Source organism: Triticum urartu, chromosome 6 (assembly GCF_003073215.2).
Source record: "Triticum urartu cultivar G1812 chromosome 6, Tu2.1, whole genome shotgun sequence".
Classification (NCBI taxonomy): domain Eukaryota; kingdom Viridiplantae; phylum Streptophyta; class Magnoliopsida; order Poales; family Poaceae; genus Triticum; species Triticum urartu.
In genome coordinates this window covers 36923657-36994300 of record NC_053027.1, presented here as the reverse complement: position 1 = coordinate 36994300, position 70644 = coordinate 36923657, and the positions used below count along the sequence as shown (strand labels likewise).

The 70644-nt window shown below is 44.4% G+C and overlaps 5 protein-coding genes, 1 long non-coding RNA gene and 1 pseudogene across 17 annotated transcripts in view; 3 read left to right on the top strand and 4 right to left on the bottom strand.

Moving 5' to 3' along the window:
* Positions 1–401, bottom strand: part of LOC125514341 (bifunctional protein FolD 4, chloroplastic) — a 2752-nt gene extending 2351 nt beyond the window's left edge. The window contains exon 1 of the mRNA XM_048679649.1: positions 47–401. Coding sequence (XP_048535606.1) covers positions 47–266 — 220 coding nt within the window. The 5' untranslated portion in view covers positions 267–401. The remainder of the gene's footprint in view (positions 1–46) is intronic.
* Positions 402–1908: 1507 nt separating this feature from the next.
* On the bottom strand, positions 1909–6075 carry LOC125513632 (glutamate--tRNA ligase, chloroplastic/mitochondrial). 2 transcript variants are annotated; one of them, XM_048678794.1, is made up of 13 exons: positions 5661–6075; positions 5307–5428; positions 4769–4951; positions 4494–4612; positions 4366–4414; positions 4137–4238; positions 3827–3929; positions 3668–3731; positions 3436–3550; positions 3067–3167; positions 2745–2901; positions 2099–2362; positions 1909–2007 (listed from the first exon to the last, which is right to left on the bottom strand). In XM_048678794.1, exons 1-12 carry the CDS (start codon positions 5989–5991, stop codon positions 2129–2131), a joined length of 1680 nt encoding a protein of 559 aa, XP_048534751.1. In that variant the 5' UTR covers positions 5992–6075; the 3' UTR covers positions 1909–2007; positions 2099–2128. The 2 variants fall into 2 exon arrangements, with proteins under 2 accessions (XP_048534751.1, XP_048534750.1); XM_048678793.1 differs by having other exon boundaries at positions 1909–2362; positions 5661–6074.
* Positions 6076–11039: 4964 nt separating this feature from the next.
* On the top strand, positions 11040–13777 carry LOC125513859 (annotated as a pseudogene).
* Positions 13778–16954: 3177 nt separating this feature from the next.
* Positions 16955–27066, top strand: LOC125516501 (F-box/FBD/LRR-repeat protein At5g22660-like). The gene is made up of 8 exons (XM_048681926.1): positions 16955–17085; positions 17229–17382; positions 18212–18354; positions 18453–18714; positions 24105–24767; positions 24898–25059; positions 25147–25300; positions 26154–27066. Exons 1-8 carry the CDS (start codon positions 16955–16957, stop codon positions 26168–26170), a joined length of 1686 nt encoding a protein of 561 aa, XP_048537883.1. The 3' UTR covers positions 26171–27066.
* A 1114-nt stretch (positions 27067–28180) lies between these two features.
* LOC125513858 lies at positions 28181–32695 on the bottom strand. Its single transcript, XM_048679065.1, has 3 exons — positions 31970–32695; positions 31038–31122; positions 28181–30307 (listed from the first exon to the last, which is right to left on the bottom strand). Exon 3 carries the CDS (start codon positions 30273–30275, stop codon positions 28299–28301), a length of 1977 nt encoding a protein of 658 aa, XP_048535022.1. The 5' UTR covers positions 30276–30307; positions 31038–31122; positions 31970–32695; the 3' UTR covers positions 28181–28298.
* A 7783-nt stretch (positions 32696–40478) lies between these two features.
* On the bottom strand, positions 40479–43063 carry LOC125514427. 9 transcript variants are annotated; one of them, XR_007286442.1, is made up of 5 exons: positions 42884–43062; positions 42659–42807; positions 42242–42556; positions 41600–41701; positions 40479–41514 (listed from the first exon to the last, which is right to left on the bottom strand). It is a non-coding gene; the product is annotated as an uncharacterized LOC125514427 (long non-coding RNA). The 9 variants fall into 9 exon arrangements; XR_007286439.1 differs by having other exon boundaries at positions 42659–43063; XR_007286441.1 differs by having other exon boundaries at positions 41614–41701; positions 42659–43063.
* Positions 43064–46877: 3814 nt separating this feature from the next.
* LOC125515887 (F-box/FBD/LRR-repeat protein At5g22700-like) lies at positions 46878–49525 on the top strand. 3 transcript variants are annotated; one of them, XM_048681376.1, is made up of 5 exons: positions 46878–47006; positions 47087–47984; positions 48050–48211; positions 48333–48486; positions 49200–49525. In XM_048681376.1, the coding sequence occupies exons 2-5, from the start codon at positions 47118–47120 to the stop codon at positions 49214–49216; spliced, it is 1200 nt and encodes a 399-aa protein (XP_048537333.1). In that variant the 5' UTR covers positions 46878–47006; positions 47087–47117; the 3' UTR covers positions 49217–49525. The 3 variants fall into 3 exon arrangements, with proteins under 3 accessions (XP_048537333.1, XP_048537335.1, XP_048537334.1); XM_048681377.1 differs by having other exon boundaries at positions 46884–47001; XM_048681378.1 differs by lacking the exon at positions 49200–49525 and having other exon boundaries at positions 48298–48473.
* Positions 49526–70644: the final 21119 nt, after the last annotated feature.

Sequence of the window (70644 nt, the reverse complement as noted above, 5' to 3'; positions counted from 1 at the left end):
CTACTATACTAGTGAGGCGAGGAGAAGACGAAATGGGTGCGCACACCTGGGTCGGCGGAAGAGGCGGCGGCGGCGAGCGCGGCCATGCGGCGCGCGCGGGGGAGGAGCGGGAGCGGGGTGGCGGCGGCGAGGAGAGGCCTCCTCGGCAACGGGGCCGGGCCGGGGGAGGGGCGGAAGCGGGGCGTCGGCGGGTGGAGGGCGCGGCGGAGGGGGAGGAGGCGGGAGGTCGCGCAGGAGGAGCAGTCGGAGAGTATGGAGGACGCCATCGCCGCTGGGACTCTAGGACCCCGGAGCTGCGGCGGAGGCGGCGGCGGGAGTGGGGGCGAGGTTTTCGCGGATGCGGCGGTGGCGGCGCAAAAGGAGCGGTCGGGCGAGAAAGTCGTGGGCACGGGTCTTTGGAGCAGCGACCTAAACCCCAACTTGGCCCAGGTTTTGCAAGTGAAACTTTTGGGGTAATTAATTGTAGTTATTTTTGCGAATGGTAATTAATTGTAGATTATTTTTTGGCGAATGTATTTTAATAAGAACTAAAAGTGTATGTTTAAAATGCTAAAATTTATATATTATTCTTGGGTATGAAATAAAATTTGGACTGATGGAAATTCACAAACCGCACGAAAGAGTAGGGCAGCGTGTGATAGTACTTGTCTACTTTTTGAAAGAATGCAAAAAGCATTAATTCCCGGAATCTTGTTCCTTTGTAGAATCTAAATGACCTTTTAGGGTTCCTTCCAAATGTGAGTCCTATCGGGGTTTTTTCATATGAATTTAGTTTTTTTTCTAAAAGAATACATACGCAAACACTCGTATAAATGCACACCCTGCTCCTATCGGTCTAGGACTTGAACCTGGTGGGCAGGTTCCACCAACAAGAAACCTAACCGGCCGAGACGCGCTCGGTTCGCGATTGAATCTAGCTCTGGTTTATATGAATCCTCCCAACCATGCTCCCCACGTTGCCAAAAACAGTTCATCGCAAAAAGGAAAAATGCTGCCTAAAACAAACGGCGTTTTTCGTGCAATAACAGTAATTCTCTTGTTATGGCTAAAGCTACAATAATAGGATCTTGATTGGCCAAGCGAAAGTAGTATCAATAAATTAGTTATAAAAAAATATAATTTTATTTTCAAATGCTTACAGTAACGTATTCATACATGAAGCAAAAATAAAAGTTGCATCTTGAAGATTACATTCATGTCTAAATGTTATTATGGTACTCCCTTCATTTTAAAATAAGTGTGTGGCCTTAGTTCAAATGAACTAATAAATTTGTAACGGAGGGAGTATTTCAGTTCGGAAGATGAACAGTTTTTAGGTATATCGAGAACTCAAGAGGCTTTTTATTTTATTTTTCAAAGATGAAAGAATTATTTTTCTTTTGGTAGACAATAAAATAGAATCATTGGTTTGAGTAGGGTGTTTTGGTGCTCAGGCTCATCTACACCCTTTTAGAAAACAAATCATAAAAATTTCAAAAATATCAAAAAAATCCAAAACAAAATTTGTGTGGTAGACAATTTGATGCGTGAGGCCCGCTCCAAATTTCAAGTCACTTGGACATCTGAGCAGCTCTCAGCAAAAATGATAAATCAGGCCAAAACAGTACATGAACAATAAACATTTTTACATACCCCTAATTTATCTTTTTTGCTGAGAGCTTGTCACATGTCCAAATGATTTGAAAATTTGAGCGAACCTCACGCATCAAATTTTCTATCGCACAATTTTTTTTTGATTTTTTGAATTATTTTAGTATTTGTTTTGATTTTCTTCGTCAACGGGGGTGCAGATGAGCTAGGTGCAGAGATGGATTTTCCCATTGGTTTTAGGAATAAAAACACATGGCGTAGAAAACATCTCTGTAGTACATCATCAAATATTGGCAGTTGAAGCATCAAAGTGTACTATGATACAGAAAAAACACTTTATTAAGCGCCAAACTATTCGTACATCTTACTAGACGTGTCCTATGTGTTCCCAGCAACGGAAGAAATAGGCAACACAACCTACAAAAAGTACAGCAAGATGGAGCACATATCCTCAAAATTCATTACACGCGTAAATAAAGAAAAGAGTAAAAAACCATCGCTCACTCACATTATATTTGTTTTGGATTCCCTACAAAATTTACGAAGCTGCGGGAACCGCAGATTCAACCGGGGACTCTTGCTGCTTCTGCAGTGACTCCCAGTCCACCTCTTTCAGGATCTTGAACCTTTCGTCGAGACTCACGAAACCAGACTGAGGGGCCACCGCACCAGAGGTGCTTGCTTTGTGCACGAGGATTACGGTACTGTCCATGGCAGGTCCGTGAAGCTTCCCGGTCAACAGCACCCGGAGTGGCATAAATAGCGACTTTCCCTGCTCACAGGTTAATACAGCAATACAATGCGTATTAGTTGTTTCTTTCAGTTGTATATGGCCAGGAAAAGCATTAGTATTCACGGAGCTGAATGAGGAACTTGATATCAGCCAGGATTGTCAAGGTTTGTATTGAACTAATTATTTGTTAGCTGTGTTTTCAACATCTCTAGTTATCATGGTTCAGTGAGAGATAGATTACTTCCAGAAGTTATAGCTGGAAAACACGGTAATAAATCTTGCATGTATGTCTTGAGGCAGTTCAAAATTAAAATTAATTAGATGCTCTAACGGTTTGGCCAAACAGTTGAAACAGCCCAGGAACAACCCTTGATTCCGTTGGCAACAAAATCAAAACACAATCGCCCTCATCAATACTGACCTTCCTTTTGTGAGTCTTGCCAAAAGATTTCACCCACTTCTTCCAACCATCATGCCCTTCAGCTAGTGCTTGACCAAGTTCACCACTATCATAAGCAGAAATGAGACCAGATGCAACCTCAGAAAGTTTGTCTTCCACCACAGATTTAGCTTCATCACTGGAGATTAAAAACACACAAATATAAAAACAGTAATTGATAGGAACAAGCCTACCACACTCAGTCAAAGCAATTTACAAGATTACACATTTGGCAACAATTTCGGAGGTAGTTCAGGAAAAGGGTAAATAAATAATTAATGAGACATTAAAGTGTTTTGCAGACCTGCTTAAAGTGTCATGAAGGGGATACGACAATAATTTGCAAAGGGCAGCATCCGCATCGGTTATCAAATCAATGCCCTCCTTCAAAAGCTCAGCAGCTTCCTGCGCAAAATAGTGCATATTATTATTAAAGCTTCCCAGGATAGCAACTAGTCCTAAACCTCCTGATGTTGCAACATTTGAAAGAAAAATGATTTGTTGATGATTAAGAAGCGTTTTGTACATCGCTTTCTTTTGGTGGTTGTGAGAAAGAAACAGAAACTCTTAGCACCAAATACTGTGTCAAATAAGTCCACGTATCCCTTTAGCATGTACTAGTTCCAAAGTAAAGAACCCCTAGTGTGTACAGAAAATTGAATTCCAGTCTTACTTTAGCAAAATCACTTTCAGACTCCAGAAGAATGCCTGTGCTCCTCCATCGATCTTCGAAGTCCTTGATGAGTAAATCAGAAGGAAGTGACCGTAGATGCTGTCCATTCATCCATCTATAAACAAACCAGATTATTGTGAAAATAGATCAGAAAAGCATGTATGCAACTTCCCATGTTCAAGTGAGTGAGAAAGGTCCTGGCAATATGAAAATTGTTAGAATTTTGATGTACTTCAATTTTGTTGCGTCAAAGACTGCTCCACTTTTATTGACGCGATTGATAGTGAACTTCTCAACTGCAAGTGATGGAACGCCAAAGTGAGAATTGATGAAACAAGAGGTCCTTATGTTTTTCAAAACCGCCCAGTGAAGTAAGAGTTCACAAACTAACCTAAATCATCAATGGTGAAGAACTCATTTTCAGTACCATCACCCCAGCCCAAGAGTGCTAAATAATTGACCATTGCCTGAGGCAGATAGCCCATCTCTTTATACTGTTCAGAGAAAGAAAAACAAATGAGTGTTTCACTTTCACGCCTTTCATTCAAAAGTAAAATATGTCCAGAGAAGATGTGAAATTATCAGTAATTAAGTCGGAACAAATACAGACAATTAGAGAGAAGCATATCAAGAATACAGTTTGACAGTCACATATTTTGATGCAGGTAAACACCATGTATTTCCAACAATCAGCTAGTTACCTGCCCCACAGAAGTAGCCCCATGACGTTTAGACAGTTTACTTTTATCAGGAGCCAGAATGAGTGAGACATGAGCAAATAAAGGCATTGCAAATCCAAGAGCCTGCAGAGGGTCATAACATTGCATTTGATGAGACAGACATTTTGAAGGTCAGAACTATAATCACACATTCCGAAGGTCAAGACTATATTATAATCACGACACAATAAAAGCAGGTGCAGGAAATTACTTTATAAATGAGAGCTTGCCGTAATGTGTTTGGTAGGTGCTCCTCAGCTCTGAAAAAAAACAAGAAAATGCATGAATTCTGCGCCAGACGATCAGAAGTAAGGACCAAGAGTAATAAATTTCCGTTACCTGATAACATGAGAAATGCGCATGGTAGCATCATCAACAGTGACACAAAAGTTATACACTGGCTGGCCGTTGCTTCTCATGATCACGAAATCACCAAGTGTGTTTAGATTCCAACTGACCTTTATAAAACTATCCGATGGTCAGTATATGTATATCACTGTGCTACTCGCACAATTCAGAAATTTTGGATCACTAACGTAGAAAGCATAAGAGCAGTTCACGTTGTGGACCTACAGTAATGTGAAAACATAGGCTCAAACACTTTATGTCATTACCTCACCACGAATAAGGTCGTTGATTTTCAGTGAACCATCCTTTGGCACTCGGAAGCGGTAAGTATAAGGTGTGCCTTTCTCTAACTCTTGTTGCACTTCTGCATCTGAAGCAGTAGCCCACTTCCCCATGTATACAGGAGGAATCTTCATCCGATTAGCAGTTTCCTTCATTTTCTCGAGTTCCTGAAGCATCAATCACACTTGTTAGATGAGCTACTATTTGATTAGTGAATATTACAGCCAGGCCAGGCCCCATGAGTTTACTCGAAATAACGCCCTCAAATTGTTCACCAGGTTTTAAATGACTCATACGTAGCTGTCATGGTAGGATATGTCACATTTAATTTTTCATGAGAAGCACAAAATCCCAAGTATATTTTACTCAAAGCAACCAAAATAATTCATTTGGAGAACTTTACTCAACTCCCATATTGATAAGAGCCAACAATATGTTACATATATGTGGAACTTGGAACCACAAAACTCATGTTTCACTAAGCAGGCAAACATGCAGGTCAGGAGAGGGGGAGAAAGATACCTCATTAGAGCAAAAGCATCGATAAACAGCACCAGACTCCATTAGCTTCTGGGCATGCTCTTTGTACAGAGCATTGCGCTCCGACTGGCGGTAAGGGCCGAAATCGCCACCAATGTCCGGGCCTAAACACACACAGATGAGCACAGCAATTTGCAGGTAACAGATTCTACTCTAGTGATTAACTACCACAATACAGCTTAATAAGCAACTACACCATTGCACATTTCTTATACAAAAACAGCCATCGCAAAGACAATCCAGAGTAGGAATTCGTTCTTGAACTCTAGTCATCAGATATCTCTCGGTCAGCTCAGAAGAACCCTGACAGGCTGACATGTGGGTGACGGCAAATACCTTCGTCCCAGTCGAGGCCGAGCCAGGACAGGTCGCTGAGGACGGCCTCCTCGGACTTCTTGGTGGAGCGCTCGAGGTCGGTGTCCTCGACGCGGAGGACGAACTTGCCGCCCCTGGAGCGCGCGAAGAGGTAGTTGAAGAGCGCGGTGCGGGCGCCCCCGACGTGGAGGTTGCCGGTGGGCGACGGCGCGAAGCGGACGCGGACCGGGCCGCCGCCGCTGTCCGCGGAGGCGCGCGCGGCGAGCGCGCGGCGGCCGAGGCGCGGGGTCACGGACGGGAGGAGCCCGATGCGGAGCCGCGACGACGACCCCATGAAGTTGCTCGCCGCCATCTCGTCGCCTTTCTTCGCCGGGCGGTGGATTGGATTGCGACGAGGAGAGGAAGATTTGACGAGGATAGATTGGGTTTGGGGGCCCAAGCCCTAGCCACCGTGCTGCTATAGCCCATGAAGCCCTGATCACCACCTGAGGCGAGGCCTGGTTGGTGTCTGCTGACGTGTGGGACCTACTCCCTCCATTCCACAATGTAATGCGTCCACGCTTTTGAAAATTTATTTTTTACCATAAATTTAACCAACATAGGCGACTGCGGCGGAAGCATGACAGATACCTTTGAATTCGTCAAAAGAAGTTTTTAAAAGTATATTTTTTTAATAAAATGATTTATGTATTATTGGTCTAATTTATAATCAAAGTTAAATCTCGAAAAATATGGGCGCACTACATTATGGAATAAGGGAGTGGTAGTTCTTCTAAAAAAAACTTACTATGGTTTAGGCTGGGTTTGGGGGCCCAAGCCCTAGCCACCGTATTTGCTATAGCCCACGAAGACATGAAGCACCGCTCAAAAAAAGAAACGAAGACCTAAAGCGAGGCATGGTTGGTGTCCGGTTGACGTGTGGGCCCTACTTAGGGCATCTCCTTTATCCAAAAACAAAAACTTAGGACATCTCCAACGCACTAGTCACCAAATGAAATATTTTAACGTGTCCGCGAACAGGGATAGGGAAGCTTGCAATCCAACGTCACCAAAATTTTGTTGTTTGTTCGGTTTCATGAATCACTTCCTCCTGTGTATCGGAGCTCGAACACATGTGCACAACCTGATGGCGGATAGAGAGGTAGGGCAATCGATTCGGGTGCCAAGTGCAGCGCTCGCACATTCCTCCACTTCCTGGGCACGCACACGACGGCTGCCTTGACCATGTTCTCCACCACCTCGTGCCATCGTCGTGTGCCCTACCTACACCACACCAGACGTGTCGACCACCACACAGTCTTATAGCTGATGGGGATCTTGAGACGATTGTCGATCGGGACGATGCCGTGTCGTGCAACAACGGAGAGGGAGCGTGGTGGTTGAGCTACATTCCACATGGAGCTAGGTGTGGACGCATCCAGGACGCCAATGAGGTACAAGATGGTGAGCTTCCTCGCGATGCTACGAGGCTCTTTAGGGTTGTCGCACGCGGTGATAGAGCCAACAACAACGAGTGGAACATTCAATGTTAGTCGCGACTCCTCATCATCTCTTGCGCGATACATTATACAACCCGATGCAAGACTTTGACGATATCCTTGTGATCAACTCCTTGATCACTATACCTATTTATCCTCGCTACCGATTTGCACTCTTTTCTCTTTTTCGTATCCCCGTGACTCCTTAGTCACAATCCTGGCCAGGCAATGTTGGACGCCTTAATACCGAATGGACCCGTAGTGTATCCAATCTTGACACCTAGCGTCACTGCCTACTTTTTTGTGTACCCAAGAGTCGTTTTTATAACCACCCAGTTGTGGAGTAACATTTGATAACCTGAAAGTAACCATCTGATATCTGGGTTTACGATATTCTCGTGGTCTAAGAACATAAGTAAACGTTAACAAATTATATGAACATCATTATTACCCTAAAAATGTCCTCTTCTTATTGTCAGCGTCATTATCAACAATACACGAGCTAGTCCAGCGGTCTGACTAGGGATCCGTTTTGGTGTTTATCATTCTACACATGCAATTATGTTTTCATCCAAATCTCTCGTTCAAAAACCAATGCAATTTTAGCATAGAAATATAAACTTAATTATGAATATAAAAATAGAATAATATCAATTTTATTATTGTCTGTAGGGCATATTTACAGTAGGCACACAAACACAATAAAGACTCATCATATTCTCCTTAAGATATCACCACCAAGGCGATTCTCAACAACTAGTGGTAGACCTTAAGGCAGTCTCCAAACCTTCGCCAAAACACTAGGAAACTCACAAATCAATTTTCTCAACGGGGACTTCTACCACATAGGAGTCTCCAATCTCCAAGAGTACCAAGATCCACCAAAGAAACAATGGGAATCATCTTTTCCTTTAGTGGAAACATAGATTGGGCACTTCTCTTTAACTCCACAAAAGATCAACAAGTTTGACTGGAAGCGGAGGGAGTTCTCCAAGAAATTAGAGCTAGAACAATGGAGAGTGAGAATGGAGGCGTCGCCTCCTTCGTGGGGAAGAAGGAGCCTATTAATAGACCCCCTCCCCCTAAATCCAACAATTACAACGCGTTTTTTGCATGGCCCGAAAGTTTCAAGAAACCCTAGAAGTTCCAGGCCAAGTTCTGAACAAGTCTTGGGCTTGCAAGTGGTTTGCAACAGGGTTGCACACCTTGTGGATGCTCCGGAAGTTGTCTGGACCTAACTAAATGTACCGAGCCACGAAATTTTTGGGCCATGTTTTTGGGAATGCTATGTGATTTATAGAAGGTTTGCGAAAGATCACAAACTCTTTGAACTCCTCGGAAAGTGGCCAAACCATGCCCTAGAATAGCCCGGCTCCGGAAGTCCAGGCTAAGTAGAACAATGGAACTTCAGACTAGGGCATTCTCTCTCAGATGATTCCCACAATATCTCTGAGGTGTACGCCATCTTAATAGTGCAGTTTCCCTACTGACTGAAATGAAACATAAAATTCATCGACAAAAGCATATTTTCCCTTTTCAAAATGGGGTGGGGGAACCAACCATCCATGCTTCTCTTTATGATGCGACGACATTATTTACACACTTCAAGCATGAGGTTTGACCACAAATTATGTTGCCCTTAAACCAAAAACAATTAAGGGCATAAATTCCCTTTGAGCTGTCCAGATGGTCCAGCTAGCGTCCGTCTACGTTTTATGGTTCTTGAGTATGTTTTCCATTCTAGCGGACAGTCGGGTCATGTGATAACTTGTCACTTTTACCTATTCTATGTAGGATTTGTCTATGCTTTGACATTAGACTTTTAGTAGGATTAGCATCTGGTGATGATTTTGACTTGAGCAAATCTTTCGCAAACCCTATTGATCTAGTTTTAACAGTGTGGGATTTTTATAACTCTAAGAACGAAAGGAACAATCTATGCTTGTTTCCGTTGTCACACATGTCTTGAGTCATTAGCTGGGGGGAGGGGGTGTCCATGTTCCATACCTGAAGTATCCATGGGAATAACATTTGTAGATCATCTTAGAAATATATCAGTCCTCTATAAGTATATTATCATCGATATCAAAAAATAATTAAGGGCATGATTGAACTTCAGTGCCACCCCTCGCCCTTCTCCCAAGGGCGGGGGGGGGTGTCCATGTTCCATACATGAAGTATCCATGGGAATAACATTTGTAGATCATCCTAGAAATATATTAGTACTCTATAAGTACATTGTCATCGATATAAAAAAATAACTAAGGGCATGACTGAACTTCAGTGCCGCCCCTCGCCCTTCTCCCACGGCGACGCTCCCGTTCCTCCCACGTTGCTGGTTTCCCAATGTTAGTTTGCTCCATCATGCCGAGCGCAACATTCTCAACTTCTTGTCAATGCCATACATGAATCATGCCATGGAGCATTCGCCGATGAGCTCAAAGTGAATGACAACGGAGGAGGTCGGGAGTGGAGGCTTGGGAGAATGGAGAACCACCGAAACCTGGCATGGAGAGCGTCAATGGATCAAGGTGGGTGCCCTGGAAAACATGTGGTTGCATAGGAGGTTGCTCTACACGGTGGTGGAGGAGGTTAGGAGAGGCTGCTCTAAACAGTGGTGGAGGAGGTCAAGAAGAGGAGTACGTCGACAGTGGAGCACGTCGAGAGGCGGTCCAGACAAAGAAGGATGACCAGGGAGGAGCTCAAGAATGGCGTCAAGGCCTGGAAACGACAATGAAGCTTGGGAATGACAACGCAGGAGTTCAGACTGGAGCGGCAAACCTACAAGGAGCGATGGGAGGAAGACAAAGGTGGATGCATGTGTCATCGCCGTCGCGTGAGAGGACGGAGATGGTGTAACCACCTACGGTGAAGTTTTCTCAAGCGTTTCAAAAATGGTGGTAAGTGGCCCTTTTTTCACCCGTAGAACAAAATGAGTCATGTATGATCTTTTTGGTGCTTCCTACTGTAGGGGCCGGTATGAGATTCCTGCAGGAGATGATATAGTTTGCCTTGACATCAATAAATTACAGGTGTTGTTGGATATGCTCCAAGTCAGTTGGGAAGGAGATCATACATGCAGGATCAGCTTGTGGAGAAGGAGATCACATATTCTAACGAGGCGTTTGGTTTGGCGCAGGTAATGTATTTGTTGCATCATATTAAGAAGCGTTTCCTTCGAATACTTCTTACGTAGTATGCGAATTGTTTGGTTTGTCCGTCGAAGTCTTGATTTCTAACCCCGACCGATTCGAGCAGTTTCGATTTTGTGAAACGGAATATTGAAAAGCGCGCTTATGAAAACCATCGCGGCTGAAACAAACGCTTGCTATGGTTTTAGAAACGGCTGGAATCGAAAGCTGCCCTCTTCTCTACAAACCAAACACGTTGTAAATACATTATGGGACGGAGGGAGTACTTCACATATGATACATGGTTGAACGGCACTGGCACGATGGCTAATAGTCATTTTTTTTGCGGGGTGGCTAATCCAGCCGTTAGCTGTTGTTTCAGACTTGCCCATGAATGATGCGATACACATATCGTGCATGTAGCAATACTTAATGTTTTTCTCCCTATAATTTGGGATTTCATTAAAAAAAGGTAAATGGGCCATGGACTCATGGGTCGACCGGTCTCTGACCCTGACGAGTGGCGAGCGGGGTGATCCCCTCCTTTATGCGAGACGACCCTTTTGACCGTCAACAAGTTTCATTTCAAAGGCGAAAACGTAGTCCATCCTCCCCTGTTTTTCCGCTACCACCGGCGGCGGCTCCTCGTCAGGAGCGGACTGCCGGCGGCGAGGTGAGGTGAGCCGACGACCTCCAAATGCATCCATCGGCCCTATCCCATCCCATCCCACTCTTTCTACTCCTTGCGCCTTTTGATGATTTCCTTTGCCTCGCACCTCGCAGCACAGTAAGCCAGCCACCTGTTCGACGGAATGCCTCCCGGTGAGAAGGTCGACAATGCGCCGCCGGCGAGCGGCTCCGACATCATAGGAACCCTCCCTGACCATATTCTCCACCATCTGCTCTCCTTCCTCCCAGTGCAGGCAGCCGTGCAGACGTGCGTGCTCGCCCGGCGCTGGCGCCACCTCTGGCGGTCCACCACGGGCCTACGAATCGTCGGCCTTGATGGTGCGAGTCTGTCGAAGACCTCCGGGTGTTTGTGGACCATGTGCTGATCCTGCGTGAGCGCACCGACCTAGACACTGTTGAGATGATATTCGATGAATGCTCGGACGATGACGAGGTCTATGTGAAACTATGGACCCGTTTTGCTGTCATGTCCAAAGTCCATGCGCTCACCCTTCATATCCAAGCCCCTCCATATCTGTGGTTCGACGTCCTGCCTCTTGTGTCTCGGCATCTGAGAACATTAGATCTGGAAGGTCTATGCGTACAACTGAGCTTTCTTGATTTTGCTGGCTGCCCAGCACTGGAGGATCTGAAGATGAACCTTCGTGACATTTCTGTTGAGAAGATATTGTCTCGTTCCCTGAAGCATTTGAGCATTACTAAGTGCTGCTTCGATTGCCAGCTCCATGTTTCTACTCCAGGCCTTGTCTCTCTGAAATTAGATGACCTTACCGGCACAACTCCTTTTCTTGAAAACATGGCGTTGTTAGAGACAGCATATGTTTATCTTGGCGATTCCTGTGAAGATTTCTGTTTGAATTATGACTCTGGTGTTTACTGTGGACCTAGTAATATTACATGTGAGAAGTGTGATCTTTTTAATGAAAATTGTGGAAGCGTTCTTGTGCTTCTAGGTGGTATCTCTAGTGCTAAACATCTGAAGTTGATATCTGAATTTGGAAAGGTATGGCACTTGTCTTTAACACCTTTAGGTCATCCCTTTTCGGATGTTGCACTATCTATACAGTTGTCAAACATAGGCAATAAATGGATTACATATGCATCACCACCGATTTGGGTTCTTAAATCATGATCTCGCTTCTCAGTCATGGTTACTTGATTTGCTTACTTATTGTATTTTCTTTCCAGTTCATTTTCTCAAGAGATTTGAAATACTGCCCTACGTTTAGTAAGTTAAAGACATTATTACTCAATGAGTATTGGTGCGAGGCTCCTGGCTTGGATCCACTAGCTTGCATTCTGAAAAACTCACCAGTTCTAGAGAAGCTCACTCTTCAACTTTTTTCCAAGGTATAAATCATTTTAATGGACAATTGCCGCACTGCTAAAGTTATTATCGACTATTAATCTTGCTTAATTTTCTACTTACCATAGGGACCAAATCATAAAGTGGAAATGAAAGGAAGCTTCAGTTCAATGGAAAGATCGTCTGCAATACCAGAGCACCTTAACATAGTTGAAGTCAAGTGTACTGTGGTGGACGAGAGGATTCTCAAAGTTTTGAAGTTCCTGTGTGCATTTGACATACGTAAGCTAACTAATGACACTTTGCATGCTCCCTGTATTCTCAAATTAGCTTTCATGTGCGGGAAAGAAACTAATAGAGCAAGCAGTGAAGTAAATCCTGAATTATGTAGGAACTGTTTGTAGGGATACAAAATTGTTCGAGGCATGAAAAAACTTGACCATGTCTAGTGAGGCTAAAAGTAAATCCAGCATAATTCATTTTGTTGTTAAAGGATGTTTAATTTAACTGTGTGCAGAAACACGTACCACACCATGTGGACTTGTTGTTGGTTCTGATCTTGTGGGTACTGGCACAAATGTTAGAATTGATTGGTTAGGAGTAGTGATACAACATTTGCACATCTTGCTTAGCTCTGGACAGCAACTCAAATGTGTGCAGTAATACAATATTTTGACTCAATTGTGTTTTTGAATAGTTGGTGCTGATGAGTAGTAACTTTTATTGACACCATGGGCTAAATTATTCAACGGTCGATTTGCTTGTGGTTCCTCACTTTGTTTTGCGATGTCTCTACAGTTTACATAACATTTTCCTTATTGTAAAAGCCTGTTCATAACATGCCTAGTAGTGTATCTTTCATGATTCCTTATTTCTGCAAAATTTCTTGGGGCTTCTTCTGCATTCTAATCTGGGAGCAGTTTAGCTTAGATGTTTTCGTGTTAGATTATCGCCTAGAAATGGCCGTACCAAATATAAACAAAGTTTGTCCCCATATTAATGTTAAGCTAAGTTGCATTCTCCTTTATACTTAAAGAACATCATTTCAGTTTTCTTTATTTTAGCTGGCAAGTAACTAAACATTTTTTTGCGAGTAACTAAGCATTTTTTACTTCTGCGGATGCAGCGGACTCTTACACTACTGTTTCCATTTCTGTACAGGATTCAGCTTCTAGTAAGGGCGAGAAGATCTGGGTCGTTGGTCATCTATGGACTATTCAGAAATGCAAGGCTTAAGCATATACGTCTACAGTATTTCCATCTCCTTTTGTGACTTCGTCATATGCCAACGCTACTCAGAGGAACGGTGTAGAATCTGCAGTTTATAACCTATGAACTCTATACCGTCTAGCTGGACTTGGTTTATCGTATCCTGTAGTTTCTATATGCACTTGTGGACTTGTGGTTCATGCTGAATCTTTCCAGCTCTCAGACTGGTCATTTTCTTTGGGTTTCGCTCATAACTTGTTCTGCTATGACGTGATCAGTTTATTCCGTCTCCTTTGTCATGATCTGGATATTTGGAAAAGTGAAGCAAGAGGTGTTAAGTTGCATATGTTGGACTCGTCGACTCGCCGCCGTCAATCTGTTTGTCGGATGTTTTGCATACATAGGGCAGGGGAAACTGAAAATGAGCTGCAGTTCTGAACATTATGGAATGTTAGCAGCGGTGGAAGGGCTACTCCGAGAGGTGATCTCAGCCGCCTATTCTTCTCAAGTCTATGGAGCAATTGTTGTCCTCGACGCGGCCTGGACAGTATGCTGTTCTGTGCGTCGTTGCTCCTCCTTGTCAAACATGTGCGTGGCTGACTCTACAAGCTTTTCTGCTTCGAAGGGGAGATGGCACCCTTTCGTCCCGGGGAGCGGTAGACCCGCGGCGTTCTCCCCCGCAAGCACATCCTCGGCGTCGGCACGTCAGGGTCCGGTTCCCCCTCTGCTCTGCCAGACTTGAAAGCCGCGGACCATCTCATGTTTGGGCGCCTTTCCGTGCGTTTCTAGGCCTCAGTTGGCGGCCCTTCGCTCATTCACGTTCAGGCTCGATTGGAGCAGTTATTCAGATGTAGTTTTCTTTTTGCGAATCACAACTTCATCAATCAATTAGAGGGATTACAAGGTATCTCCTTGTCTTCAATCGTCATGACAACAACTATAATTTTGTTGGCTTTTTAGAGCATTTCCAATAGTTTGTATGTAAATATGTTGATAAATAGTGGTGTTAGTGCAGACATGCAATTGCCCCTCCCTCAACAAATAACACCAAGTTGCAGTCGCGTTCAAGACATGCAATTGCAGTCGGACTACACTTGCAGTTGCGTGTTGGTTGCAGATATGCAACCCTCCCCCGACAAAACATCACTGAGTTACAACTGTGTTGAAGATATGTAGTTATAGTCAAGGGAAATTGTGCAATCAAATGACAAATATTTTCAAATGTCAAAAATAAAAGTTGTTATTTAATAAATATTTAAAACAAAATGGATAGCAAGAATCTTACTGTTAGCAAGGAAAAGGTCTAAAAATATCAATAAAAAAAGAAAAGGTGATAAGACAAATGAAACAAAAACATCGCAAGTAACACAGACGAAAAAAGTTTAAAATCTAAAAAACTTATATTTTGAGAAATACGATGTCAAACGATACGAACCAAACAAACTAAAAAAGTGTATAAAGGAAACATATAAAAAATGGAAAATATATATTTCATATATACACATATATGTGTGAAATAAACATGGTCATCATGAGTTTAAAATAATTTATGCACAAAAAATGTCCATTTAAAAAGTCTATATATGTTAAAGACATTGGAGATTTTTTGTAAATCCATACTTTCTACCCCCAGCCCCCTAACGCCTTGCGGTCAAACATCCCCATTTTAATATAAAAGGCAGTAAACAACAAAATGAAACAAAAGGTGAACAACAAAAGAAACAAAAAGAAAAGAAGAAAAACCTCAGGCCCGTCCAACATGCTCCAACCAACAACAGGCCCGACAGCAAAAAAAAACCCTAACAGAATAAAAGGAAAGAGCCCAACCTGAAAGAAACAAAAGAAAAAAACGAACGAGCTGGTCACGTGCCTTAACAGGCCAAAACAAGAAAACCCACTCTCTAGCGTGAATCTTAAAGCAAGTAACGCAGACAGTAGACGCGTATCTCAGGACTGAGATTTAACAGTACCGATTTTTTTTTTGCAAATTGCGTGTCAAAATGTCTATTCTTACAAAAAAATAGATCTTCCTATTTTCTTATAAGAAAGTAAAAATGTAAAAATAAAAATACAAGTGACAGCAACTTAATAACGATAAAATGATAAAAGAATAATCTAAAATAAAAACCCGGCAAAAAAATTTTACCCTGCAAAAAAGAATCTAAAATAAAAAATGAAAATGTACGCGTATACACAGAGTGAGGTGCACGAGTGAGCTTCCTATTGTACACACAAGCCCAACAAAAAACTAAGAAAATACAAAATGTCTACATGAAAGACCTACGAAATCGCTATTGAGGAGTACTCTTTCCAAAAATCACTCCCGTCTTCTCAGATTGTGAGAAGTGGAGTTTATCTTTTTTCGTAGATCCATTTTATTCAAAAACATTTTATCTCTTACACTGTGCATTCAAATCTCGAACCATTTCACCGTTCAATTCCTCGCGTCGAGATCTTCAAAACCAGATTCCATGCTGATAGATTTTGATTAACCTTTTTTTTATGAAATAATCAAACCAGGAGCATGCTTTTTTCCCATATAAGAAATGAGGCATGACCGTCCGTCTCGCGGAAGAGAAAAGACATGTTTGTTTCTGTTTTCGAGAGTCATGCCCGTGCCTCTCGCAGAAGCAAAACCGTGCCTCTGACAGAAGGAAAAAAGGAAACACGTTGTTTTTCGTTTTCGTGCCTCTCGCGAAAATAAATCCGTGCCTCTCGCGGAAGTGAAACCGCGCCTCTCATGGAAGCAAAACTATGAAGGAGCGCTCCTTCGTGAGCCTCCCCAACGGTCACTTGTGGTAGGCTGAGAGAGCGCCATTTGGCGCGCTCTGGGCGTTTCCTCCGGATTTTTTTTAATTTCTTCGCACGCGTTTTCGCTGTTTTAGATTATTTTTTCCGTGTGCTTTTTGGGTTTTCGGCTTTTCGCCAAAAAAAATGTGCGAAAGAACGTGTTTTTTTTTCTTTCGCAAGAGGCACGATTTTGCTTTCATGAGAGTCACAAAAAAACATGTTTTCTTTTTCTCCTTCCGCGAGAGGCATGGGTTTACTTCTCATGGAGACATGGATTTGCTTCCGTGAGAGGCACATTCATGCCTCTTTTGAAAAGGAAAGAAAAAACTTGCTCACAGTTTGTTTTTTTCATCCTGTTTTTTCGTTAAAAAAAGTTCGTCAACACCTATCAACATGAGATCTATTTTGAAGATCTTGATGTGAGAAATCCAACGATGAAAACGGTTTAAGATTTGAACTCATGGTTTAAGAAATAAAACGTTTTAAATAAACAAATCTACAGAAAAAGAAAAAACTCTCAGGTTAGGACAAGTGACGCACATAGAAGTGGTATTTAGAAAGAGTAATTCTTAATTAGTGATTTTCAACAAAACATAGATAAATCAAATTGTACAATAAATCTGGTCGACTGAGACATAGCTAATTCCCATTCGATCGAGAATTAGCACAACCAAAAAACTAACGCATCTTATATTTTAGAACTGAGGATACATGGCGAAGCATCGGAACTGCCTTAACATCTTTAGAGAGATCCAAAATGAGGGAAAGAAAGGAATTCTAGGCATATATCAGATCCTCCTCGCGAGTGATTCCACCTCGCCATCGATCGAATCTCCTCCCATGTTGGAATCATCTTAGATAGAGATTCTTGGCAAAATAAGACTATCAGTCAAGAGCTATAAAAAGACCAAAGTATTATGTCAATCAAGAGCTATAAAAAGACCAAAGTATTTTATTCAACATAACATGTACGTACTATTTTCAGGACCACTAAAAAGCTATTAAAACTTCTGGAGGATGCTGGCGCGGGCTGCTTCCTCGTCCAAGGCAGTGCACAACGCCTCATCCTCCATGTCGGCAGCGAGGCGGGCCTCGGCCTCCCGCGCACTCTGCTTTGCACGGCGAACACACCGGTCCATGTAACACACATACTCCTCCCACACCGATGACGGGGCAGCAGTTTAACCTCAAGCCTCCAACTCCGACGGATCCAAGCATTCATTGGCTGACATAATGGATTCTCATCAGACCGAATCCGAGAGCCCATTGGCTGACACAATGGATTCCGCTAGATCGAATCTAACCTTAGTCGGGCGCACTTCTCACACGAGCAGCGAGAGCCTTGCGGTCGACCAAATCCTCCTCGCCCCCGCATGGGACGATGTCTCAGTCGACGGATCGGGAGTGTCTGGATCGGGTCCACTGTCCGCCATGCCGGAGATGGCCGGAAGAGAGTTTGGGGGCCGGAGTGGAGTTGGACGGTTAGAGTTTGGTTTGGGATGCGGATGAGGACAAATATATGTGGGGTTTGGGTAGGCTACCGTGGGTCGGACCTGACTTGCCGGACACACCCATGCGCGTTCGAACCTCTTCATGTCGCCTCAGATTTTGGGCTGGATACGAAGGGTGTCGGTCAATCCAGACATATGGGACCGATATGAGATTTTTTTTTATCGATCAGTGACCAATCCATCCGTCGGGCGTAGGGAGGGGGTAGTGTTGTGTTGGGCAAAGCTCAGTCCGACACATGCTAATTGTGGCAGGCAAGACACGATCCACGGGGGCATGTTTAGTAAGCGGGTCATGCGATGCCGGCCCACGTGTTGCACCTCCAGGCCCAGGCACAGCCTAGTTTAAACGGGCCGGCACGTTGGCCCGTTTAGCCGGTGATGTGCTTGGCCCATGGCGGGCCGTGCCGGCGTGCTCGCGGGATGGCCCGGCCCATTTGAGGCTAGATGATCTTACTAGTACTACGGCTTTGACAGCCACTCACCTCCAACGATTGTCTCAAAAAAAAAACCTCCGACGAATTTGAAAAGGAAAAGCCGGAGTCCGACCTCCGATTCTTGTGGCGGCGAGTGGAAATCTGGATTTGCCGGCGGGCAGGCAAGGTACGTGAGGCGGCGGCGGCGCCGCAAAACTTTATTCCGTCTCATGCATGCCCACTCTCTCCACCCTCTCGTCGTTTGATCGTTTCTCTGCTACGCAGCGCCGACGACGCCCACCGTCTGTTCGACGGAATGCCTCCTGGTAGCGAGGACGAGAGTGCGCCCCTGAGCGCCACCGACCGCATCGGTGCACTCCCCGACCATATTCTCCACCACCTGCTCTCTTACCTCCCAGCGCAGGCAGCCGCGCGGACGTGCGTGCTTGCCTGGCGCTGGCGCCACCTTTGGAAGTCCACTACAAGCCTGCGCATCGTCGGCCTTGACGATGAGGAGACTGTCCAAGTTCAAGACCTCCGGAAGTTCATGGATCATTGTCACGCCTTCCTCCAATTCGGCGGACAGCGAGTCGCCGGCTCCAGACTCCCTGACAAGTGGACCGGCGAACGACGATGACGTGGACGATGAATAGTTACTGTGAGCTGTCGCGTGGGTGTGTCCCACCTATAAGTGTAGAGTGGTATAACTGGGAGATAAGCAGTGGTGCTCGAGGTGTGTTGTAATTGAATCCTGTGAACCTTCTCATCTTTTCAACTGATAATCTCATCCCCTTTCGTCTGATATCTCATCCCCTTCTCCAAGCTATCCTCTGATCCCTAGATCTCCAGATCGGGACACCACAATTGGTAATCAGAGCCTGTGATTGCTCCCCTCGCGCTCACAATCCGAGATCAATCCGTAAAATTCCACTGCGAAAGGTGCCTTGATTTGCTTCGGCTCATCGGCTCGAAATCCTTAGCGGGGTTGGATTCGATTCAGGAGAGCCGCGACGGCGCTGTCCAAGATCACGAAGCCCTCGGCGCAGACGGAAATTTTGTTGGGCACAATGGAGAAGATGCAGGCGACGTTGGATGAGATCCTGACCCGCTTCACCGCCACGGATACCAGCGTCAAGACCGTCTCCGAGGAGGTCACCAGCCTGCGCAAACAGGTAGAGGAGTTTGGCGACGAGATGGACCACATCAAGCGCCGCGTCCACGACACCGGCAAGTCAACCCCATCGTCCTCGTCCGCGCTGCATCAGGAGACCGCTCCGCCACCTGCCGACAAGGGCCATGGAGTGCCGCTGCTCATCAATAATCATCCGCTGCTGCTTGGAACTCCTCAACAGCAGCCGTCCGGATTTCACACCACGCCGTCATCACCACATGAGCAGGATGTGCGGCCCATCCTCCACGCCCAACCAGATCAGGAGGAGTACCGGCCGCGTCAACCACGCTATGATTTTCCACGTTTCCATGGTGAGATGCCCCTGCTTTGGATAGACCAGTGCTTGACTTATTTCGAGATGTACCGAGTGCCTGTTCATCACTGGGTCAGTACTGCTACTCTGTACTTGGATGGATTGGCTGCGATGTGGTTTCAGGCATATAAGCGTTTGCATAGACGTCTCACTTGGGATGAATTCACGGGTGCTGTGGTGACTGAATTTGGGCATGACGAGTATGATGTTCAGATGACTAAGTTGCAGCAGTTACGGCAAACCACTTCTGTGAATGAATATAAGGCCCAATTTGAAGAGTGTATGTATCATTTGCTTTCTCTGGATCCAACCATGAGCACTCGCTGGTTTGTCTCTCAGTTTGTCTTTGGATTACGAGATGAGCTTCGTGGACCTGTGAGATTGCAGGCTCCTACTAGTGTTACTCGTGCTGCAGCTTTGGCAAAAATTCAGGAAGAAGAAGTGGAACACATACGACCCAGAAATCGTCCCGCAGCTCCAACAAAACATCCACCACAACCTGTAGCAGGTGTGGTGCATACACCAGCTCTGGGACGAACAGAATTGCCTCGCCGTCAGGGCAATGATGACTTTAACAGGGAACGGCAGATCCGTGATTTTCGGCGCGCCAATGGTCTTTGTTTTAAATGTGGGGATAAGTATTCCAAAGAGCATCAGTGTAAAAGATCAGGTCAGCTACTCACTATTGAAGTTGGAGAATTTGGTGAAGTATTATCAGATGATGCAGTGGTTGCCCTGGATCTCTTGGAAGAAACAACAATACCCGCTACTTGCTATCATCTTTCTGTGCATGCTCTCGCAGGAACAGAAGCTTTGGAAACAGTTCGCATTCGTGCTTTGGTGGGAAATCAGGTGATGCTCTTGCTTATTGACTCTGGCAGCACACACACGTTTGAAAATAAGAGCTTTGCAGAGCGTGCTGGTTGCACTATTCAGTCAGTCCCAATAGTTTCAGTTAAGGTAGCAAATGGACAAATTTTGTCATCTGATGCTCAAGTACAAGGGTTAAGGATCTACATTTGTAACTGATATGAGGGTCATGGAGCTTGGGGCCTATGATGCCATATTAGGCATGGACTGGCTAGAGCAGATCAGTCCTATGATCTGCCATTGGCGTCAGAAAACATTAACATTCGATTATTTGGAAAAATCTATTACACTGCAGGGTGTCCTTTCTAAACCACAAGAGTCACTCCGGGAAATGTCTGTGGAACAGTTAAATAAGTGGATTTCGGGGAATGAGGTCTGGGCCATGGCTATGATTGATCCTATACAGCAAACAACAGAATCTGTACCCAACATAGTGCAATCAGATATGCAGTCTTTACTCGAGGAATACCATGATGTTTTTGATCAGCCCACTACTTTGCCACCGCATCGTGCCTTGGATCATTCGATCTCGTTAGAACCAGGAGCTCATCCAACAAACAGTCGCCCCTACCGGTACTCTCCATTGCAAAAGGACGAGATCGAACGTCAGGTCTCGGAAATGCTTGACAGAGGGGTGATTCAGACAAGCATGAGTCCGTTCGCGTCTCCGGTGCTGTTAGTTAAAAAGAAGGACGACACTTGGCGATTTTGTGTTGATTATCGTCGCTTGAATTCCATAACTTTGAAGAACAAGTTTCCCCTACCGGTCGTTGATGAGTTGCTGGACGAATTGGCTGGCACTAAATTTTTCTCCAAGTTAGATTTATGCGCAGGATACCATCAAATTCGCATGAGGCCAGAGGATGAAGAAAAGACAACCTTTAAAACACATCACGGCCACTTTCAATTCCGAGTGATGCCATTTGGATTAACGAATGCGCCAGCCACATTTCAGTGCATTATGAATCTCATTTTTGCTAAATACCTCCGCAAGTTTGTGATAGTCTTCCTGGACGATATCTTGGTCTACAGTTCATCTTGGGCAGAGCATTTAGAGCATCTGCGTCTGGTGTTCGAAACACTTCGTCAGGCTCAATTCTTTGCTAAGTTATCCAAGTGTTCTTTTGGGCAGAACAGTATTCAGTATCTTGGCCATATTATCTCTGATTCCGGTGTTGCAACCGATCCCGAGAAAATAGTGGTGATGGAACAGTGGCCAATTCCTAAGACAGCAACTGAACTACGAGGATTCCTTGGCCTAACAGGTTATTACCGTAAATTTTTTAAACATTATAGTCTGATTGCTAAACCATTGTCTCAACTTCTGACCAAAAAGGGTTTCTACTGGAATGAACAAGCAACACACGCATTTCTTGCTCTGAAACAAGCTATGGCACAGGCACCTGTCCTGGCATTGCCCAACTTTTCCGAGCCCTTCACCGTGGAAACTGACGCTTGTGACACTGGAGTGGGGGCAGTGTTAATGCAGAAAGGGCATCCAATTGCATACATGAGCAAGGCTCTTGGGATACTTAACTGTAAAATGTCCATCTATGAAAAAGAATTCCTTGCTGTGATTATGGCTGTGGATAAGTGGCGTCCTTATTTACAGCGCGGCCCATTTCAGATAGTCACCTATCATAAGAGCCTCTGCAACCTAGAGGATCAAATTTTGACTACTGATTTGCAACGCAAGGCAATGGCCAAGCTCGTGGGTTTACAGTTTCAGATTAAGTACAGAAAGGGCAGTTATAACGGTGCTGCCGATTCCTTGTCTCGAGTGGGCCATTTATTGGAAGCACATGCCATTTCCACCTTGCAACCTGATTGGGTCCAGGAGGTTTCCAATTCCTATGTCACTGACACAGTGGCCACTCAGTTATTACAAGAATTGGCAATTCAATCTCCTAATGCAAAAGGTTATGCATTGAAGAAAGGCCTAATTACTTACAAAGGCAGAATGTATATTGGTGCAAATCTTGCCCTACAAACTAAGCTGATAGCAGCTCACCATGATACTGCAGTGGGAGGCCATTCAGGTATTCAAGCCACATACCACAGATTGAAGCAGCTGTATTATTGGCCAGGTCTTAAGGTTGCCGTGGAAAATTATATCCATCAATGTATAGTGTGTCAACAAGCAAAACACACTAATACAAAACCAGCTGGCCTTCTGCAACCCTTGCCACCCCCCGACAGTCCTTGGACTGAATTGACAATGGATTTCATCGAGGGTCTTCCTAATTCAGAGGGTGCAAATTCAATATTGGTGGTCGTTGACCGCTTAACAAAGTATGCTCACTTTCTGCCCTTGCATCATCCTTTCACAGCAACTTCAGTGGCCAAAGTTTTCCTGGATAATGTGGTGAAACTACATGGTATTCCCAAAACCATTATCTCTGATCGTGATAAGATCTTCACTAGTAAGTTTTGGAGAAACCTGCTGCAATCCATGGGTATTGAGCTCCACTACAGCACCGCTTACCATCCGCAAACCGATGGTCAGAGCGAACGAGTAAATCAATGTTTGGAGCAGTATCTTCGTTGTGCTGTACAAGACAATCCTCGTCATTGGCGTCGTTGGCTATCCATGGCAGAGTTCTGGTACAATTCCAGTTTTCATACTGCTCTTCAATGCTCACCATTCCAAGCTTTGTATCACATTGCCCCAAATTTTGGAGGAATGCCTAACCTTACCGTGTCCAATGACTCGCCAGCTGCTAGTGTTGTTATCGACTATAAGGCACAGACTGAACTTTTGCGTGCTCAGCTGATACGAGCCCAACAACGCATGAAGAGCTATGCTGACAAGAACAGGACTGAACGTCAGTTTCAACCGGGTGATCAAGTTTTGCTGAAACTCCAACCTTATGCCCAACAAACAGTTGTCAATCGTCCATATCCCAAATTATCCTACAAGTATTTCGGTCCCTATACTGTTCTGGAGCGCATTGGTGCTGTCGCATACAGACTACAATTACCAGTTTCAGCTCAGGTACACCCAGTCTTCCATGTGTCCCAATTGAAGCCATTTACTCCAAACTACACTCCTGTGTATACGGATATTCCTGCCGTGCCGGATTTGACAACAGTAGCACCGTACCTGTTGCAATCCTTGATCGTCGGATGGTACGCAAGGGCAATGCAGCAGCACCTCAAGTTCTCATTCAATGGGCACATGTTCCTCCAGAGTGTGCTACCAGGTAGGATTACTATGTCGTCAAAAGCAGATTTCCTGAAGCTCTTCTGTGGGACGATGAGCAAGCTCAAGCGGGGGGCAATGTCACGCCTTCCTCCAATTCGGCGGACAGCGAGTCGCCGGCTCCAGACTCCCTGACAAGTGGACCGGCGAACGACGATGACGTGGACGATGAATAGTTACTGTGAGCTGTCGCGTGGGTGTGTCCCACCTGTAAGTGTAGAGTGGTATAACTAGGAGATGAGCAGTGGTGCTCGGGGTGTGTTGTAATTGAATCCTGTGAACCTTCTCATCTTTTCAGCTGATAATCTCATCCCCTTTCGTCTGATATCTCATCCCCTTCTCCAAGCTATCCTCTGCCCCTAGATCTCCAGATCGGGACACCACAATCATCTCCTGGTCCTGCGTGAGCGCACCGACCTGGATACCGTTGAGATCAAATTCGATCTGTTCAATCATGACGACGAGCCCTATGTGAACCTATGGACCCATTTTGCTGTGATTTGCAAAGTTCAGGTGCTCACCCTTCATATCCATGACGAGCTTGAGTACCTCGACCTAGAGGACCTGCCTCTTGTCTCTCGGCATCTGAGAACACTGAACCTTCATGGTGTAGCCCTACGAAAGACGTTTGTTGATTTTGCTAGTTGTACAGCATTGGCAAATCTGAAAATAGATGATTGCTTCATCAATTTCAATGAGATATCGTCCTGTTCCCTGAAGCATTTGAGCATCACTAGCTGTCAATCTGATTTGGATTGCCGGGTCCGTGTTTCTGCTCCCGGCCTTGTCTCTCTGGAACTAGAAGACTTTATTGGTATAACCCCTTTGCTTGAAAACATGGCATTACTAGAAGCTGCATGTGTGAATCTTAGCGTTGAATGCAAAGATGTCTGTTTGAATTATGACTCTGGTGTTTTCTGCGGAGCTAATGATAATACATGTAAGAATTGTGTTCCTGTTAGCGACGATTGCAGCAGCGATTGTGTGCTTCTGGGTGGTATCTCAAGTGCTAAACACCTCAAGTTGATATCTGATACTGGAAAGGTATGCCACTTGTCTTTAACTTCTTTATGCAATCCCTTTCTGTGTTGCACTATCTACATCATTGCTGGATATAGGCAATAAACTGATCACATATGCATCTTGATTGTTTACTTTTGTATTTTCTTTCCAGTTCATTTTCACAAGAGATTTGAAACATTGCCCTACATTTAGCAAGTTAAAGACTTTATTACTCAACAAGTACTGGTGCGAGGCTCCTGATTTGGATCCACTATCTTGCATTCTGACAAACTCACCAGTTCTCGAGAAGCTCACTCTTGAACTTTCTCCCGAGGTATAAATCTTCTAAAATGGGCAATTGCTGCACTATTAAAGTTATTATCGATTATCCATCTTTGTTAAATGTTTGTGTGTACCATAGGCGCAAAATCCTAAACTGGAGATAAAAGGAAGCTACTGTTGCATGGAGAGACCGTCTGCAATATCAGAGCACCTCGACATAGTTGAAGTCAAGTGTGATGTGATCGATGAGATAATTCTTAAAGTTTTGAAGTTCTTGTGTGCATTTAACATACGTAAGTTAACTAATGACACCTGGCATGCTCTCTATATCCTGAAATTAGCTTTAATATAAGCGAAAAATGTAGAAAGCATGCAGTCAATACGAAACTTCTGAATTATGAATGAAGAACAATTTGTAGGGATTCCTTATTGTTTGAGGCATGAAAAATCTGGACCACGTCTGGTGATGGGCAGAAATGAAAACTAATATAATCCATTTTGTTGTAAATAATGTTTAATCTATTTGTGTTGTAAAAACTGTTAGTTGTGGACTTGTTGATTAGTTGTGGTTTTGTGGGTACTAGCACAAATGTCTGATTCTATTAGTTCAGGGTGGTTGTACAATATCTTCACTTGTTTCACTTGTTGATTTGCAGTGAACAGTAACTCAAATGCATAGTGATACAATATTTTGACTCATTGTGTTGTTGGATGATTGGTTCTAATCAATGGCAAACTTTATGGTCTAAAGTTGGCACTTGGATTGCTTGTGATTCTGGCACTTATATTATTCCCTGTTTTATTAGACTTTCCTGGGGAGTCTTTACAGTTTGAAAATATTTTCTTCAAAAATAAGTCTATACATAACATGTCTAGCAGTGTATGCCATGATTTGCTTATTCACATTTCCTTTTCGATGAAATTGATTTTAACATTTTCTACATTCTCATTTGGGAGCAGTTTAACTAGATGTTCTCATGTTAGATTATCAGCTAAAGAGTTTGTGCCCAAATTAATGTTAAAATAAGCTACACCTGCTAAGTGAATCTCCATCATACATTCATATTTCTGTTGTCGAGTAACTGAGCTTTTTTAACACTAATGCAGAACACCAGACTCTTACATTGTTTTTTCATTTCTGTGCAGGATTCAGTTTCGAGTAAGGGTAAGATCTTGGTTGTTGTCGGTCTTCCATGTCTCGGCCATTATGAAATTCAAGGCTTAAGCATATATAAGCATCTTATGCCAACTCTACTTAGACGAACGATGTAGAATCCCCACTATATAACTTATGACCTGTAGACCATCTTGCTGGACTTGGTTTTATGGTATCCTGTTGCACCTAAGCGTTTCTTTGTTGGCTTGTGCCCATGCATGTTCTGTTATGATGGATCTGTATATTTTGTCTCCTGAGCTAAGACATGGATGTTTGGAAAAGTGAAACAGGAGGTGTAGAGTGTAGAGTTGCGCACATATGTTGCACTTTGACTAGCTGCTGTTGATTCATTTTTCTGATGTTGCTATATCTAGGCAGAGAAAACTAAAAATGAGCTACAGCTCTGAACTTATGTTACCAGCAATGGGAGGGATACACAGCAGTTGCTACTCTGATTGATCTCTGCCACCCGTTTTCTCATTCATCTCTGCTGCTGGCACCTATGGGAGCACGGGAAAGGCGTCATCTTAGACTGACAAAACGCTGACCTATGGTAGTGACATCTGCTGCTCAAGTCGCAGGGTGCCCATGCTTGGGTCTCTTTCCCTGACATGAGGTGTAGTTAGGGTCGCCTCTCCTTCCCACGTGTCTGTTCTTTCGCAAGGTCTGTCACGTTTGTAGAAACATCTTGCTCAAAGTTGCCGTTTTCAATACAAATTCACATGCTCTCTCTCTTCCTCTCTTATATGCTTCAGTATAATGGTCACATGAGCCGCCCTACGTGATTGTGATCCATATGGTGAATCATATTGCTATGTGATGAACAATTACTTTATGATCAGATCATGATGTTTGATTAGAATGTCTATAGATGTATATTCCTGTTCAATTCATCAGTCCATCCATTTGCTAGTTTAGATGTCTCACCAAGGTTAATTTTTTTGCATAACTCCGAAGTAGCTATGTCTGCCATCCTGTAAAAGTTTGAATCTAAATTTGATCTACAAAAAAGACAAAAGTAAAAACAAATCAAAAGGCGAATAGTGTCACAAAAAGATAAAAATACAAAGACAAAATTTCAAACACTATTCATAATTGGATTGGCTTTATGTTCTATGTGTAGTTTGAATTTGGATCTAAAAATTCGTGCCTAGCTAGGTTTGCATGGTAGTAGATGGTAGATCAAGAACAACCCCTGTACCGAAATCACCAAACCACAGGATATAAAGGCAACAAGCACAGGATATAACAACCACACTATGCCATGCCACAACCAGAAACCAAGGAGATCATAGAAGGGTCGAAAGTTGAAATAGGGACGGCATGCGCGAGAATAATTTTTCCTCCACTAACGGTTATTGAGGATCGGCTAGGTTCCAGGTTTTACTTCTCTACCCGTTATAGTTATAGGGGATCAGTTAGAGTTGCCCTTAGCAGGCAGAGGATAAAAAAGGGTTGATCAAGCAATCGGTGAATAAAAGAGAAAAATTACAGCCACACGAGCGACCTCCTTACGTTATGTCCCCAAATGGGTGCTCAATGCATTTTGCGCCTGCGATATGTCACTTTTAAACAAGTTAGAGACCTCGGTGACACATATAAACAAGTTTTAATGGCCCTCCGTGCATTTTACTTTTTCTTAATTTCAGTTTGTTTGGTTTTTAATTTAACCCGTTTCTTCGGTTGGTTTTGCGCATGACGGCGTTGCGCTGCGCGCAAGAGGCGGGAGGGAGATGACTAGTCCTATAGTAGTTTGAAATTTGCAAATTGTCTTAAGGCAACATTATGGAAAAGACAACTCTTACAAAATCATTTATTTTTTAGTGTCAGTCAAATTACTTTTTTTTGCGTGTGTCAGTCAAATTACAATAGTGCCTCCTTTCAGCATATACAGGTATAGCTTAATTGAACCAAAATAATAATTTTAATGGATGATATAGTAGTCCTGTGCAAATATATCCATATCATTCACACACACACAACAAACTCGGGTCGTGTGGTTTTCACAGCCATTTCCTTACCGCTGCAACTGCAAACATTGCACAAAATATATTACCAACAAGTAGTTCAATAAATCATCCGATTTGCTCATACATGGAACTAACTAACAATGCTTGACGATCTGGAGTTCTGGACTAGACATGGAAGGCATATAGCACATGCAAATTTGTGACGGGATCATCAGGCCTGCCATTTAGCTCGACACGATTAAACGTGACATCCCCAAGATCATGCTGCGCCATGAGCAGCCAGACCAAGGTGAGTAGCTCCCCTCCTCTGGCCAGCTGCGCTGCGTGAAGCTCCGTCCTCGACTTGCCGGCGGCGTAGATGAGAAGCCTCACCCAAATCCCGGCAAGCTCCTTGATCACCTCCTCTCGCTGCGCCATTGACCATGGAAAACAATCATAATTGCCATAATTAGCCTTGAGATCATCTCCAGTAGCACGCAGAATTTCATCCTTGCTCTTCTTCCTAGTCGATGTAGTAGCAGTGGCTGTTAAATGCATGTCTAGAGCAAGCTCGAGACTGATGATAGAGGTGACCTGCAGCAAAGAAGCAGCATCTGGGTGGGCAGTAATAAGGTACATCATGTAGTTGGACAGCTTCTTGCACATTTGGGCGGCCGCAATTGCGTCGGCGCTGTATGATTTCATGTCATCTGCACTAGTCGACGCCAAGATAACCTCAGTGACAATGTGCAGCTGACATACGGCAGAGAGAAACGCCGTGACAAATGTCGATCCTAGCTTCTGCAGAAACGGCATCATATGTGGCCACTGCCGAGGCTGTTGGTCATCATCATCCTCATCATACTCAGATATGATGGTTCGTATCTCCCTCAGGACACACTCCATGAGCTTGTTGTCCACAGTCTCGTACCTGCAATCTAGCCGCTTGCTCACCCAAAACAGCTTCTTCCTTACATCTTTAACGCCGATTGCTGTCGCCGCCTTCCTCATCAGACTCATCACCTTTTGGGACAATGTAGCTGACTCATCTTTGATGCCCATGTAGTTTACACAGCTATACTGCCCAATTTTTCCTGACCATTTCGGCCTTGTCACTGATAATCTAGTAAGAGACCATGAAATCCTAGCCAGCCTACCGTACCTTCGATCCTCCAGCCACAACCATGTCCAAGGTGAAGCCATCAACACAGTAAACACAGCACAAATTTCTAAAAGAATTCCTCCGATAAATAGGATGTAGGTGATGACAATGTCAGCCTTACCATACAACCTGCTTGCTGCTTGTTTCTTGCCCATGACACCAAAGATCACAAGGGCAACAACAGTGGACAACTGAGAGATTAAACGTACTAAAATACCACTCCTTGTTCGAAGTAAAGTAGCCTTGGTGTATATATCATTGTACAAGAGGCTGAGCTGTACATCCAACAGCTTGGCCACAAGGCCACTGTCATTAAGTCCAGCTGGGTCGAGATTACTGGGTTTTTCTCCTATTTTGTAACTCGCCGTACGCCTTTGGAAGTACTCATACTGGACGCTCTGGTCTGAAACTAAAGCATAATAAACAAGCTCATGATCTTTATCACTCTTGACCCGTTGTAAAATCCTCTCTTGATCATTAAGTTTAAAACCAGGTTTCCTATTGTCATTCTGACTCGCGTACATGAGAGCCATTGTTCGCTCTCCATACTTGATTATTCCGGCAATGAACAAGAGAAGAGCAGGAACAAGAAGCTGCACATTATTGCGCAAGCTAGTCGATTTCCAGAATACATACAAGGCCAGGCTAACCTCTAGGACCAAGTTCAGCAAATGCCTCAACCACAATTTGTTGTCCTCCATGGAGAAAGCAGTGATGGTATCCCGCCCACCGAGATGAATGAGGAGGAAAGGAGTCCAAAAGAAAACCAATGGGTGGGTTTCCATTGTGCCATTATCCTGATGTCTTGAGAGGTACCCTAGGGCATAAATTGCTACCATGTCTGCTCCCAGATATGCTAGCCAAATGGTGCCCCTAAGCAACCCATTGGTGCTACCCTGTCGAAGGCTACCAGTGAAGAAGAGGAACACTTGTAGAACGAAGCTAAGAAGCACAATCAACTGGATTTGCCACAGATTATACAGTTCCGACAAGCTATCCATTGCTAATCTCAATATTTGCTATGTCACTGAACCTGGAGATACCAAAGAAGAACATATAATTAATTTTAATATGTATGACTTACCAATCAAACACATGTTTTCCCAAACATGTTAGTATGGAATTATATCCATGTGGAATATCTTCTGCACTAGATGAAAAGCGTTCTGAGGTACCATTGAGGTTGAAAGCATAGCTTTAGAGGCAATATTTTGCAACACAGGTGCTTACAACTACTCATGGTTCTATGAGTGTGGCACATGCATGGCTATGTATGGTTTTGTAAATGGTCATTACCATTTAAGATAGAGGCACAACTATAGTGTAAATTAGGTTGTGCTAAATACTCACCCCTCTCATCCAGATTCGTAGCTAAATGTAACTATATTTTGGGACAGAGAGTAATTGATAAAAATGTTGATTTGTTATGGTATGTCGTTCGCACCAGCAGTTGGACAACCATTGAAGGCTAGTCTGACCGACAGCTTCGCCAGTCTGAATAACAAGGGGCATGGTTAGACCAAGAGTAGACTCGAGTGGTTTGTTGAAGGTACTAGTCAGAGTAGGTTCTAGTTAAACCGCTTAGAACGATGGTAAGGCCGGCAGGGTCCTAGGCGATCTCGGTTTCTGTTGGCTTTTTGGTAAATCCGACGTGGTTTTCATGTTTACGATTTCTTATTGATTTATATGTGTGTATAACAGTATAACAAAATAGTTGTACTCACAAGTGTAGAAACAATATAATATGGTAGGTGGTGACTTGCCTTGCTCAAGGTCTTCACGAATATTCAAGATATCTGCTTCCAGAGAATATTTCGATGACGGAAACTACACACAACAATCAAAAACCTACACAAAAAACAAGAAAAAGATTCCATTTAGAACAATTAATATTGCCATTAGGTAGATCTAAACTGTTTTTAGAAGAAAAAAATGCAAGTGGATGATGGATGAGGTCAATGGGAGCTACAGATAACTACATATGAATTTTGCAAGACTAAATGATTTTTAGGACAAAGAAGGATTTACTTTAACTATGGAAAAGAATATTCCCAGGGTACAAGGGCCGGACCCACATGTCTGTGACCGGTTCCAGTTGGGGCCTTGGGGGAAGCGCCTGGGACACCGCCGTTGACGGCAACAACGGCGGAACAATGGCCCTGTTTGGATAAGCTTTTCTGGACCTCGCTTATCTGGCAAGCAGGCTTTTCTGATAAGCCGCTATCTAAAGAATCTGTTGTCTGAATAAGCTGCTATCTATAGAATCCATTGTCTGAATAAGCTGGGTGTTTGGCAATCCTGATTATTTTCATTCGATTGTCTGTCTCAAGTGTTAAAATGACCTAAATGCCCCTGAGTCTGATAATAGCTCCATTTTGTTCTGAAAACGAGGGTAAGTTAATAATTATAATATCTTCTGAGTTTCTTTTTGGAACATATAATATCTTCTGAGTTTGTTAAGTAGAAATATTACAATAATGTTAGTACATACTTATAAAAGTCCAAATTTACCAAAAGATCACTAAATTGGACTAAAACATCTACAAGTACCATCCATCTACCAAAATTGAGAACCAATAGCAAGAAAATTTACATCTACCAGTACCATCAATCTACAAACAATATATGAATCTTGGCACTAACAGCAAATCCCTAACCAGGCAGGACCTCATCTACAAGGTCAGGACAGATTTACCTCTTCTTGGAGGCCGCTGGGAGAGGGAGGCCGCTGCCGCCGGGCCCAAATGGCAGCGCTGCGCCGCGGACAGCAGGGAGACCACGGGACGGCGACCGACGGCGCTAGGACTGGAAACGGCTGGAAGGTGGGCGCCGGCGCAGAAAAATTAGAGGAAGCAAGGGCGCCGGCTTGGATCTACAGGAGGCCGATGGAGGGGCGCCGCAAGAGGACAGGGCGACGCGGCTCTTCGCGATGGGAGCAGCGGGGCCGCCGCGAGGAAAGGAGGGGGCGCCGCTCCTCGTTGCTTCTGCCCTCGCTCTCTCGCTCCACCAGGCACCGGCAGCCCCCGGTCGCGCCCCTCCGCCGGCAGCTCCTCACCACGCTCCTCCACCGGCGCTCCCCAATGTAAACTCCAAGATCATTAAGTACTCCCTCACTAAAGAAATTAGTGATGTAAACCCTCTTATATTTCTTTACAGAGGGAGTACTACAGTAAGCACATTGTTTATGTTTAGATCTACACTGCAGATTGTAGGTTGCTCAAAGACTTATGAAAGGAGAAGCTTGTTTAGCTCAAAGACTCACCGAAGGAGAAGCTTGTTTAGCTTGGGCTTGTTTAGCCTAAAGACTCACTAAAGGAGAAGCTTGTTGAGCTTGGAGTGGAGCACATCCTAACTCATGGAACTATTTCAAATGTGTCAAATAGGTCCTTGAACTATGAAAATCATCAGATAAGTCCTCAAAATGCAATATGTGTGCCATTAATATTTTCAACTATTTCAAAAATATCCTTGAACTATTTCAGAGGTGTCACGTAAGTACATACTTATTGCACTTCGAAAGGCCTTCGAGGATCTGGATGACACTTTTAATAGTTCAAAGAACTACGTGACACCGCTGAAATACTTTTGGATCTGTGATGCACTTCATTCTTTAGTTTGATTATACAATAATGGCAAATGGATCGGTTTGATTAGATGGATCTTCAGTATTTTGTTTTAAATGTGTTGTTTAGTAATTTCCTAGACGGGTTCTATAGTGCAATCGCAATCTGCTGGCAATTTAAAATACATTGGGTTCAGTATCTCCTTAGATGTGAAATATCCTTGAAGTGCTTCATTCTTCTCCAGAGGCAGATCAGGTAGATGAATAGCCATTTATTTTCTTCATGCAAAAGGAAACGGGGTTGCTTGTATCAAGAGTCCAGACTACACAGTATCTTGTTGCTTGTTGGTTGGCTAATTTATGATGTTTACACTTGATGGGCAAACTGTGGTGAGGAGACATGTCCAAGAGCGGTATTCAGTTACAAGCTTAGTTGTCTAGTGTTCAGAATTAGTTGTAGTTCAGTTTTGAGATACATGCAGTCATTGTATTAGAACCTCTGGTATAATCTCTTTGAGATACATTCAGTAGCAGGCTCGCAAGTGGCCCGCCACTGACTTGCGCTCCCCTCCGGTATAAATATGTCGTGGTGGGGGGCCAAAATTTCACAAGTCTGTTTTCTCGCAAAGTCTTAAACGACAAGACACAGGGTGATGCCAATGTTGTGATCTCTTTCCTCGACATGAGGGGTAGTTAGGGTTGCCTCTCCTTTCCATGCGTCTCTGTTTCTCGCAAGGTCTCACATTTGTCGAAACATGTTCCTCAAGTTCCCGTTTTCAATTCAAATTCACATGCTCTCTCTCTTCCTCTCTTATATGCTTCAATGTAATGGTCACATGAGCCGCCCCACGTGATTGTGATTGGTATGATGTAATTACCACGGTGAATCCTATTGCTATGTGATGAACAATTAGCTTATTATCAGATCATGATGTTGGATTAGAATTTATAGACGTATATTCTTGTCCGATTCATTAGTCCACTCATTTGCTAGTTTAGATGTCTCAGCAAGGTTTTTTTTGTGCATAACCCCGAAAGTGGCTATGTCTGCAATCCTGTAAAAGTTTGAATCTAAGTCCGGCCTAGAAAAAGACAAAGTAAAAACAAATCAAAAGGCGAACAGTGTCACAAAAGATAAAAACACAAAGACAAAATTTCAAACACTATTATTAATAGTTAGATTGGCTTTATTCTCTATGTGTAGTTTGAATTTGGATCTAAAATTCATGTCTAACTAGGTTTGCATTGTATAGTAGATGGTAGATCCTGAACGAAATCACCAAACCTGAGATAGTCAGCACCAAATAGAGCTCCAGGGCTTTTAAATTCGTTCACACATCAGTTCAACCAATATAGAGCAACAACCACAGGAAATAACAACCTCCCACGACATGACACAACCATAAACCAAGGAGATCAAACGGGGGCCGAATGTCGAAACTATAGCGATTACGGTAAGGAGGCAGCATACGGTCGATCTCCCAGAATTTACAGGGTGACGGATATCTACCACAGGAAACGCAGCCCATCAGGCACGAGATGCTACGAGCATGTATGTGTAGCACTTCAGTTCATTTCCACACACACCCTAAAGCAACCATCATTTGATTAGACCCACTTGTCATCGACAACTCTTGCTGGGTGGTTCAGTCCCCTGCTAGTTCAGTGTGTCTTCTGGAGTCGTCGCCGGAGAAGCTAGAGTCACCTCCTGCTTGGTGGTCACTGTCAGAGAAGCTCCAGTTCCTGCCGGTGGGTCTGGCAGAGTGTCATCGCCTGGATTCATCGATTGAGATGCTTTAGAAATGCAGAAAAATACATAAACTTGTTATCTTGCATGTTATGATACACTAGTAGAAAACAGAGTTTTGGTCACAGCTCAATGTACACAATAGTCCCGGTTGCATTACGAACCGGGACTAATGTGAGCATTAGTCCCGATTCGTGCGGCTAGGGCGTCGGGAAGACATTAGTCCCGGATCAAATCGGACCTTTAGTCCCGGTTTGAGACACGAACCGGGACTAGAAGGGAAAACAGAGTTTTGGTCACAGCTCAATATACACAATAGTCTCGGTTGCATTACGAACCGGGACTAATGTGAGCATTAGTCCCGATTCGTGCGGCTAGGGCGTCGGGAAGACATTAGTCCCGGATCAAATCGGACCTTTAGTCCCGGTTTGAGACACGAACCGGGACTAGAAGGGAAAACAGAGTTTTGGTCACAGCTCAATATACACAATAGTCTCGGTTGCATTACGAACCGGGACTAATGTGAGCATTAGTCCCGATTCGTGCGGCTAGGGCGTCGGGAAGACATTAGTCCCGGATCAAATCGGACCTTTAGTCCCGGTTTGAGACACGAACCGGGACTAGAAGGGCATCGCACCCTTTAGTCCCAGTTCGTGTCTCAATCCGGGACTAAAGATTAGACCTTTAGTCCCGGTTTGAGACATGAACCGGGACTAAAGGGTACGATGCCCTTTAGTCCTGGTTCGTGTCTCAAACCGGGACTAAAGGGGTTCGTGTCTCGAACTCTACCCCCCTCCCGTGTATCACCATTTTAGTTTAAAAAAACAAAAGAAAATGATAAAAACTTCAAAAAATAAAATCCTTCGAGATGTAGTTATATTACTACATCTACTAGTTAAGAAAATTAAAAAACTTAAATTTGGACATGTTTTGCAAAAAAGTGTTATGAAAAAGTAAAACGGCTATAACTTTTGCATACGATGTCGAAAAAACGTATAATATATCAAAATGTTCAGCACAAAAATCCGCATCCGATTTTGACTGCCGTAGGCCGTTTTGAAATTTTTTAGAGTCCTCAAATTCTAAAAGGAAAGAAAGTTATGCTCAAATTTCAGTTTTTTTTGAATTTTGGTTAAATCTGGTCAAACTACTTATTCAAGAAGTATTAGTGTTACTAAATAATTATTCAAGAATATTAGTGTTACTAAATAATGTTGGAAATATGCCCTAGAGGCAATAATAAATTGATTATTATTATATTTCCTTGTTCATGATAATCGTTTATTATCCATCCTATAATTGTATTGATAGGAAACTCAGATACATGTGTGGATACATAGACAACACCATGTCCCTAGTGAGCCTCTAGTTGACTAGCTCGTTGATCAATAGATGGTTATGGTTTCCTAACCATGGACATTGGATGTCATTGATAACGGGATCACATCATTAGGAGAATGATGTGATGGACAAGACCCAATCCTAAGCATAGCACCAGATCGTGTAGTTCGTATGCTAAAGCTTTTCTAATGTCAAGTATCATTTCCTTAGACCATGAGATTGTGCAACTCCCGAATACCGTAGGAGTGCTTTGGGTGTATCAAACGTCACAACGTAACTGGGTGACTATAAAGGTGCACTACAGGTATCTCCGAAAGTGTCTATTGGGTTGGCACGAATCGAGACTGGGATTTTTCACTCCGTGTAAACGGAGAGGTATCTCTGGGCCCACTCGGTAGGACATCATCATAATGTGCACAATGTGATCAAGGAGTTGATCACGGGATGATGTGTTACGGAACGAGTAAAGAGACTTGCCGGTAACGAGATTGAACAAGGTATCGGGATACCGACGATCGAATCTCGGGCAAGTGTCGTACCGATAGACAAAGGGAATTGTATACGGGATTGATTAAGTCCTTGACATCGTGGTTCATCCGATGAGATCATTGTGGAACATGTGGGAGCCAACATGGGTATCCAGATCCCGCTGTTGGTTATTGACCGGAGAACGTCTCGGTCATGTCTGCATGTCTCCCGAACCCGTAGGGTCTACACACTTAAGGTTCGATGACGCTATGGTTGTAAAGGAAGTTTGTATGTGGTTACCGTATGTTGTTCGGAGTCCCGGATGAGATCCCGGACGTCACGAGGAGTTCCGAAATGGTCCGGAGGTAAAGATTTATATATGGGAAGTCCTGTTTTGGTCACCGGAAGAGTTTCGGGGTTTATCGGTAACGTACCGGGACCACCGGGAGGGTCCCGGGGGTCCACCAAGTGGGGCCACCAACCCCAGAAGGTTGCGTGGGCCAAGAGTGGTGAGGGACCAGCCCCTTAGTGGGCTGGTGTGCCTCCCACCAAGGCCCAAGGCGCAGGGAGAGTGGGAGGGGGCAAACCCTAGGTCCAGATGGGCCTTAAGGCCCACCCTAGGGGCGCCTCCCCCTCTCCCCTCTCTTGGCCGCCACCCAAGACCCATTTAGGGCTGCCGCCCCTCTAGGGGTGGGAACCCTAGAGGGGGCGCAGCCTCCTCCCCTTCCCCTATATATATGAGGCCTAGGGGCTGCCCATAAGACACGCGATTCGATCTCTCGTTGGTGCAGCCCTGCATCTCTCTCTCCCTCCTCTTCTGTGGTGCTTGGCGAAGCCCTGCAGAATTGCCACGCTCCTCCATCACCACCACGCCGTTGTGCTGCTGCTGGATGGAGTCTTCCTCAACCTCTCCCTCTCTCCTTGCTGGATCAAGGCATGGGAGACGTCACCGGGCTGCACGTGTGTTGAACGCGGAGGTGCCATGCGTTCGGCACTTGGTCATCGGTGATTTGAATCACGACGAGTACGATTCCATCAACCCCGTTCTCTTGAACGCTTCCGCGCGCAATCTACAAGGGTATGTAGATCCACTCCTCCCTCGTTGCTAGATGACTCCATAGATAGATCTTGGTGACACGTAGGAAAATTTTGAATTTATGCTACGTTCCCCAACAAATAATTATTTCAGTTTTTTTGAATTTTGGTCAAATGTGGTTAAACTATGATCAAACTACTTATTCATGAAATATTAGTGTTACTAAATAATTATTATTATTTAGAATAATAGTTTCAAACTAAAACAGTGAAACGTGTGACTTCATGCTCAAGCTAAACTCCTGAGGTTTAATAGGATTAACATCTTACTATTGTCAGGAAAATAACAAGTGCAGACTTGGAAACTAGGGGGAATAAAACTCGGAAGTTAAGCATGCTCAGGCTGGAGTAGTGACAGGATGGGTGACCGGCCGGAAAGTTAGACGATTTAAAATGATGAGGGGTGATTAGAGATTAAATTATGAAATAATTCAGAAAATTGAAAATTGAGAAAAAAATTCATTTTTTTTCAAAAATTCCCTACGAACCGGGACCAAAGGTGAAGCTCCAGACAGCGGTCACGTGGAGGGCCTTTAGTCCCGGTTCCAGAACCGGGACTAAAGGCCCTGTGGAACCGGAACTAAAGGCCCGTTTTCTACTAATAATGGGATGCCAAATCTCTTTGATATATAGGTGAAACTCATGATAATTAAGTACATGATCCGTGTAGTTATGCAAATGATGATTATATGCATCAACGTAGGGTAAAAAATTGCTAGATATATGGTTTGTGTGACAGGGATTATGGAAATTTCAAAAGCACCTTATCTGTAGAATCTATTTTCTTATGTCAAAATAGTTTGACAAAACAACCTATCCGAAATAATTACAAGTGATGGGAAGGGAGAATGAGTAACAAACTAGTTTTTGCAGCTTACGAATTATGGATTATGGATTATGGTAATACCAATTGAAAAACTCATTATGTATGCTCACTTTTAGATTTGAGGTGTTTAGTAAAGATTAGGTATAATCACTTTTAGATTTGAGGTGTTTAGTAAAGATTAGATGAAGAGAGACTCCAGTCGGCGGATCCAAGTACATCACGCCTGATGATGATGCAAATGTACGTATATAAAATTATTCAAAGGTAGTATTACCGTTGGACGCATTTTGAGATCCACACGTCGTAGAACACCAACTAAAGACGCATCGGCACACAAAAAACTAAGGCAGGCGCACCCAACTCCTGCATGCATGTGTCGGCATTCTCTGCACCATGCTCTTGAGCTGATACAGTAATAGTACTAGCTTTCGGTCGTCGATCGGGTCGATTCCTTGCGTGTTGCTTCAGTATTATTTAGTAGCAAGTGGGTGGCCAGCGGGTCCTCCTTTACTTTGTCTCTCTTTTGATCTTTTCCAAAGCACCAGATAACCCCAGCAGCCTTTGCCTGCCTCCCAGGTCACACAGAATCTTTTTTTTTTTACACCTGTGTTTGGTGGTCTGTGAAGTTACAAAGAGCCCATGTTTTCTTTTTTTGAGAATCACAAATGGTGTTTGTTGGCAGGTGCACACAACTTGATAACCTTGCATTAGTAGTGTACACATGCGGGCGGACGCGCCTATATCTCGCCTTCAGCGAGTCTGGCTTCGGACTCGCTGAAGGGGCGAGCGAGCTGGGCCGGCCCACGAGCGCGGGAGGCCACAGCCTCTTTTTCCTGTTTCTTTTTTTTATGATTTATGCTTTCTTTATTAATTTATTTTTGTACTATTGTTTATATTTTAAAATATTCTAAATATATATTACAAAAACACTGTTCAAAAGACATTTGAAAAATGTTGAAAAAGTATTTCAAAAAAAATGTTGATCGTGTATATAGAACTGTTGAATAAGTATTTTAAAAATGTTGAACAATTATTTACAAAATATTGAACAAGTATATAAAATGTTCAACAAGTATTTGAATTTTTTTGAACAAGTATTTAAAAGAATGTTGATCATGTATATAAAATGTAGAATGAAAAACAAAAAGAAACAAAGAAAAATAAAAAATGAAAACTGAAAAAGAAAAAAAAATGGAGAAGAAAAAAGAAAACAAACAAAAAATGAAGAAGAAAAAGGAAAAGAAACAAATAAAAACCAAAGAAAACTAACTTGAAAAGCTCAAGTAGGATTCACCCCTTGTTCTAATAGCGAAGAATACTTGGGCGGAGTGGTTATCTGAGCGCGGGATCTCCCGGGAGACCATGGATCAATCCTAGCTTCTCGAACACATTTCGTCGACAAACCCCTCCCGTAGGCCAAGACGACGCACGATGAGCGTCGAGACATCAATTCCACATTTGGAAATTGCGTTGACTTCTTTCAAAAATGAAGTTGTTCCTTTGCTTCCACATTTGCCATGCCCCTATGATGAACACTAGATAAAGTTGTTTGGGAAAGATTGTCTGAGTGAGTGTGAGAGACGCAACACTCAATGGATATAAGCTTTTCAACATTTTAGTTATTTTATATGCCATGTTCTATCAATCTAGTGGCTCCATCATAAACGGAAAATAGGTTCCACACTGACAAGGGATTTGTTTTCCACCGTGCTCATAAGCATAGAACAACATTGGGGGACGACTTGTGTAGAATCTGAGCTTGCTGTACAAAAATAGAAAAAGACATCCTGGACCACTAGATTGGAGATCAATGGTGCAGATTTAGGTGGAGGGATCTCAGCCCACTTACTGTAGGTTTTGCAGAAAACCCCCTACTGGCAGTTAGACATGACATAGGACATTTGCATTATGCACCTCAAGTCTTTGTGAAATACAACTATTTTCAGATATGAAATGTGCTAATGCCCATATCGTCTTAGTCTGAAACAACTGGTCTCATATAAAATCTGAGCAAATATTTACTGCGTGGAATCCAGACACAGACACCACTAATTTTTCAAGAGAGTTGAACATCTTGGTCACTGAGAAACGACAATATATATCACAAATATTTTAGCACATGAGATAATAAGTGATCCCGGGTCAAGTAGAACCACACATACATGTCAAACTGGAAATATAGCAATTTAAGGATTGATAGCTGCTCGGCAAGCATTTCAGTACTCGAGTACATGAGAACACATCACAAAAGGCTAGTAGAACTGGAAGTAGAGCAAATTAAGGACTGGAATTATCAGTGCTTAGCAAGCATTTGAGTACTTGAGTACATGTGACATACAGATCATTTTTAGTATATGGCCGGCAAGACCAAGTGGTAAAGACTGAAATTATCATCGCCCAACAAGCATCTTGCTGGTACAAGAACGAAAATATCTATCATTTTGCCTCGTGTTAGTGCTTCCTGGCAATCAAGCTTCCTGCTGGGAGAGAGATGACAACCTCCATGGACACTTGATCAGTTCGATCTACCTAGGTAAACACACCAAGTAAATAGGGGTCAGTCAGAAACATATACCAAGTAAATAGGGGTCAGTCAAAAACATATACCAAATAGCATATCTTGAGAAGAGAAATAATCATTATATATGTCCAGCTTCTTTCAGCACTCCAACCTAGGAAACATAACTTATACTATGTCAAAACTTAGGTTGAACCTCAAACATATTAATACATATGTAACCAATCAGGATAACTTTGTAGGTCAAGCTGGCTTTCCAGCTTCTACAGGGGATTTTCCAAATAAAATAAAATGGCATGTGATAGTTGGATATGTCTAACAGAGAGAGTACAAATATTTTGTTGCAGCATAGTTCATTATTTCATTATAGACCTACAATAAATGGATTATAATTCCAAGGTTAGTTAAAAGCACAAATGAGAACGACAAATAAGTGGCATTGAACAATTTAAAGGGAGTTTTATGAATGCCCTGCAGATGCAAATTATTATTCAAATTTGATAGCTATAAACAAAACTTGATGGCATGCATTATATTATACCTTGTAATAATAAGAAAACCACAGCAGCACGGGAAAATATAAATGAACAAGATGCCATATAGGCTCATGCCATGGATGAAGGATTAGTACTAAATCACATACACACATCCTTGATTTTGAACACTGTTGACCGATTCCATGGCTGCAAACAATTTTTTTATGAACCAACATCACACAAGGGATTAACATAATGTTAGATACATCAGGATATCTTGACTTCCTCGTACCGCTATTCTCACACCTGATAGTGCTGGTGCACATGCTGCGATCATTGGAATTGAGGGCTCTCCTAGCGGAGACATCGCACTGCTACCCTCCATTACTGGATCCTGAGATGAGAATTGCAAATTTAGACCGGGGATCATCTTTTCCATGTCAAACTTCTGCCACATGGGCCATATCAAAGGCATGGCTTATGGGAAGCATTCTATTATAGGGAAATGTAATTAATTACTCTGGTACAAAAAGCTAAACAGAAGGACAAGAAAATATTCATGTGCATAGAAATACTGGAGTGAGCACCTAGCCAATAACAAATGTCAGAATTTTGGGGATGAAAGATCAGCAGTAAGCATTAAAAAGGAATTGCCAACCCAAGGAATCCCCTAGCAGAACATGCAATGGCATATTTGTGTCTATTCATCGCAATAGGAGGAAAAAGGATTGCATGCAATTGACAAAAGAAAAACAACAATAATTAGCTCTATAGTGGGAACAATAACTGTCACAAGTGTGAGTGATTGGACATGGTGATGCCTTGTGCCACTGTCGAAATAAGGAACAGATCAAAGAAGAAAAACATCAACTGTATATATGCATCTGAATATGTATCTTTGCATGGAGAGAAAAAAATAGCCATTGTGTCTCACGTGTGTGCGTGTCGGCTTGCCGCTGAAGAATCGACGAAGCCAGAGCAGCCTACTTCCTGTACTAGTGCATCTCGCCGGAATAGCAAGATTTGCTAGTGTATTGCTTCATGCTAGAAATCGGTTAGCGTTTATGTACAGTCGGTACACGTGCTGCTTCTGGTAGCAATACACAATACCATAACTAAGTCATAGCACTAATCAACATGCTGCTTCTGGATAAAATAAGAATCCAACCAACATAAGCATCACCAGAACGGATCTGCTTCTATTCTACTCAAGCTGCTGTTCATTCTTCTGCTGTTACTACTCCGGCAACTGAAATGAAAAGGATTTGACATTAACAAGTAGAAAGAATATAAAACTATGGAGATGTAGTATCAATCTACTAGCTAATAAAAAATTAACATTTATATTTACCTGCAGAACGAAGAACCGTGGCGGCCTGTTCGCAGAACCAGAGAGCGGCCGGCTGGGAAGGAGGCGAGGATCCACGAGCGTTGAGCTAGTGCTGAATCGCGAGAGGGGGTGGGGGGTGGAGGAGGACGGCCGCGAGCTGATCTGGGAGCCTGAGAGTGGGGAGGAGGTGAGAAATCCGATCTAATCTGCCTCAAACTGCGCCACCTGCGACGAAACGGCTAGGACCTAGGAGCCATCGGAGAGGAGATGGATCAGCATCTTTGCTGCGCGAGCCCGCCCAGCTTGGCTCAGGATCTTGGTCGTCGCCGTCGCCGCCGCCGCCGAGAAATTTTCGATCCTGTGTCGTCGGTGTGTAAGGATTTGGTACAGACTAGGGAGGGCACCGAGTGCAAATTTGCTTGTATGTTGGACCTCTTTGCAAATTTTGTGCGAAGATCCCTCCATCCAGACCCGTGCCATTGATCTCTCATCCAATGGCCCAACATCGTTTTTTCTATTTTTTCACTACAAGCTCAGATTCTACACAAGTCTTTCCCCCAACATTGTCCCTCTCCACTGAAACAAATTTCAGGTTCTGCATCTCCTCGGAAAAAAAAGGAAAATCAGAATTTGTACGGGCCAGGACAAGGATAACTGTATGGTAATCACAAACTTCTGTACTTCAGTGGCATGAGACCAACGGAAAAGATACAAGAATGCTAAAGCGTCTTTTAAAACATCCTGGTACTACGACAAAAACGATTTGTAATGGCAAATACACAAAAGTGCTTCAGTAGCGCGCATCTCACAGCCTGTTATTGAAAATGGTCCAACCCGATGAACCACAATTAAAAATAGAGGGCATCATGTGGTGGCACATTCAGTAGCAGTCGCCCAAGTGGCCCGCCACTGACTCCCCCCCCCCCCCCCCCCCCCCCCCCCTGTTCTAATAGCGAAGAATACTTGGGCGGAGTGGTTATGCGAGTGCGGGATCTCCCTGGAGACCATGGATCGATCCCAGCTTCTCGAACACATTTACGAACCCCTCCCGTGGGCTAAGACGACGGCCGATGAGCGTCGAGACATTAGTTCCACATTTGGAAACTAGGTTGACTTCTTTCAAAAATGAAGTTGTTCCTTTGCTTCCAGATTTGCCATGCCCCTATGATGAACACTAGATGAAGGAGTTTGGGAAAGATTGTCTGAGTGAGTGTGAGAGATGCAACACTCAATGGGTATATGTTTTTAAACATTTTAATTATCTTATATGCCATGTTCTATCAATCTAGTGGCTCCATCATAAACGAAAAATAGGTTCCGCGCTGACAATGGATTTGTATCCCACCATGCTAATAAGCATAGAACAACACCGTCCCTCTCTACTAAAACAATTTTCAGATTCTGCATCTCCTCGGGAAAAAAAAGGAAATTCAGAATTTGTACGGGTCAGGACTCAGGACAAGGATAACTGTATGGTAATCACAAACTTCTGTACTTTAGTGGCATGCGGCCAATGGAAAAGATAAAAGAATGCTAAAGCGTCTTTTAAAACATCCTGGTACTATGACAAAAACGATTTATAATGGCAATACACAAAAGTGCTTCAGTAGCGGGAATCTCACAACCCGTTACTGAAAATGGTCCAATCCGATGGACCGTAATTGAAAATAGAGGGCACCACGTTGTGGCACATTCAGTAGCAGGCTCGCAAGTGGCCCGCCACTGACTTGCGCCCCCCCCCCCCCCTATAAATATGGCATGGTGGGGGGCCAAAATTTCACAAGTCTGTTTTCTCGCAGTCTTAAACGACAAGACGCAGGGTGATGCCAATGCTGTGATCTCTTTCCTCGACATGAGGGGTAGTTAGGGTTGCCTCTCCTTTCCACGTGTCTCTGTTTTCTCGCAAGGTCTCACATTTGTCGAAACATGTTCCTCAAGTTCCCGTTTTCAATTCAAATTCACATGCTCTCTCTCTTCCTCTCTTATATGCTTCAATGTAATGGTCACATGAGCCGCCCCACGTGATTGTGATTGGTATGATGTAATTACCACGGTGAATCCTATTGCTATGTGATGAACAATTAGCTTATGATCAGATCATGATGTTGGATTAGAATTTATAGACGTATATTCTTGTCCGATTCATTAGTCCACTCATTTGCTAGTTTAGATGTCTCAGCAAGGTTTTTTTGTGCATAACCCCGAAAGTGGCTATGTCTGCAATCCTGTAAAAGTTTGAATCTAAGTCCGGCCTAGAAAAAGACAAAGTAAAAACAAATCAAAAGGCGAATAGTGTCACAAAAGATAAAAACACAAAGACAAAATTTCAAACACTATTATTAATAGTTAGATTGGCTTTATTCTCTATGTGTAGTTTGAATTTGGATCTAAAATTCATGTCTAACTAGGTTTGCATTGTAGTAGATGGTAGATCCTAAACAAAATCACCAAACCTGAGATAGTCAGCACCAAATAGAGCTCTAGGGCTTTTAAATTCGTTCACACATCAGTTCAACCAATATAGAGCAACAACCACAGGATATAACAACCTCCGACGGCATGACACAACCATAAACCAAGGAGATCAAAGGGGGGCCGAATGTCGAAACTATAGCGATTACGGTACGTAGGCAGCATACGGTCGATCTCCCAGAATTTACAGGGTGACGGATATCTACCACAGGAAACGCAGCCCATCAGGCACGAGAAAGATCTTGGTGGCCTCTCAACAGGTCTCATTGGGAGCCTGCCTGGATTGCCTCTTTGGTCCCTCCGATTTTCTTTGGCGTCCGATCCATCCGATTTCCAGCCGTTGTAGTCGCCTGAAGCACTGGTCTTCCATTTATCAGCACTCGAGCCGTCGTCTTGAGCAGAAGTCCAACCATCCCAAGAATCTGGCTGCTTTGCATCAGAAATTTTCTCGTGTCCCTGGGAAATCGGAGCAGCACTCCATTCCGCATCACGGTTGGCGTCGGCATCGGCCTGGAAACCACTTTCCTCTGCTGCATGACCTTCTTCGGAATCGGAGTGTTCGGCGTCGGCGTCCTGGACAGGCTTACGTTTCTTAGATCCGAGCTCCATTGGGCTGCAAGGCAAAGGAAAGAAATGGATTCGGATTTTGTGAGCTCAGCGATGATGCGGATTAAGAGTTTCTCAAAATCGCAAGAGAAGATCCAAACCTGGCTCCAAGTGGAAGCTGAAACGAAGGGGCAGTTTGGAAGCGGAAAAGACTCGAAAGGCTGGGTTCTTTCTTATAGAGAATTGATGAGGCACTTAAAGAGTCACCGAGCCGCCCATGGCAATGTGAACGCAAAGCAGTTTTGCATTAAACTATATTTTCAGAAATTTTCAAGGTTAATTGGCAATGCTTCAACTAATATATATGACCGCATAGCCTACAATTTTCAACAGGGAGGTGGCCACGGGCGGCCATGCCCATTGATGCTCCTGTTTCGCGCGTCGCGTGTCGGAGGCCTTGGATACCGCCACGCGCCGCACGAAGGAGGGGCAGTACAGGGCCGAGGGCCACCAGGTTGTGTGTCGTACGTCACGCTAGGAGAGCATCGATGGCTGTCGGCTCACCTTTGCTGTTGGTGTAAAACGATCGATTCAATTCGGCTTTCTAAACAGAGAGCACCAACGCTTGGAGGCGAGGCGAGGCCACACCGCCGTGTAATGCGCTGAGGGCATCGGCGCGGACTTGAGTGCGCCATCGGTCCCGTTTTCCGTGCTGTCGCCTCGCCTTTCATCTTTGAGTCTTCACGGTGTGCCGTAAGAGGTCGGCCGGGAGGAGCGGCGCCGTGAATGGATTTGAGAGAGTGGTAAACTGGGGTAGGAAAAAAAAACAGACACAACAAAGTACCATGACAGTGAGCGGATAAGGGTAAGCGAGCATGCGCTCGATCGCCCGATTGTGATGTCCAACACGAACGATTGAAATAGTGACATGGCAATAACTTGTTCCGTGATTCGTGCTACGAAATCGTACAGTATAAATAATGTTGGATTTTTAGCTTTTCCGAAATAAAATCGTCAACCAAGAGATAAGATTTTTTTTTCATACAGCATACTTTGACATGTATCTAACTTTTTTTTTTGAAGTGGATGTATCTATTTTTTTTGGGATAATTCAAAACCAAAATTTTAAAGAGAAACGGGGGAGTGAGCCAGTGAGGCAGTGAGTCGAATGGGCTCATGGGCCTACCGCTTTGGTGAGTGAGTACTTCTCTGCCTAAAAAAAAGAATACTTCACTTTGACGGTCGCCTTTAAGGATTTCATAAGGAAAGGCGGGGAGTCCAACCTAGGATTCTCGCGGCGGCGGCGGCGATCCGGCGAGTGGACTTGACGGGGGCGATCCGGCGAGGTAAGGTGAGCCGACGAAGCCGGAGGCATCCATCCGTTCCATCTCTCCACCCTCGCGGTCGTTTGATCCGTCCTTTGCTTCGCAGCGCCGACGACGCGCGCCACCTACTCGACAGAATGCCTCCTAGCGGGAAGGAGCGCAAGAGTGCGCCGGCGGTGACCGCCACCGGCCACATCAGCGACCTCCCCGACCAGATGCTCCACCATGTGCTCTCCTTCCTCCCGGTGCAGGTGGCCGCGCAGACGTGCGTGCTCGCCCGGCGCTGGCGACACCTTTGGAAGTCCACTACGGGCCTGCGCATCGTCGGCCTCCAAGTTCAAGACCTCCGGAAGTTCATGAACCATCTGCTGGTCCTGCGTGGGCGCACCCACCTAGACACTGTTGAGATCAAATTCGATCGTTATGATGATGATGATGATGATGATGATGTGCGCTATGTGAACCTATGGACCCGTTTTGCCCTGATGTGGAAAGTTCGGGTGCTCACCCTTCATATCCTCATTGGTAACATTGTCTCTCAGCATCTGGTAACATTGGACCTTCATTCTGTAGCCCTACCAAAGGCCTTTCTTGATTTTGCTAGATGCCCACAATTGGTGAATCTGAAGATAGATGATTGCTTCATCAATGTCAATAAGATATCTTCCTGTTCCCTGAAGCATTTGAGCATCACTGGTTGTCGATCTGATTTGGATTTCCGAGTCCTTGTTTCTGCTCCAGGCCTTGTCTCTCTGGAACTAGAAGACTTTATTGGTATAACCCCTTTGCTTGAAGACATGGCATTACTGGAAGCCGCATGTGTGAATCTTAGCGATAGATGCAAAGATGTCTGCTTGAATTATGACTCTGGTGTTTTCTGTGGAGCTAAGGATAATACATGTAAGAACTGTGTTCCTATCAGTGATAATTGCAGCAGTGATTGTGTGCTTCTGGGTGGTATCTCACGTGCTAAACACCTCAAGTTGATATCTGAAATTGGAAAGGTATGCCACTCGTCTATTTTGTGTTGCACTATCTACATACTTGACTATACTGTTTTTTTTTTCAGCCCATTTTCACAAGAGATCTGAAACACTGCCCTAAATTTAGCAAGTTAAAGACTTTATTACTTAACGAGTACTGGTGTGAGGCTCCTGACTTGGATCCACTAGCTTGCATTATGAAAAACTCACCAGTTCTAGAGAAGCTCACTCTTCAACTCTTTTCCAAGGTATAAATCTTCTAAATGGACAATTGCTTCAGTGTTAAGAGTTATAATCAGTTGTCCATCTTGGTTATTTTTTTTTCTTACCACAGGGACCAAATCATGAAGTGGAAATGAAAGGCCATAGGGACCAAATCATGAAATGGAAATGAAAGGAAGCTACAGGTCAATGGAGGGACCCTCTGCAATATCAGAGCACCTTAAAATAGTTGAAGTCAAGTGTAATGTGGTTGACAAGAGAATTCTCAAAGTTTTGAGGTTCCTGTCTGCACTTAACATGCGTAAGCTAACTAGTTTACATACTCTCTGTATACTGAAATTACCTTTCATATGTGCGAAAGAAACGTAAGAAAGCAGGCAGCAGATAAGAAACTCGTGAATTATATAGGAAGAACAGTTTTGTAGGGGTTCCAAATTGTTTGAGGCATGAATAATCTGGACCATGTCTGGTCAGGCGTAGAAAAAGGAACCAGTATAATTCATTATGTCAGCACGAAGGATGTGTAGTTTAACCGTTTTGCAGAAACAGCAAGTGTAACCAATATGTGGACTTGTTGATTGGCACTATCTTCGGAAGTTGACTCAAATTATTTGCTACTTCCATAGATCTTCGGAAGTTGACTCAAATTATTTGCTACTTCCATAGACTTGCGTGGGAGCCATTACAGTTTGCATTACATTTTCTTCAAAAATATGTATATAGTGTATGCCATGATTGCTTATTTCAAATTTCATTTGCCATGAAATTGCTTTTGACATTTCCTGCATTCTCGTTTGGAAGCAGTTTAGCTAGATATTTCGTATTAGATTATTAATCAGAAACGGCTGTATAAAATATAATGTAACTGAGACAGTGAATCTCCATTATACATTCATACTTACTGAACTATGTTCCAGTAGCTTCGTATTCTTTGTTGAGTAACTGAGACTATTTTTTTAATTAATTAATGCAATACATCAGACTCTTACATATTTGTTTTTCATTTCTGTACAGGATTCAGTTTCCAGTAAGGGTGAGAAGATCCGGGTTGTTGTCGATCTGCCATGCCTCGACCATTAGTACACACATATAAGCATCTTATGTCAATTCTACTCAGAGGAAATGTGTACAATCTGCAGTATATCACTTATGAACTCTTGTTGGACATGGTTTTATGGTATCTTGTAGTTTCTGTTACACCCTAAGCTTTTCCTTTTTGGCGACCCATGACTGTTGTGTTATGACGCGATCCTTGTATTTTGTCTCCTGAACTATGACATGGATGTTTGGGAAAGTGGCGCAAGAGGTGTAGAGTTGCGCATATTGCACTTTTCGTTTCACTGCTGTTGATCTATTTTTCTGAAGTTGATATAGGCAGAGAAAACCGAAAATGAGCTGCAGCTTTGAACTTATGTTACGAGCAATGGGAGGGATACCCAGCAGTTGCTACTCTGAGTGATCTCCGCCACCCATTTTCTCATCCATATCTGCTGCTGGCACCTATGGGAGCACGGGAATGGCATGGTCTTCAACGGCAAGACGCTAACCTATGGCAGCAACATCTCCTGCACAAGTTGCAGGGCGATGCCAATGCTTGTATCTCTTGCCACGACATGGGTTTCTTGCGTGGTCTTGAGATTTGTAGAAACATCTTGATCAAGTTGCCTTCTGAGTACAAGTTCAGATGGAGAATTATTCCTTGATGAACATTCTGAACAAAAGTCGCATGCTCTCTGTTTATCTCCCCCCTCTCTCATACTTCAATATAATGGTCACATGAGCCGATTCACATGATGCAATTCCTGTAAATAAACGTAAAGAAAAAATTTCAAACACTATCATAGTTTGATTGGCTTTGTTTTCTAGTATGTGTGGTTTGAAATAGGATCTAAAAATTCGTGCCTAGCTAGGTTTGCATTGTAGACTGGTAGCAGATGGTAGATTCAGAACAACCCCTGTACCAAAATCACCAAAACCTGAGACAGCAGCAAGTAGAGCTCCCACACATCAGTTCAGCCAATATAAAGCAGCATTAACCACAGGATATGACAACCAGAAACCAAGGAGATCGAAGGACGGTTGATCTAGCAGAACTTATAAGGTTCCCCTGGAAGACGGATAGCATACGATAGGAAACACGATCCATCAAGTCTAAAGATGGCTACTGCCAACCCCTCTTCATAACATGAAGCAAGTCAGGGCAAGCAGAAAGGTTTTACCACGAGATGCTACAAGCATGTATGTGCAGCACTTCAGTTCAGTTCATCCTAAGCAATCATCATTAGATCCACTTGTCATCAACAGCTCCTGCTGGACGCTTCAGCCTCCTGCTGGGTAAGTGTGTCTTCTCATCTTCTCGAGTCGCCACCGGAGAAGCTGGAGTTCCTGCCGGTGGGCCTGGCAGAGTGGCCTTGCCTGGAGTCGACTGAAATGCCTTGGCTTCAGTGACTGGTGCCGCGCCTCCATCAACTGCTGCTGGTCGATCACGATTGCACTTCTTGAAGTGCATCCTGCAGATCAGTTCAGCGTGCTCCGCGTACTTCTTCCTCACATAGTTATCCATGCACTTGTTGTAGGAGAAGTCTGTGTGGGTCCCATCTGATGACACCACGTAGAAGCACCGACTTTTCTGGAAAATGTGGTGCTTGTTAACCTGCCAGATATCACACCATGAGCCAAATTAATATCTTGCATATATTATTTATGTTGTCTAACAGATTAGATATAAAAGGAAAAACGGATTTCCACATCTGCTCTTCGCAGGTTGTATGGTGTTTATGAAGGCAGATGCGTGGAGTGCCACTCGTTTAAATACAATCTTCACTTTGTACTCCCTCCGTTTGGAATTACTTGTCTTGGATATGGATGTATCTAGAACTAAAATACATCTAGATACATCCATTTCTGCGACAAATAATTCCGAACGAAGGGAGTAGTTCGTACAGTGCTGGATCGGGTCAACGTGCCAATAAGAAGAAAATTTCAATTTATTTTTGTTAAGTATATATGTTGTGTTTGTCTTGTACAGGCCCAGGCCCATAGTCTAGAGTGAGGCCCAGGCCCATGTAACCTTGTATATATCTCTCTCCTCCTCAATACAGAAAACTGTTCGGTCATTCTCTCTTCCTCACATTTTCTAACATGGTATCAGAGCAGGACCAAACCCTAGTCCCTCTTCCAGCCACCACCCATGAAATCGCCGCCGGTGAGGTGATTCAGACGGATCTGTCTGGTGAGGAGACATCCACATCGCTGCCCCATCCCATCTTCGTCATCAACCTGTAGGAGCTGCTCTCCAGCAGCTCCTCTGTGTGTCCTCATAGCTACTCTATGAGAATACTTCCCCTGCTCTCCAGCAGCCATCTCCAGCAAGCTCTTGGTGCCTTCCCTGCTCTACAGCAAGCTCCAGGCGTTCCCCTTCTATCCAGCAAGATCCAACAAGCTCCACCTTCTATCCAGTGAGATCCAGATCCAGCTTCTGTTTGTGGCTGTCTGCTGCTCTTCTCTTGTTGCTGCCTGCAGCTGCTATCAGATTGGGTGTTTCCAGCTGCTGACCGCTCACCACTATGGCAAGAAATGATTTCGGATTTGGTTCTTTGATCATAGATATCAAGCTTGATGGTTCAAACTATAGGGAATGGGCATTTTCTGCCCGGACTGTCTTGAGGACAGCTGGTTTTGTTTCTCATCTGACAGATGATCCACCTAGTCCAAATGATGATGCAACAAGGCAGTCTTGGCAAAAGATCGATGATCGTGTGATGGGAGTTTTAATTCTGGGTGTTGAACCCTCACTCTGAATGAGTCTTGAGCATCACACTTCAGCTAAAGAGATATGGAAGTACTTTGAGCAGCGCTACCTTCAGCCCAGCAGTGCACTTCATTTCTCCTTGTTGCAGAATTTACACAACACTCGGCAGCCAGAAGACATGTCCATAGAAGAGTACTATGGAGCTTTCACTCGCATCACTGGGCAGCTAGGTTCCATGGTTCCAAAGGGTAATTCTGGTTGTGAGTCATGTGCAGCAAAGGAAAAGTATGACCATCAGACTCTCATGTTTCAGTTTGTGATGGGTCTCAAGCCAGACTTTGAGAACATTCGCACTCAATTGCTTGGTCGTACGACTCCTCCCACCTTGACAGAGGCACTTGCTAGCTTGATCGCTGAGGAGACTCATCTCCGTTCTCTTGGGGCTACTTCTGCGCAGACTCTACACACTAGTGTTCTGGCTTTTCCTCAGCGGCCAGGTGCCTCCAAGGCCACACCTTCAACTGTCGTCTGCTCGTTCTGCAAGAAGGCAGGACACCACAGAGATGGTTGTTTCAAGCTTCATCCAGAGCTGTTAGCTGAGTTTCAGGCTAGACGGGCCCTCAATCAGCAGCGTCGTGCACCCCAGGCTCCTTATCAGCAGCAAGCTCCTTATCAGCAGCAAGCGAGGGGTGCTTCTACATCTGTTCTCTCTCAGCCCGCTGTTGCTGCAACCCAGCCTTGGGTTCTGGACTCTGGAGCTTCTTTCCATGTGACCTCTAATCACTCTCAGCTTGTGTCTTGCCAGCCAGTGCGGGATGGTGCCTCTGTTCAGACTGCTGATGGTACACCTTGTTCTATTACTCACCAGGGTTCTCTTTGCACATCCAAGTTTTCTGTTCCTGCCATCTCCTTTGCTCCAGAGCTGTCCATGAATCTTATGTCTGTTGGCCAGCTTGCTGATATGAACTACTTTGTTGGTTTTGATGACTCATTTTGTTATGTGCAGGACCGTCAGAGCAAGAGGGTCATTGGAACTGGCCGCCGCCGTAGAGGATCCACATCCCTCTACATCCTTGACACCTTACACCTTCCTTCAGCTTCCACCACATCCACGTTCCAGATGGCTGCATCAACATCAAGATCCACTTCATCGTTTTCTTTTGCCCAGTGGCACAATCGCTTAGGTCACTTGTGTGGTTCTCGTTTATCTACCCTTGTTCGACAAGGTGTTTTGGGTCATGTTTCCATAGATGCTGGTTTTCCCTGTAAGGGTTGTAAGCTAGGGAAACAAATATAGCTTCCATACTCTTCCAGCACTACTCATTCTAGTCATCCTTTTGATTTAGTGCACTCTGATGTATGGGGTCCTTCCCCCTTTGTTTCGAAAGGTAGCCACAAACATTATGTCATATTTGTTGATGATCACTCTCGACATACTTGGGTCTATTTTATGAAGCATCGTTCTGAGTTGTTTTCTATATATAAGGCTTTTGTACATATGGTCCATACTCAGTTTTCCAGTGTTGTTCGTGTTTTTCGTTCTGACTCCGGGGGGGGGGGAGTATCTATCTACTGCTTTTCGCGAGTTTCTCTCATCCGAGGATACTCTCCCTCAGCTTTCATGCCCTGGTGCCCATGCTCAGAATGGCGTTGCTGAGCGTAAGCATCACCATATTGTTGAGACAGCTCGCACCCTTCTGATTTCTTCCTTTGTCCCCACTCATTTTTGGGGTGAAGCTATCTCAACTGCTGTTTATCTTATCAATCTCCAACCTTCTACTCGCCTTGAAGGCAAGTGTCCTGGTGAGGTTTTGTTTGGTTCTCCTCCCACGTATGACCACCTCCGTGTCTTTGGTTGTACTTGTTATGTTCTTTTAGCACCTCGTGAGCGTACCAAGTTGACTGCTCAGTCTGCTCAGTGTGTCTTCCTTGGATATAGTCTTGAACATAAGGGCTACTGTTGCTATGATTCTTCTGCTCGCCGCATTCGCTTTTCTCGTGATGTCACTTTTGTTGAGGATCAACCCTTCTTCTATTCCCCTTCCACTAAACCATCATCCTCAACTTCTTTAGAGTCTACCTCGTTTCTTTCACTTCCACCTATCTTTTTAGATGAGTCCATAGCTGAACAACCTTCCTCTGTCCTAACATCAAAACCATCTCCACCACATGTTTCATCTCCTTCCTCACCAGCTCCTTTCTCTCTTCCACTAGCTCCACCTCTAGATAGTCTTCCTTTCCATTACACTTGTCGTTATTCTACTCCTCCAGTCAATACTTTCCATTACACTCGTCGTTCTAAAGTTCCACATGACACACAGTCATCTATGCCTTTGTCTTCTACTCCTCCAGCCAGTACTACTGATCCTTGCACTGACGGCTCTTCTCTAGCAACGCGATACAAAAAGGACTTATATGCAGGGGCTGTTTCTGAGCCTAGTACCTATCAGGAGGCAGTTGTATCACCTGAGTGGCAACTGGCTATGTCTGAGGAGCTTGTAGCCTTAGAGCGTACTGGTACATGGGATTTGGTACCATTACCTCCTCGTTCAGTCCCTATCACTTGCAAATGAGTGTATAAGGTTAAAAGCAAGTCAAATGGTTTTGTGGAACGCTACAAGGCTCGCCTTGTTGCAAGAGGTTTTCAGCAGTCTCATGGGAAAGATTATGATGAGACATTTGCTCTTGTTGCTCACATGACTTCAGATCGAACTCTAATTGCTGCGGCTGCTACTCGGTCATGGAAGATTATGATAGCCTTCCTTCATGGTGATTTACATGAGGAAGTATATATGCAGCCACCTCCAGGTATCAAGGTTCCATCAGGTCATGTTTGTCGTCTTCGAAAGGCTCTTTATGGGCTTAAGCAAGCTCCTCGTGCCTGGTTTGAGCAGTTTAGTTCTGTGATTCAAGCTGCCGGTTTTTCTCCTTGTGAACATGACCCTGCACTCTTCATTCATACATCTGAGCATGGCCGTACATTGCTTCTACTTTATGTAGATGACATGTTGATCACTGGAGATGATGTTGGGTATATTGATTTTGTTAAGAAAAAATTGAGTGAACAATTCCAGATGTCAGATTTGGGGTCTCTCAGCTATTTTCTCGGGATTGAGGTCGAGCATACTGATGATGGTTACTATATCTCCCAGCAAAAGTACACTCAGGATTTGATTCTTCGCTCAGGTCTCACTGACACGCGCATTGCTGCTACACCTATGGAGCTTCATCTGCAGTTGCGTCCTACTGATGGCACTCCTCTTGAGGATCCCTCTTGCTATCGTCACATTGTCGGCAGTCTAGTGTACCTCACAGTGACCAGACCTGACATCGCACATGCAGTCCATATTCTCAGTCAATTTGTCTATGCTCCCACCTCAATTCATCATGGTCACCTATTCCAAGTCCTTAGGTATTTAAGGGGAACTACATCTCGCCGCTTGTTCTATCCTAATTCCAGTCAGCTCCAGCTTCATGCTTAGTCTGATTCCACTTAGGCGAGTGATCCTATTGATCGTCGCTCGGTCACTGGCTATTGCATATTTCTTGGTACATCTCTCATTGCATGGAAATCAAAGAAGCAAACTGCTGTGTCTCGCTCCAGCGCCGAGGCAGAGCTTAGGGCTCTCTCTACTACTACATCAGAGATTGTATGGCTTCGCTGGCTATTGGATGATCTTGGTGTCTTATGTCATACACCAACACCTCTTCTTTGTGACAACACTGCTGCTATTCAGATTGCTAATGATCCAGTCAAGCATGAGTTGACCAAACACATTGGTGTGGATGCCTTTTTCACTCGATCTCATTGTCAACAATCCACTGTCAAGCTACAATATGTCCCATCAGAGCTTCAAGTCGCAGATTTCTTCACCAAGGCACAAACTAGAGATCAGCATAGGTTTCACACTCTCAAACTTGGTGTATCAGATGCTCCTGACCCACCTTAAGTTTGAAGGGGGGTGTTAAGTATATATGTTGTGTATATATCTCTCTCCTCCTCAATACAGAAAACTGTTCGGTCATTCTCTCTTCCTCACGTTTTCTAACAATTTTATCCACAACTGTCCAGATGCTTTGAAGGTTCATGTTCAGAGTGCTGTGCTGTGCCCTCCTCCCCCACGGAGAAACACTTGGGTCTGCCTACTGTGTCGCATTTTGAACACATTTGTGGAACGGGCCAGACCAAGGGTGCAGGGATGGTGTGAGAAGAAACTATCTTGATATTAGCATGCCACATCCAAGCTCGGAGCTGTAGGTTTTTTTGGCATGGCTGGGCAAAAAGTCCGGTTTATTCTCGGTACTGTCAGCCTACAGAGAACTAGCTGTAGGAGGTTCAGATGTTTTAAAAGAGGTGTGGAAGTGGAACTAGCTGTAGGTAGTTTAGATGTTTTGGAAGGCCTTGTGTTTTAAAAGAGATGTTTTAAAAGAGGTGTATAAGTGGAAGGCCTTGTGGCATATACTCCCCTGTTTTGGCAAGTTGAATACAGAAGACATTCAGGAGGAGTTAAGCTTCTGCCCTTTATGTGGCCGTATGGAGGAGTCACTAGATCATGGCTTATTGAAGTGTGAGCATGTCCCTTTTCTGGTGTGCTGCACAGGAGTTCTTCGGAATCGATATGCCAGTTTTACACCCGGAACTTGGACGCAGGGTTTTACAGTCTTTAGAATAAAGGTAAAGGTGCTTAACCTAAATAGAAAAGATATAGAAGGCAAAAGGTAGCACAAAAATTCATACCATTATATGATCAATTCCACCAGACACCTTCTTTTCCTTTTCTGGGTGGTGCTCCAGAACTTTCTCTATGATAAACTTTTCATCCTCCAGGGGAAGTCTTATGCCATCACTGCAAAATTTAAGATACGGAATATATTTAAGATGGTATGAACAAAATAACTGTTTTGTATACCATGAAACACACAAAGCAAATCGTGAAATAATTTACCAAGATTCACGAAAGATCTTTCTGACCATTGTTACAATGGGTTCAATTTCTCGTAGAACCTTTTTTGCCTCAGCTGGTAGCTTATACTGTGGCCTTTGAGGCCTCTCAAAAGGTCTTGTTGGGAGCCTGCCTGGATTATCTCTTTGGTCCCTCCGGTTTTCTTTGCCATCCCATCCATCCGATGGAGCAGCACCCCGCACATTATCTGACGGTGAAGCAGCCACGTTGCCCCAGAACTCCTGCTGTGCAGTACAAGTCTGAACCTTCGCTGCCCCAGTCGAAGCATTCCCTGCATCCACAGGCTCCACAGTACAGATTTTAGCTGCCCCACTTTCCCTGGAATCATTCTTTCCATCCATATGATCTGCATTATAAGTTTGAGCTTTCGCGCACACACTCCCCCAGGTGTCATTCTGTGCATTCATATGCTCTGCAGTAGAATTCTGAGCCTTAGTTGTCACAGTACCCCATGTATCATCTTGTGCATCAACGTTCTCCACTGTTGGGCCTCCCCAGTTACGAGAATCATTCCCACCACGTGCATTTTGTTCCCAGCTTGCATTCATCATTGTGCCATTTTCCCATGAGCTGCCCCTATCAGTAATTTTCTGTTCAGGATTATCTTCAAAAGTGGGCACACCATGGGTCCCATCCCGTTCCAGTGACAAGCAAATATCATCCATCGTGTTGTCTTCAACAAGGTAGTCCACATCGTCCAAGAATGTGTATGCAGCCTTTTCTTGGTCGGTCCTCGCGATGGCCAGGAAATCATACAGACCGTCACCATATTCCTTGTTGCTTTTCAGCTGCAATGGTCAAATCTATTAGATATAATAAAACCACAATACGGGCCAAAGATAGAGAAATAGGCTAGAAACTCCCACAAAAAGAACGAAACATCCAGCCATTGATTTCTTAGTACATCACAACAGTTAGATTTACATAACCACGCCAAAACAAATTGTAACCATTAGATCTACATAATCGTACCTAAACAGAACGCATCCATTAGATCTTCATAATCTATCTTCTATTATATATTAATGAAACGAAAGAAAACGAACAGACAAGATTTAAAAGCATGGAAGGAAGGCTGAGATTTATAAAAATCTTGGAACCTTTACGCTGGAAGGTTTGTCACAAGTCAAGTTGAAAGTTGTGGTTGGATTGCAATAGGAAAGATCCTCAAGAACTATCTGAGTTACAAACTTACAATTACATCAATACATAAATAAAACTATGTGCTGCAAAATATTTGCAGATTAAAATATCGGTTTAGCAAATGCTTTGCTTTGACGTTAGGTACACACAAATTCAGAACAACATAGCTCATCGCCGTGGACATGATCATGCCATGGGGATAGAAGCGACAATGCATGTGTACTCGACATTCTCTAGCATTCATCAGTGGCCCATCAATTATTGAAGAGTGCTGCCTCAGCAACAAGCCCTCAGGTTATTAGTATGCATCAACCATGAGTCAGATAAGAGAAGAATACAAACACTCAGTGACACAAGGACTCACTACGGAATTAGTAATGTAGTACTCCCTCCGTTCCAAAATAAGTGTCGTTGGCAAAGCTGAAAGCAACAAAATTCTTATACGTAGAAGAATTCTGTTGCTTTCAGCTTTTGCCTCATATATGAGCACAACCCAATCTTATTGAAAGAAGTGTCAGTTAAACGAAGCACCTACTGACATGCATGCCGCAAAAGTGAAAACAGAGCATTTGCTAGCCTATCGAATTCTCTCCAATTATTTTCACTCTGACCTCACAGTGCCAAATATAATGATCCAAACATTTGAATTTATGAACTTGTTTTTATTTAAGTGGTCAGTTTTTGGCGTTGCATATTGAGGAAGTTCTAGCACCCTTTTCTAGTTCTGTTAATATACACCAATACTTACGTTGCTTCAGATGGAGAAACAACAATTCAACTAATAGGAATAAGTTATGCATGCATATAAGCATATGGAGGCATGCCATTGCAGTAAACAAAAAACACAAGTGCAATAGGAGAAGTGCCAAAATGCTGGTGGAGAAAGGGTCACAAAGTCATCTATGAGCAATCAATCGTTTAGATTTAGTTTTACAATTTCACAAGAAAATGTTGTGGGAAAGGAAAACACCGAAAGATGAGGGTGGAAGAGGAAAAACTAGGTATTTAGCTACACCATTTATAAACATTTATATATGGGACTGACATACCAATGTCAATGTAGTTGTGAACCTAAATCCAATAACAATTAGTTGCAGCTATGAACAACTGACAGAATAAATAATACAAATATTGCACTATGTAGTCAATCTAGCCGCGCAAATTCTCTGGTCACCCCCCGCTAGTTAAAATATAAAAGTGTAATTTCACATGGTTAGATAATGCAGTGGAAAATCTTTGTAGCAACATTCAATTCTTTTTGTAGTAAGACAGTAAATTGTTTGATTGGCCGTACCATCTAAAGAACTTTACCCCCAACAAATACTGACTCAAGCTCCATTACTGGTATGAATAATAAGCTCCGGCGGGTTGGAAAACCAGCTTACCTGATTTTCGTTCCAAAGAATCTGAAAACATGACCCAGTGCCAAGTGTTGAATGCTTGCCCCATGAACATGATGAGACCACACAACCCAATGAATCAGTATGGCATTTCTCTGCAGCCTTCTCGAAGCATTTTATAGGGGTCTACAAAAGACAACCAGGACATCAGCATAGCGAGGTGATAAAACAAATAAAAAAACAATCTCAGAAATAAACTTACAAGCAAGGTGGACTCTGCAAAAGGTGCTTGAACTTTTAACGAACTTAAGGTCGCCTTGTAACCATCACTGTGGAACCCATTCAAGTTCCCAGTGCATGTCATGCTGTTTGCCACAAGTATCAAATGGCCCTTCAGAATTCCTTTAGCAACCGTCTTCATACTTCTCGAAAGACGCTGCACAAAGCATCAAACAAAAAAATATCTAATGAAACAGGGTATAAAGATAAAAGTTGCCAACAGGCGCTGCACAAATCAACAACCACAAAACAGTTGGAGCAAAATTGATTTTCATAATAAGAGTTACAACACTTGGGTCAAACAGGATGAAAGGTAAATCACTAAACAGCAATACATGTCAGATTTAAATGAATGATAAAATTTAGGATCTTTGTAAGGATACTGAACCAAAAAACGGAACCAAACTGTACACTTAGTATGGTTTTGGTTTACGGTATGTGTGGAAATCAAAAAATCATATGGCCTCGGTTAGTTTGGTATAAAAACAGAAAATTCTAACTAACTGCCAAACTCCTCTTATAGCCAGATTCTCCAACCGTTGGAATTTGGGCGCCTGGCTTCAGGATGGTCAAGCCCAACAGGCAGAGACACTCGTGCCACGTAGCCATCTTCCAAAAGAGTTGTGAGAGCAATGCGGGAACCCTAGTAGCCGCTGCCACAGGAGGAATATTTGGTCCCCTCGGCTCCAGATGCCATCTTGGCACTAAGAGGTGGGGGCATCTCGAATCTTCAAGAAATTTATAGTCCTCGTTAGCATTCAGTAGTCATCGTGATATTTTTGGGAATAAAATTATCTTGGTTTTTTGTGGCGGTGCCATGGGGCCAGAGAGGTTGGCGTCCTCGCAGAACCATTTTTCATGAAATACTAGTATGTCGTACCATACTCTCAGCTAAATTGTATGCATCTGCAGTTACATACAAGGATATATGTTCATCATCAGAATGCACAGGTATAAATAGTGCATGGGAGGACCCACAGGAGGAGTACACACTAGAAAACAAGAGCTGCAAATTTACTGTTTAGATTCTTCAGTGTTCAGTACCTGTCCCTAATACCTTAAGCACAGGAACTCAGAATACAAAACCAAAGGCCACACATGTTACGGCATATCTCTCTCAAGGTAGTTTTGGTGATTGATGACAACATGTTTGCGGACTAATCTTGTGCTTTGAATAATTCACAGATTCTCCCCTGGCACGAGACGCTTTCTTCCCTCGGAGTGTATTTCAAGACGGTGTAGCTCTTTCGTTTCTTTCTCGGTGGACTAGTTGCGTAGAGGGCACCGTACTATCAAGAGGGGGTCCGCTGGGGTTTTGCATGGGTGGAATCATCACGTACACATCAGCTTCTCACCCTCCGAGCTTTTCCTGTCGATTGAAGAGATCTCTCCTCTCTTCCTTGTTCTGTCTGGGTCTAAGCGGCAGCACCGCGCACCCAGCAGTAGTACCGCTAAGAAGCCACAAGCGGCAGTACCGCTTCGCAGCGGTAGTACCGCTGTGGCTCCACAGTAGTAGTACCGCTGGGGGCCTGGCACATCCGCCGTGTCCTCAGCTTTTTTGAGAGATCCCTTCTCTCTCTCTCGCGCGCCCCAGCGGTAGTACCGCACTGCCTGCGGTACTACGGCCGAAGGGTCACAAGCGGCAGTACCGCTCCACAGCGGTACTACCGCCCTTGACCCCACTGCCGTAGTACCGCTGGGTAGTCTGGCTCCTACCGCCTCGATTCGAGAGGTCTTTTTCTCGTGTCGGGTTTTGCGGCACTAGTCACGGTTGTAGTGGCGGTAGTACCGTTCCAGGAGCGGTAGTACCGCCCTACCACCGCGGTAGTACCGCTATTGGGGTCCGTTCCCTACTAAGTCTCCTCAGCACGGCAGTACCGCAGGGTGGCGCGGCAGTACCGTCGCCTGACGGTAGTACCGCCCCCTCTCAGCGGTAGTACCGCCCTGTGCGGGGCTGGTTGGTGGGGGGGGGCAACGGGATTGTTGCCCCCACTATAAAAGGGAGTCCCCTTCCTCCTTCTCACTTACCTCTTCCTCCCCCAAAGCTCCATTTATTGCTCAAGCTCCATTAAATACTCCAAGCTTCATTTTGCCCGATCTATCTCCCTAGCCAATCAAACTTGTTGATTTGCTCGGGAGTGGTTGAGAACGCTCCGATCTACACTTCCACCAAGGGATTTTCGATTCCCCCACTCATCCCTAGCGGATCTTGTTACTCTTGGGTGTTTGAGCACCCTAGACGGTTGAGGTCACCTCGGAGCCATATTCCATTGTGGTGAAGCTTCGTGGTCTTGTTGGGAGCCTCCCATTAAGTTGTGGAGATTGCCCCAACCTTGTTTGTAAAGGTTCGGTCGCCGCCTTCAAGGGCACCAATAGTGGAATCACGGCATCTCGCATTGTGTGAGGGCGTGAGGAGAATACGGTGGCCCTAGTGGCTTCTTGGGGAGCATTGTGCCTCCACACCGCTCCAACGGAGACGTACTTCCCCTCAAAAGGAAGGAACTTCGGTAACACATCCTCGTCTCCACCGGATCCACTCTTGGTTATCTCTTACCTTTACTTGTGCAAGCTCTTTAGTGTTTCTACCCTTGCTTGCTTGTATGCTTGTTGATATTGCATCATATAGGTTGCTCACCTAGTTGCACATCTAGACAACCTACTTTGATGCAAAGTTTAATTTGGTAAAGAAAAGCTAAAAATTGGTAGTTGCCTATTCACCCCCCTCTAGTCAACCATATCGATCCTTTCAACACACTACAATGGCATCATAAGAACAAACGTTCAGAACCACCAGTCCACTGAAAACAATAGCCTCATCCAAGAAAACAGTTATAGGCGACTATACACATGAAATTCTCTAATTTATACACGACAGGTGTTCACAAATCAAAGTGCAGTACATCAGATCTTTCATAGAATAAGATAGGAGAAACCAATTTATTTTTAATAAAAGAACAACTGTAATTTATGCAGTGAATGAAATTTCTAAGGAAGCTAACTAGTTTCTGCATCTTACAGTACCTTTTACAACCATCTCCAGAAGCACACCACAGATAGAATCAGCCAACACATTCACTGCATTCTCAACGGAATCAGATAACATAGGGATGTCCTCAGAAAAATAGAACTGCAAACATGGAACCTTCCCACCACTCGGCTTCTGTGTGAATGAACAATTACTGCCATGATTAAGGAGGAAAAAAAATCCATCAGATTAACTTTAATAATATCAGTAACCAGAGATTATGTCACATCAAACAGACAAAAGTGTGGCAACACTGAATAGTACATAACAACGAGATGATTCTCAAATGATAATGTATTGAAACTCCTTGTCTCGAGACAAATCCCATGGGTGCACAGTGCCAATTCATTGCTATGAATAACTTTCAACAAATTTGGGCATTGCCTAAGAAGCATACAGAGAATGGATATAGTGCAACAGAGAAAATACAAAATGTCTAAGAACATACAGAAAATACAAAGTTCTCCCTCTGATCTCAAATAAGTCCATGCAGCCATTTAGACTTCTCCATATAAAGTCGTTCTATAACTGGCAATGTTTACTCCTTTATTATACCCTTGGTGTCATGTTTACGGGTTGCAATTAACCTTTAAACAGAGATAGTGAATTGATTATAGAACAGGAAGGGCCAGTGTATAGAAATTACTAAAGGGCACTAAACTAATTTCATACGATTGTATGTCATTTCGTGTGCAACTTTATTCTTGTGAATATAGCTAAAAAGGTTCATTATTTTCAGTTGGAGGGGATATTAAGTATGAAGTATCATCATGCAGTAGGAAAATATTTTTATCATTACAGTATGACATTCTCCTATTTTGTTATAACTATAGCACTTCAATGGAGTTAAGATATTTTGGTAGCAAAGAGCGCATATGGGCATATGGCTAAAATCGAGGTTAACCATCTTCTGACTTGCCGCCTCAGTTTTCCATTTCTCAGTTGGTATAAATCAGATAGGTCAATTTCGGGAGTCCACACAAAGGTAGCAATTTTAATTCTGGGATACCGTGTCGCTGGTTAGATTTTTTTATTTCCCCTTTCATCCACATAACGCCCTCTCCCGAAAGGCTTTACTTCCTAACATAATCTTCCATCTCTGTCGTCATCTAAAGTTTTCTCAGCATATGTTTACAAATGCACATGCATGTGAGCGAGCATGCCAGAGAATCTATGTATAAAAACATAAAATAAACATTTACAAACAACATCGAGTATTCAGTTCTCATGTTGAAATATTAGATATTACCCATGTTGATCAAGAACAAAACATGTACTACAAAAATAGTATGTCACCAGCATCCAGTAACCACTACCCGCTAAAAATGAGGCCAGCCTCTGTCCTGAGCAATAACCATGGTATCTAAGATGTAACAGAAAAACCATTGCAGAGTAGAGAATAAAAAATTTACCAAGTAGAGAAACTAATCTTTTTAAACAGGTAACCAAGAGTTCCTTTCTTATTCGCATGTTTCTCAGCAATTTCTTGGCATTTCTCAAGAATATCTTCAGTGCTAATGTTTATTTGTTCTAAATGTTCCTGCAAAAAATACATGCATACGTTTGTTGTATTTTAGAAAAGGAGGACGATCCCCGGCCTCTGCATCTGGATGATGCATACGGCCATTTTATTAATTATTGACACAAGACCATACAGAGTCATACAACAATAAGCCTAAAGCAACCAACTAAGCAACATCTGTCGCTATCTCTATCCAGTTGATGTAGGGGCGCTCAAAGTCTGGGCCTAATACCAAACAGACCTCGCAGCCAAACCTAACATCTAAGGCTTGAGGTCCCAACCAGGACGCCTGCCGGGTATGGGCACCCACCAGTCCGGCGTACTTCTCAACCAGGACCCCTGCCGGTATGAGGCCGCCGCAGCCACCTGCCACCAATCCATCTTCAGAGTTGTACTGCTGCATCAACCTTGCCCGGTCTAGCTGCCGCCGACGCCACCACGACGCCAGGCAGCGTCACCCTCCTGCGCGAGTCCATCTCCACACCAGGGACCAGATAAAACACCGCTCCTCCTCTTGTCCCCTCCAACCAGCACTTGCTCCAAAACGATGCCCCCATGAAGGAGAACGATACCGAAGGCACCGTCATCTAGGGTTTCCCCCGGAACTTCCCGATCAGGTTGATGTGATCTGCAACGACGATGCCTCCAGAAGGGAACGACGTCTGAGATGCCGCCATCGTCCGCCAAGACTGCAGTCAGGCGCGATTTTCACTGGAAGCCACGTCTTCCCGACCTCGCGGCTGGCTGGAACCGAACGGAACCTCGCCACGAAGACGTATGTCGCCGTTGGTACTCCGGTGAAGATCCGACATCTCCTCACCGGTCCCTCCACGCGCCGCCGGTCGGCGGAAGGCCTCCCCGCAACAAATCCAAACGGGGCGTTGGATTCGCAGTGACCGCCGTCACCATCACGACCAGGACAGCCCACCACGCCATCCATGCAGGGCCGCCGCTCAACCGGCGATGGTGCTCCGGCCCCCGCCGCACAGCCCGGATTCGCCGTCCCAGCCCCTGTCGTTGGATCGCACAAGAGGAGCCGCCCCCGCCGCCTCAGATGGGATCTGCCGCATCCACCCGCCCAGAAACCTTCGGCACCGGGCCCGCCGCCACCGCGGCCCACGCCGGCGGCAGCGGCGGCAGGAGGAGGCGGTAAGGGGGAGCTGGCGGCGCTAGGGTTTCGGGGCCCCTGGCGCCGCCTGGGGGGAGGAGACGCGAGGGGGAGGGGGATTAGGCCCTCGTCCATACTTCACAGATTCTCCCCTGGCACGAGACGCTTTCTTCCCTCGGAGTGTATTTCAAGACGGTGTAGCTCTTTCGTTTCTTTCTCGGTGGACTAGTTGCGTAGAGGGCACCGTACTATCAAGAGGGGGTCCGCTGGGGTTTTGCATGGGTGGAATCATCACGTACACATCAGCTTCTCACCCTCCGAGCTTTTCCTGTCGATTGAAGAGATCTCTCCTCTCTTCCTTGTTCTGTCTGGGTCTAAGCGGCAGCACCGCGCACCCAGCAGTAGTACCGCTAAGAAGCCACAAGCGGCAGTACCGCTTCGCAGCGGTAGTACCGCTGTGGCTCCACAGTAGTAGTACCGCTGGGGGCCTGGCACATCCGCCGTGTCCTCAGCTTTTTTGAGAGATCCCTTCTCTCTCTCTCGCGCGCCCCAGCGGTAGTACCGCACTGCCTGCGGTACTACGGCCGAAGGGTCACAAGCGGCAGTACCGCTCCACAGCGGTACTACCGCCCTTGACCCCACTGCCGTAGTACCGCTGGGTAGTCTGGCTCCTACCGCCTCGATTCGAGAGGTCTTTTTCTCGTGTCGGGTTTTGCGGCACTAGTCACGGTTGTAGTGGCGGTAGTACCGTTCCAGGAGCGGTAGTACCGCCCTACCACCGCGGTAGTACCGCTATTGGGGTCCGTTCCCTACTAAGTCTCCTCAGCACGGCAGTACCGCAGGGTGGCGCGGCAGTACCGTCGCCTGACGGTAGTACCGCCCCCTCTCAGCGGTAGTACCGCCCTGTGCGGGGCTGGTTGGTGGGGGGGGGCAACGGGATTGTTGCCCCCACTATAAAAGGGAGTCCCCTTCCTCCTTCTCACTTACCTCTTCCTCCCCCAAAGCTCCATTTATTGCTCAAGCTCCATTAAATACTCCAAGCTTCATTTTGCCCGATCTATCTCCCTAGCCAATCAAACTTGTTGATTTGCTCGGGAGTGGTTGAGAACGCTCCGATCTACACTTCCACCAAGGGATTTTCGATTCCCCCACTCATCCCTAGCGGATCTTGTTACTCTTGGGTGTTTGAGCACCCTAGACGGTTGAGGTCACCTCGGAGCCATATTCCATTGTGGTGAAGCTTCGTGGTCTTGTTGGGAGCCTCCGATTAAGTTGTGGAGATTGCCCCAACCTTGTTTGTAAAGGTTCGGTCGCCGCCTTCAAGGGCACCAATAGTGGAATCACGGCATCTCGCATTGTGTGAGGGCGTGAGGAGAATACGGTGGCCCTAGTGGCTTCTTGGGGAGCATTGTGCCTCCACACCGCTCCAACGGAGACGTACTTCCCCTCAAAAGGAAGGAACTTCGGTAACACATCCTCGTCTCCACCGGATCCACTCTTGGTTATCTCTTACCTTTACTTGTGCAAGCTCTTTAGTGTTTCTACCCTTGCTTGCTTGTATGCTTGTTGATATTGCATCATATAGGTTGCTCACCTAGTTGCACATCTAGTCAACCTACTTTGATGCAAAGTTTAATTTGGTAAAGAAAAGCTAAAAATTGGTAGTTGCCTATTCACCCCCCTCTAGTCAACCATATCGATTTTCAATTGGTATCAGAGCTTCGTCTCTTTATTAAGGACTTTACCGTCCAAAGAGTATGGTTGATACCATAGACGGTGTGGAGGAACACTCCGGTGTGAATCCGATCTCGTCTACGGGAGATGGGGGAACTTCGGTCTCTCGTGAGGAGTTCAATGTGGCCTTGGAGACATTGAAAACCTCCATGATGACCGAAGTTGAAAGCATGTTTACTAAATTTCTTAAGGGGCTTAAACTTTCCACTGCACCGTTGAAAGTGGGTGATCCCGCCAACAAGGTGTCGGATGCTATCCCCGACAAGGGGGAAGCTAGTAGTGAAAAGGCTCCTTCTTCTAGTGGCAAGAATAGCACCGACATCTTTGCCCATGTGGAACCACCACTTGTTTATGGTGGACCGGTTCCCTCCACTCATTTGAATCATGCCGGTCCTCCCCCTAAGATTGTGAAAAATGAGGATTTTGATTCTTGGGTTTACCGCTTTAAACTTCATTTAAATCATGTGAACACTAACCTTTGGAGAATCATTGAAGAAGGTTTCTATCCACATGATCCAAGCAACTTCACTCCTCAAGAAGCCACGGACAATCAATTCAATGAGAATGCTCTCTTCATCATTCAAGATGCAATTCCACCCTAAGACCTACCTCATCTTCGTCCCTTCGCCTTGGCCAAAGATGCATGGCATTGTGTCGTGTCTCTCTACCGGGGAAGTGCAAGCATTCAACGGTCCAACTATGAAGTGGTACAAGATGAGGCCGATGAGTTTGCAATGAAGGAAGATGAAGAACCTCGTGAGCTTTATCGGAGAGTAACCAAACTCGCGGTCTCACTACGAGATCACGGGAGCAAGGACACGGATGACAATTGGATCAAGCGCAAATTCCTCAAGGCAATGATGCCCTACCACAAGGCCATGTCCTCCGTCATTCGTCAAAGACCGGACTTCCACACTTTGACCTCAAGCGAAGTGTTGGATGAGTTTGTGGCCATGAACATTTTGGACAAGACCGCCGACAATGCGGTGCCCCGTTCTCAACGGGCAAAGAAGCCTAACCTTGCATTGAAGGCCAAGCTCACCGTGGAAGAAGAAGAAGAGGAGGAAGAGGAGAGCAACCCCGAAGATATGAAGTATGCATATCATGAACACATGGCACTTGCTTCAAGGCAATTTTGGAGCAAGAAAAACTCGAGGCCCAACTTTAGCAAAAACAACTCGAGTGGCACAAGGGGCAAGCAACGTGTAAGAACTTGCTACAATTGCGGCAACGTGAGTCATTTCGTTGCGGAATGCCCGTATGAGAAGAGGGAAGACAATGGTGGCAAACTCATCCGAAAGGACAAGGCTAAGCCGTTCCCCAACAAGAACAACTTCACCAAGAAGACTCCTCCCAAGGCTTTGGTTGTGCAAGAAGAGTACAATGAGGATGATGAAGATGATGAGTCAGTTGCCATGGCCTCGGTTGCCATTGCAACAACGTCACGGGTGTCTCTCTTTGACTCACACAACGAGAGCATCACCGCCAAATGCCTCATGGCTAAAGCCACCAACAAGGTAACCTCCAACATCAAAACTACCATCATTAATCATCCTTCCCAACGGATAGCATTAATGAACTTGAGGGAGCTAATGTGGAGGCTAACGAGTTTGAGGCTTTTATGGGCAAACTCAAGGGAAAATCCAAGAAGCACTTTGTTGCTCTCTTGGAACAACTTGGTGAGGCCAATGACATGATCGAGGCTCACGAAGATACCATCTCTAAGATGGAAGGGCATAGTCGTGACTATGCCGATGAGATTTTGGATCTTTCCAATGCTCTTGAGGAAGAGCGTGGTCTTCGTTTGGCTCTTGAGGAGTCACACAACGTTGATCATGCTAAGTTAAAGAAAGATTATGATCATGCCCTCATTGTTTCTCGTGTGCTAAATTCCGAGAAGGCCAAACTCGGGGTTGATATTGCTAGACTCAAAGAGGAGTTTGATATACTTGACAAGGCCCACAAGGCCTTGAAGGGTATTCACGCTAGTCTCAAGGAGACTCATGATCAACTCCAAGTGAAGCTAACTAAGGAGAAAGCAACTTTTCCTCATATGGTTTTAATTGATAATGCAAATGCTACTAACCCGTGTTGTGAGCATATACATCTTGTTGAGGAAAATGCTAAGTTGAAGGAGCAACTTGAGAGAGGTCTTGCGACTTGCATACAAGGCAAGAAGAACATCAACGATCTCTTGATCAACCAAAAGGGAGGTGTGGCCAAGGAAGGGGTTGGGTATGTGCCCGACTCCAAGAACAAGAAGAAGAATGACAAGACCAAACGACCTCCTCCCCTCATGCAAACCTTTGTGAGGGAGGGAGAGAGTGCCCCCGAGGAGAAGAAGAAGAACAATGTCAAGAAGGGCAATGTCATCCCTCCCAACAAAGCCGGCGATTTTAATCCTTCTTATGTGTTATGCCGTGCTAGTGATGGGCATGTTTATGCCAAATTTGTTGGTTCTCTTCATGAGTACATTGAATGGTCTATTTGGGTTCCTAAGACCCTTGTTACTAACATCAGAGGACCCATTACAAAATGGGTACCTAAAACCAAGCATTGATCTCTTGTAGGTGTTTGCTTCCGGAGGTGGATCATGGTTGCTCGATAGCGGAGCTACAAATCATATGACCGGAAGCAAGGACTTGGTGGTGGACGTGCACAAAGTTCCATCTATGCCCACCAATGTCGAGTGGGGTGACGCCTCATCCTCTAAGGTATTGGGACTTGGCAAGGTGGTCATCTCTCATGATCTCACGATCGAGAAGGTCATGCTTGTTGAGTCCCTTGCATACAATTTACTTTCCGTTCGTCAACTTGCAATCATGGGCTTTGCCACTTTCTTTGATATCGATACCGTGGCCCTCTTGTGGAGCAAGACTCTTAAAGTAGCTTTTGTTGGGCATGTCGAGAACGGTCTATATGTGATTAACTTTTCGGAGCGACCCACTAAGACCGCGACATGCCTAATGGCTAAAGTTGATGTGGGATGGCTTTGGCGTCGCCGTTTAGCCCATGTCAATATGAGATCTTTGCAAAGTCTTCTCAAGGGGGACCATGTCCGTGGACTAACGAATGTTAGTTTTGTTAAAGATCGTGCTTGCAGTGCCTGTATCGAAGGAAAGCTACATGAGAAGGCTCACCCTCCCACGACTATCATTTATTCAAAGAGGCCCTTGGAGCTCCTTCACATGGATCTTTTTGGGCCCCCATCCTTTGATAGTCTTGGAGGTAGAAAGTATTGCTTGGTGATTGTGGATGACTACTCAAGGTACACGTGGCTGTATTTCTTCAAGAGGAAGAGCGAGACCCAACAAACCGTCATTGACTTTGCAAATGAAGCACAACGTCAACATAATGCAAAGATCTTGACAATAAGAAGTGACAACGGCACCGAGTTCAAGAACTACACCTTGGATGAATTTCTTAGTGATGAGGGAATCAAGCATCAATATTCCGCACCATACACCCCTCAACAAAACGGTGTTGCGGAGAGGAAGAACCGGACGTTGATGGATGTGGCAAGGACCATGATGGCGGAGTTCAAGTCTCCGTACAACTTTTGGGCCGAAGCCATCAACACCGCGTGTCATGCA

Coding starts and splice junctions, on each gene's coding strand:
- LOC125513632 (XM_048678794.1), bottom strand. CDS start 5,991: ATGGCGGCGAGCAACTTCATGGGGTCGTCGTCGCGGCTCCGCATCGGG. Junction 4,952..5,306: donor GATGCTTTTGCTCTAATGAG/GTATCTTTCTCC, acceptor TTGATGCTTCAG/GAACTCGAGAAAATGAAGGA. Junction 3,930..4,136: donor GGGCTACTTCTGTGGGGCAG/GTAACTAGCTGA, acceptor TTCTCTGAACAG/TATAAAGAGATGGGCTATCT.
- LOC125516501 (XM_048681926.1), top strand. CDS start 16,955: ATGGCGAAGCATCGGAACTGCCTTAACATCTTTAGAGAGATCCAAAAT. Junction 17,383..18,211: donor CGGCGAACACACCGGTCCAT/GTAACACACATA, acceptor TGATCTTACTAG/TACTACGGCTTTGACAGCCA. Junction 18,715..24,104: donor TTCAAGACCTCCGGAAGTTC/ATGGATCATTGT, acceptor AGATCGGGACAC/CACAATCATCTCCTGGTCCT.
- LOC125515887 (XM_048681376.1), top strand. CDS start 47,118: ATGCCTCCTAGCGGGAAGGAGCGCAAGAGTGCGCCGGCGGTGACCGCC. Junction 47,985..48,049: donor TGATATCTGAAATTGGAAAG/GTATGCCACTCG, acceptor TTTTTTTTTCAG/CCCATTTTCACAAGAGATCT. Junction 48,212..48,332: donor CTCTTCAACTCTTTTCCAAG/GTATAAATCTTC, acceptor GAAAGGCCATAG/GGACCAAATCATGAAATGGA.
- LOC125513858 (XM_048679065.1), bottom strand. CDS start 30,275: ATGGATAGCTTGTCGGAACTGTATAATCTGTGGCAAATCCAGTTGATT.